Genomic DNA, 72089 nt, shown 5'->3' with positions numbered 1-72089 from the left:
GGTGCTATAGAATGCTTCGGCAGGGTCATACGTAGGATATGGTGGCTGCATCTCTATAGACCAAGGAGGGAAGATGGGTTTCGGTATAGGAATATAGTTTCTACCTATATGTTGGCAATGAGCTATGATTTGGTTCTGATGAACTTGCCAATCTTCAAATGCTCTCTGTCTAGCATTTTCGTATTCCTGAGAAGCTATAAACCTATGCATTTCTTGCATCTCATTCCCCCCTCCTACATTACCTTGCTGCTGGTTTCTCTCCACCTGTGGATGTCTACCATGGTATCGTACTGCGGCGTTATTTCGCCTCTTCAAAACTTTCGCACCATGGTATACATTTAAACCTATAGTATCGCGGGGTTCCGGCTCTTCTAGTAATAATCCTCCCCGACTTATATCCACACCGAGATATTCACCAATCAAAGTAATAAAAATACCACCTCCTATTATGCTATGCGGTCGCATCCCCCGAACCATAGCTGATAAATAATAACCCACACAATATGGTATACTTACAGCGCTTTGTGGGTCTCGAATACACATATGGTAAAACAAATCCTGTTCATTTACCTTTTCCTTGTTTTTACCCCTTTGTGTAATCGAATTAGCTAAAAACCTATGTATCACTCTTAATTCGGCTCTATCTATATCCAAATAAGAGTAATTTCCCCCTTTGAAACGGTGATGGCTTGTCATTTGACTCCACACACCGTGTGTATCAAAATTTTCATCTATCTTTCTACCGTTTAGTATCAATCCTCTACAATCGGCAGACGCTAACTCCTCAGGCGTATATATACGTAAAGCCTGAGCCATGTCCAGTAAAGACATGTGGCGCATCGAACCTCCTAACAAAAATCTAATAAAAGAACGATCGGTTAAACTAGCTACCCGATCATTCAACTCTATACTACATAACAATTCTTCACACCATACTTTATATACAGGTCTACGTATGGTGAATAAACATACCCAGTCATTAAAAGAAGAATTACCATACCTCTGTACAAGTAATTCCCTAATTGGCCCGGCCAATTCTACAGCTTCTAAGGGTCCCCATTCTATGACCCTTGGTACCTCAACAACCTTGGAATGAAGAGTATGCAAACCCCTTTGATATTTTGGATAATCTATCCAAAGTCTGTCAAATCTCAGGTTCGGGTGCAACTCTTCCAAGTGCATATCGGAAAAGGTCATGACTGGATGAGGTATATCCTGCTTGTAGTAGTTATCCACCTCCTGTTGTTCCAAATTCTCAGCAGGAGCATTGCGGGCTTGGGATGAAGATTCACCCCTTTCATTCTGCAAAACACATCAAACACAATTTTTGTGCATCCAAATATGCATTAGTGTCAGCAAAATCATCAATCAAAATAATTACAATGACATTATCAATTTATATCAAACTTAAGCTTATTTTCACATTTTTATCAAATATACACTTTTTCAAATAAGCATATACGAAAATGTTCGCCAAGTTCATAAACATTCAACTCAAATAACATGTCAAAATAATCATTACTAGCAATTAAACAAGTCTCAAATGGCATTATCTTTCAAAAATCAAGTTCATGAATTTTAGACTTGAAAAAGTCCACTTTAATTCTCAAAATCATGTTTAGGCTCAAAGTTTGGATCATTTAACTACCTAGACATGTTACACTACTCAATTTAGCAACAATTCATGACAAAAATCGGCCATAACCTGTTTATATCAAAAAGCCCCAAATTTGCTCAAGAACACAAACCCTAGATTATTCAAAATTTGAAATTTAAGGCTTCTAATCATGTTAAACAGCATCAATCTAGGTTATACAAGCATAATACATAAACAATTTAAGCCTAATTACACTAAAAAGCATCAAAATCAAATTGGGGAAAAAAATTGCTCAAGAACATCAAATTTCGAATTAAATGGTGTTTAGGTGTAGAAATTTACCGTTTTTCTTGAGTAATTCTTAGATAGCATCCTTCTCAACATGATTTTAGTAAAAAATTTGGTGATTAACGGTTAAAAATTGTGATTTTTGGGGTGTTTTTGGGTGGTTTTTCGGGGTTATGTTCGCAGTATTTTTGGGTGTGGAGTGTGAAACTGAGCTGTTGCAGCTCTTATTTTTTTTCTGTAATCCGGTCCTCCCGCGAGTCGCGGGGATTAACCCTCCAAACTCCGCGAGTCGCGGAGTTTGGTATTTTTTTATTTTATTTTTTTTATTTTTTATATAATCATTAACTTATTTAAAACAATTAAGTACTTAATTTTAAAATTTTGTTTCCCTTGTTATTTAGGACGAGGTCGTTTCGGATCGATGTCCTAGTCCGTCCCTCGACAAAATTTTTAAAATTTGTCTTTTTGTAGCGATTGTTTTAAAAGCTAAGATTTTTGGGTTTTCTCAATGTTTTTGGCATACTTTAATTCAATAAGATTAAAAATAATGATATTAAAAGTTCTCGTCCCTCCCTCGGGTAAAGCAATTTCGGTTCAAAGACCTAGTCTTCAACTTACGATGAATTTTAAAAATCATATTCTTAACTTAATGAGATAAAGTAAATTTTTGTTTTTAAATTCACACAACTTAAATATAAAATTCAAAATTATTATTAAAAATTCATACCAAACTTAAAATTTGAAATGCATAAAATTAAAAATTTATATTTTAAAAATTCACACCAAACTTAATTTAAAAATTCATAAATTCATATCAAACTTATATTAATTTTTCAAATATTTACAATTTTTAAATATATTGTTTTTACAAAATTTACAATATTAATTTAAGATTTAAATATTAATTTTAAAAACATGGTAAAAATAAATTTAAAAATCTTTTTGTCTTTTTATCCCACTTTAATCAATCAAATATTATCAAAAATATGCGCCCCTCTTTTCGGTAAAGTAATTTCGGTTCCAAGACCTAATTTAACTCATGACGAATTTTTGAAATATTTTGGGTTGATTGATTAAAGATATTTATACCTTAAGAATAAACGTTAAATTTCGCAGTGATGTAATAAATTTTTGAATGATATCAATAATTTCGGACGCCAAACCTAATTTTATTCAATACCAATTTAATACTTTTTAGCGAACAAATTAGCGTTTATTATCAAAAGGTTAAAAATAAAAATAAAAATAAAAACTGTACAGACATACCTGTGAAATAGATTTCTTAGTTATATGATCTATCCCATTCATAAGATAGTCGGTTTAATTGGTTTTCCATGGCTACATAGGCGTAACCTCGAGCATTCAGTATCTTTTCTTCTAAACATATGAACGGTCCGTCTCTGCATAAAGTAACAAATTCGGTATTTGAATAGGTTTGATTATTTGAACATTTACCTCCATGTGACCATTTTCCGCATTTGTGACATCGTTCTAGGTGTCGTGCTCTTCTTTTCGCTGCGGATTTTGATTTTCCTTTACCAAATTGTAACTTATTATCTTCGCATCTGGATTCTTTTCTAACTCCGTCCATTCTTTCTCTGATTACTGATACTATTTCACTCGGTAGTATGTCATTATTTCTTTTAGTGATCAAAGCGTGTAGCATTAGACCATGGTTTAGTTCACAGGCAGTCTTCATTTTGTAAAAACCTAAAAAAAATAAAAATTCAGAATGGGGGGAGAAGACTAGTTCTTTAGGGTCTGCTAGGGAAAGACCATTCGGGTTCCATTTTCGAGAACTACACGAAAATAGACAATCTAACTCTAACAGAAATACATATTATCCTTTAAAGACTTGATTCTCCCCACACTTAGTTAGCTGTGGTGTCGAAATTGTGATTAACTTCGTTGTCGACTTCCATCGGACCATGTATGTAATGTTTAACTCTGTGACCTTTAACTTTAAATTCAATCCCATTTGAATTTATCAATTCTATCGTTCCGTATGGGAAAACTCTTTTGACTATGAATGGTCCAGACCATCTTGATTTCAATTTTCCAGGAAATAGCTTGAATCGTGAATTGAAAAGAAGAACTCTGTCTCCTTCTTTAAATTCTTTTGAACTTCTGATTCTTTTATCATGCCATTTCTTCGTTCTTTCTTTATAGATTAACGAATTATCGTATGCTTCATGTCTTAATTCTTCTAATTCGTTTAGTTGACTTAATCGTAGACGTCCAGCTTCATGTAAATCAAGATTACATGTCTTCAAAGCCCAAAATGCTTTGTGTTCAATTTCTACTGGAAGATGACATGCTTTTCCATAAACAAGTCTAAAAGGTGTGGTTCCAATTGGAGTTTTGTAGGCTGTTCTAAAAGCCCAGAGTGCATCCTCCAATTTAATGGACCATTCCTTCGGATTTGATCCTACGGTTTTCTCTAGAATACGTTTTAAAGCTCGGTTGGTATTTTCAACTTGTCCACTTGTTTGTGGATGATATGCGGTGGAGATTTTATGAGTTACTCCATATCTTTTAAGAACTTTCTCAAGTTGATTATTACAGAAATGAGTACCCCGATCACTTATTAAAGCTTTCGGTGTTCCAAACCTTGCAAAAAGACGTTTTAAAAAGTTGACTACAACTCGTGCATCGTTAGTTGGGAGAGCTTGTGCTTCCGCCCATTTAGATACATAATCAATGGCTACGAGTATATATAGATTATTATTAGATTTTGGAAATGGACCCATAAAGTCAATACCCCAAATGTCAAATACTTCACATACTTGGATGATATTTTGTGGCATTTCATCACGTTGACTTATTTTTCCGGCCCTTTGACATGCATCACAGGATTTGCAAAGAAGGTGTGCGTCTTTGTAAATTGTAGGCCAATAGAATCCAGCTTCATAAACTTTTCTTGCTGTTAGTTGAGGCCCATAATGCCCTCCTGTTGGTCCTGTGTGACAATGGTTTAAAATTTTACTAGCTTCATCTCCAAATACACATCGGCGTATTATTCCATCGGGACAACTTTTAAACAGATGTGGATCTTCCCAGAAATAGTGTTTTATATCACTGAAGAATTTCTTTCGTCTTTGGTACGATAATCCTTTTTCAAGGAATCCACAAACTAAGTAGTTTGCATAGTCTGCAAACCATGGGATTTCTTTATAATCTATCTTCAATAGATATTCATCAGGAAAGTTGTCTTGTATGGCCGATTCATTCAGAACTTCTAATTCGGGATTTTCAAGACGAGAAAGATGATCAGCGGCGAGATTTTCTGCTCCTCTTTTATCTCGGATTTCAATATCAAACTCTTGTAAGAGTAAGATCCAACGGATTAATCTTGGTTTAGCATCTTGTTTTGAAAATAGGTATCTAAGAGCAGAATGGTCGATATAGACCACCGTTTTTGCTAGAACGAGATATGATCGAAATTTGTCAAAAGCAAAGACAATAGCAAGGAGTTCTTTTTCAGTAGTTGTATAGTTCGTTTGTGCTCCTTGTAACATCTTACTAGCATAATATATAGGTTGAAATCGTTTTTCAATCCTTTGTCCTAAAACGGCTCCCATTGCAAAATCACTTGCATCGCACATTAGTTCAAATGGTAGATTCCAATTTGGTATTATCATGATCGGCGCATTAGTGAGTTTCTCTTTAAGAATATTAAAAGATTTGATACACTCATCTGAAAAAGATGAATGGCGCATCCTTTTCTAGGAGTTTATTCATAGGAGTGGCAATTTTAGAAAAATCTTTTATGAAACGTCGGTAAAAACCGGCATGCCCTAGAAAACTCCTAACTCCTCTAACATTGGTGGGATGTGGAAGTTTAGCAATTACATCTACTTTAGCTCTATCCAATTCAATTCCTTCTTTTGAAATTTTATGTCCAAGAACGATGCCTTCTTTAACCATGAAATGGCATTTCTCCCAATTAAGTACTAGATTTGATTTTTTGCATCTAATTAGCATTCGTTCCAGATTAACTAGACATGATTTAAATGTATCACCGAAGACTGAAAAGTCATCCATGAATACTTCCATGCATTCTTCTATTATGTCGTGAAAAATCGCCATCATACACCTTTGAAAGGTTGCAGGGGCGTTACAAAGTCCAAATGGCATGCGTTTGTAAGCAAAAGTACCATAAGGGCACGTGAATGTGGTTTTCTCTTGATCCTCGGGTGCTATTGGAATTTGAAAATATCCGGAAAATCCATCTAGAAAACAATAGTAACTATTTCCGGCTAATCTTTCCAACATTTGATCTATGAAAGGTAAGGGAAAGTGATCTTTTCTGGTGGCGTCATTTAATTTTCTATAATCAATACATACACGCCATCCTGTTACAGTCCTAGTAGGAATAAGCTCATTTTTCTCATTTGTAATGACAGTCATGCCACCCTTCTTAGGTACGCATTGAACTGGGCTTACCCATGGACTATCAGAAATTGGATATATCAAACCTGCATCTAGCAGTTTAATAATCTCTTTTTTAACTACATCTTGCATATTAGGATTTAGTCTTCGTTGGCGTTGCACATATGTTTTATGACCTTCTTCCATAAGGATTTTATGTGTGCAATACGAAGGACTTATTCCTTTAATATCATGAATCTTCCATGCAATGGCTGGTTTATGAGCTTTCAACACAGAAATGAGTTATGATTTCTCATTTTCAGTAAGAGAAGACGATATTATTACAGGTAATTCAGATTCACCATGTAAATAAGCGTATTCCAAATGGTTTGGAAGTGGCTTTAACTCTAATTTCGAATTGGATAAATAAAATCTAGAATTTGATGTAGTATATAATCGTGATAAGATACCCTAGAAATGAGAGAGAAAATGGTGTCTCGAACAGGTTCGCCGGTAAGTGCTTCAGGTTCTTCGCCAAGAGGGCAATGTGGTGGATGGAAATGATCGCCTTCTTCTTGTTTCCAATGATTGAGGAGGCTACGAACCCATCCCCAATTCATCCAGAATAGGTGATGACTGATTGGTTGATCCATTCCGGTCACACTGCTTTCAAAGCTTGAGTGAGATTCCATTTCGAAATCCGAGTGACTTGAACTGATGACAAATTCCATTTCGTACGATTGGATAAAGGATTTTCGATATAAAAATGATTTTTCGGCTATCGGGTGGTATTCTATTTACATAGGATATCTATATATAGAGATCAAAAGATTTCATAGATTACGGAGGAATTTGCGGGGTATGTCAGGTAAAGTTTAAAGTAACAGATACGATAAGATATGATTTAGCAGATACGCTAAGATATGAAGTTTTTCTATACACTACTCATGAAATTAATGTAGCAAGACGTGTCTAGACTAATAATGATAAGCAGGTAATTTCCTATGGATGATAAGCAGATGATTTCCGACTAGAAATGATAAGCAAAACTTTTGACATGCAGACACGGTCGAAGTCCAGACTCACTAATGCATCCTAATGACTTATCAGTTAGACACACTAATGCAGACCTGTTCGCTAAGACCACCGCTCTGATACCAACTGAAAGGACCCGTTCATATACATTATAAACGATTCACAATAGTTGATTACATTGCGAGGTATTTGACCTATATATGATATATTTTACAAACATTGCATTCGTTTTTAAAAGACAATCTTTCTTTACATCAAAAATTGACAGGCATGCATACCATTTCATAATATCCACTATCCAACTATAAATTGATTTAATAATAATCTTTGATGAACTCAATGACTCCAATGCAACGTTCTTCGAAATATGCTATGAAAGACTCCAAGTAATATCTTTAAAATGAGCAAATGCACAGCGGAAGATTTCTTTAACACCTGAGAATAAACATGCTTTAAAGTGTCAACTAAAAGGTTGGTGAGTTCATTAGTTTATCATAATCATTTATTTCCATCATTTTAATAGACCACAAGAATTTCATTTCCAGTTCTCATAAATATACGTCCCATGCATAGAGACAAAAAATAATCATTCATATGGTGAACACCTGGTAACTGACATTAACTAGATACATATAAGAATATCCCCTATCATTCCGGGATCCTCCTTCGGACATGATATAATTTTGAAGTACTAAAGCATCCGGTACTTTGGATGGGGTTTGTTAGGCCCAATAGATCTATCTTTAGGATTCACGTCAATTAGGGTGTTGATAATGCTAAAAACGAACATATATTTCATAGCATTATTCCTCAAGAAAGACAAGCTTTTAGTTGCAATTGTTCTATTTACAAGAGATATTCGTTTAAATAATAAAAGGTGAAGACAAAAGACAGATTCGACGAATTGAAGACGCAAACGACCAAAAAGCTCAAAAGTACAAAAGACAATCAAAAAGGTTCCAATTATTGATAAGAAACGTCTCGAAATCACAAGAGTACAAGATTCAAAACGCAAAGTACAAGATATTAAATTGTACGCAAGGACGTTCGAAAATCCGGAACCGGGACTAGAGTCAACTCTTAACGCTCGACGCAACGGACTAAAAATTACAAGTTAACTATGTATATAAATATAATATAATATATAATTAATTATATTAATTATATATATATTATATATATATATTAAAAACTGTCGGCAGCCAGAAACTCCAAGGGTGTGAATTGAAAATACCTCTCCGCGACTCGCGGAGTTTGAAGGGCTTTTTGCCGCGAGTCGCGGAGCCCCAAATTTCACTTCTGGCTATAAAGCCAACCGAATTCTGATCGAATTTATCATCTTATTTTCTCAATCTCTCTCAATATATACGTAATATATTTATATTTATAATTTATATTTTAATTTTAATTATAATTCTAATAATAAGGGTATGTTAGCGAATGTTGTAAGGGTGTAAGTCGAAATTCTGTCCGTGTAACGCTACGCTATTTTTAATCATTGTAAGTTATGTTCAACCTTTTTATATTAATGTCTCGTAGCTAAGTTATTATTATGCTTGTTTAAAACGAAGTAATCATGATGTTGGGCTAATTACTAAAATTGGGTAATTGGGCTTTGTACCATAATTGGGGTTTGGATAAAAGAACGACACTTGTGGAAACTAGGCTAAGGGCTATTAATGGGCTTTATATTTGTTTAACTAAATGAAAGTTTGTTAATGTTAATATAAAGATTTACAATTGGGCGTCCCTATAAATTACCATATACACTCGATCGGACACGATGGGCGGGGTATTTATATGTACGAATAATCGTTCATTTAACCGGACACGGGAATGGATTAATAGCCACTAGAATAATTAAGACAGGGGTGAAATTACATTCAAGGGTAATTGGTGTAATTGTTAACAAAGTAGTAAAACCTTGGTTTACACGCAGTCGATAACCTGGTGTATTCATTAAACAAAGTATTAAAACCTTGTTACAATTCGAATCCCCAATTAGTTGGAATATTTATCTTCGGGTATAATAATAATTTGACAAGGACACTTGCAATTTATATTTATGACTGATGGACTGTTATGGACAAAAACCAGACGGACATATTGAATAATCCAGGACAAAGGACAATTAACCCATGGGCATAAAACTAAAATCAACACGTCAAACATCATGATTACGGAAGTTTAAATAAGCATAATTCTTTTATTTCACATTTAATTCCCTTTATTTTATATTTAATTGCACTTCTAATTATCGCACTTTTATTTATTGTTATTTAATCGCACTTTTATTTATCGTACTTTTTAATTATCGCAATTTAATTTTATCGCATTTTTATTATTCGCAATTTCATTATCGTTATTTACTTTACGCTTTAATTTAAGTCTTGTATTTATTTTATATTTTACATTAGGTTTTAACTGCGACTAAAGTTTTAAAATCGACAAACCGGTCATTAAACGGTAAAAACCCCCCTTTATAATAATAATATTACCTATATATATATTTGTATTTTTATAAAAGTAAACTAATATAGCGTTGAGCTTTGTTTAAAGATTTCCCTGTGGAACGAACCGGACTTACTAAAAACTACACTACTGTACGATTAGGTACACTGCCTATAAGTGTTGTAGCAAGGTTTAAGTATATCCATTCTATAAATAAATAAATATCTTGTGTAAAATTGTATCGTATTTAATAGTATTTCCTAGTAAAATAATAACTATTTTATATACTACCCCGCTGCACATCAAGTATTTTTGGCGCCGCTGCCGGGGAATTACTCTTAAAAGCCGGAAGCACAACGCTAATAAAAAAAAAAAGATTTTTATTTACTTTTATTAAAAGTCGTTTTTGTAAAAATTACGTTTTAAATATTCAAAAATATAAAAAGAAAAACAAAAATATTAGTATTTTTAGGATTTTGTTAAATATTTAAGTTTTATAAGTTTCTTTATTTTTATTTTAGTTTATAAAAATATAAGTTTTAATTTTAATATCTTTTATTTAATTAAAAAAAAAAAACAGAAAACAAAACATAAAATAAAAAAAAATAAATAAAGAAAACGCGTAAAAATCAGTACCTGTCAACTGAATTCTGGATCCCCGCGACTCGCGGGGTTTTATTCTTTATTTGCCGCGACTCGCGGAGGTCTTCTGACACACGGACAAAACCCTAAAGTTGCATTAATTACGGAGTTTTAATTTATTATTATTATTATTTAACTTAATTATTATTATTATTATTATTAATTTTAGTTTTATTTTTACTTTTTACTTTATATATGTATTTTGTTTAATTAGTTTTATTAAAATTGTAAAATTAGTAGTTTTATTAAAATAATATAAAAATAATATTTTTATAAAAATTGTACTTTTTACAACTTTTTGTATATTTTTATATTTTGTACCTTTTTAATCGTTGTAGCGTAATATTTATATTTTTAGCTCATAATTAATTTTAAACTTAGTTTTTGCTATAGTTATTTTTACTCCTATATTTTTAGGCTTTGCCGTAGAATTCCTTAAGTGCTTTTTCTTTAGACTAAGATTTAGGTGCTTTAGAATTTTGCGACGCCTTTTTAAGTTTTAGTTTCTTTTTAAGTTATTTCCATTTGGGATTTAGTTTTTCCTGTAAACTTTAATATTTTTAGACCTTTTACTATGTATCAATTATCATTCCAATTAGTAATTTCAATTTGCGATTATAATTTTAAGTTAGTTGTAGTAATAAGGTTAGGTTAGTTAAGTATTTTTAAGTTTTTTTTTAAGTTTCTTTTATTTTTCCGTCACCTTTTATTTTTCAACCATTTTTCCTTTTTCGACCTTTTTCGACGAACTCTTTGTCTTTCTTATTTCTCGCCATTCTAGTTTTTAGGACTTAGAATTTTTTCTACTTCTTATCTAAATTTCTTAAAATTACGAAAATTTATTTTAAGTGGTTAAATTAATAGACATCAAAATTTTCTGGTTCGTAGTAATAGTTGGATTTGTACGTGGACCGGGTTATTGGAGCCAAACAGTCCTCAATTATATTGAGACCAAACGAATCCTGCCCCTCTGCTGCATCTTTTGGCTATTCGAAACGTGGGCAAAATCAGAAAAGTCTATTGATTGGATAACTTATTATAATTTTTCTTTCCTTTTTAAAACTAATAGAATATTCAGTGAATGCACCGAGCAAGACGTTCACCACCGTTTGTACGTTCACCACCTGTAACTCGATCAAGACATCGTTTAACAAATATAACCGCCGTTGATTTTTCTTTAGAATCGTCATCCAGTCGACCAAGTACTTCAGTTCAAATTTCCGATAATCCATTTTTTGAACCCAACCTCACAATTGAGAATCCAGAAAATATTCAGGAACGGTTCGTAGATCCTGAACCATTAAACTTTCCTCCGGAACCACCAATCATTCAAACAGAGATTGTTGAGGAACGAACTATTAAATCAGAATCATCTAGTGATACCGATTCAACAAATTCAATTATGGAGAATCTGGAACCTTTAAGTATGGAAGACCGAATGAGAGCTAAACGCACTGGCCAAGGTCACGCAATTACTCATCCAGACATTAATGCACCAGATTATGAAATCAAAGGACAAATTCTACACATGGTGACTAATCAATGCCAATTTAGTGGTGCGCCGAAGGAAGATCCAAATGAACATCTACGTACCTTTAATAGGATCTGCACACTATTTAAAATCCGAGAAGTGGAGGATGAACAAATATATCTCATGTTATTTCCCTGGACTTTAAAGGGAGAAGCCAAAGATTGGTTGGAATCGTTACCAGAAGGGGCGATCGATACATGGGACGTTTTAATTGATAAATTTCTTAAACAATTCTTTCCTGCATCTAAAGCAGTAAGACTTCAAGCAGAAATTGTTACGTTCACACAAAAGCCAAATGAAACTCTATATGAGGCGTGGACAAGATATGGAAAGTTATTACGAGGATGTCCGCAACATGGTTTAGACACCTGTCAAATAGTACAAATATTCTACCAAGGATGCGACATCACTACAAGAAAAGACATAGATATAGCAGCTGGTGGTTCTATTATGAAGAAAACCGAAACTGATGCTTACAAAATTATTGATAATACTGCTTCCCACTCACATGAGTGGCACCAAGAAAAAGACATCATTAGATCATCTAAAGCAGCTAGAGCCGATTCTAGCCATGACTTAGATTCCATTTCCGCAAAGATAGATGCTTTCGAGAGACGAATGGAAAAGATGACTAAGGATATTCATGCTATACGAATTAGTTGTGAGCAGTGTGGAGGACCACATTTGACAAAAGATTGTCTCAGTATTGAATTAACAATGGAACAAAGAGAGAATATTTCATACATAAACCAAAGGCCTGGAAATAATTATCAGAATAATTATCAACCGCCAAGACCGATTTACAACCAAAATCAGAACTATAACCGAAATATTCCATACAACAACCAACAAGGTCCTAGCAATCAACAAGTATCCAACAATACTTATAATCAGCAAAGACCGAATTTTCAAAACAAACCACCACAACAAACCGATGATAAAAAGCCGAATTTAGAAGATATGATGACGAAGCTAGTTGAAACTCAAACGCAGTTTTTCACATCTCAAAAACAAACCAATGAACAAAATGCTCAAGCATTTAGAAATCAACAAGCTTCTATTCAAAATCTGGAACAAGAAGTAAGTAACCTAGCAAGGTTAATAGGTGAAAGAAAACCGGGAAGTTTACCAAGCGATACAAATGCTAACCCCCGGAATGAAACAGCTAAAGCTATTACCACAAGAAGTGGTACAACACTTAAACCACCTGAAATACCTGTAACTTCTGATGAAACTATTCCTACTACACAAGAACCACAACCTGATCAAGATAAGGAAAAAGAACCGGTAGTTGAGAAGGTTAATGAAGATAACACAGCTAAGGATAAACCTTATGTTAAACCATATCAACCACCACTTCCTTATCCGAGTAAAATGAAGAAAGAGAAACTTGAAGCCGAGCAATCCAAATTCTTGGATATGTTTAAACAGATAAATGTAAATCTTCCTTTCATTGATGTGATTTCAGGAATGCCTAGATATGCTAAATTCTTGAAAGATCTGATCACGAATAGAAAGAAAATGGAAGAACTCTCGGCTGTTACTATGAATGCTAATTGTTCAGCAGTGCTGTTGAATAAGATACCAGAAAAACTATCTGATCCAGGAAGTTTCACAATTCCATGTTTTCTGGGTAGTCTTAGTTCAATAGAAGCATTAGCAGATTTAGGTGCTAGTATAAATCTAATGCCGTATTCACTTTACGCTAAACTAGACCTTGGAGAATTGAAACCAACCAGAATAAGCATACAACTAGCCGATAGATCAATAAAATATCCTAGAGGGATAATGGAGAACATGCTAGTTAAAGTTGGTACTTTAGTATTTCCAGTAGATTTTGTTGTTTTAGACATGGAAGAAGATTCTCAAGTTCCTCTCATATTAGGAAGACCATTCTTAAACACGGCTAAAGCAATGATAGACGTATTCGGTAAGAAACTGACCCTAAGTATAGAGGATGAGAGTGTTACCTTTTCAGTTGATAGAGCAATGCAACAACCACAATCTGCAGATGATACATGTTATTATATTCAAACTATAGATGCACATGCAGAATTATTAGAAGAATTTCCAGAATTACAAGGAACAGGAGAATGTTCTTTAGGAGAAGGTAATGAACCAATTGATGAAGCTGAAATGTTAGCTACACTTATAGCTAATGGATATGAACCAACAACAGAAGAAATTCAAATGCTAAAAGAAGAAGACAGATATCGATATAAATCATCGATAGAAGAACCTCCGAAATTAGAGTTAAAGCCACTTCCAAACCATTTGGAATACGCTTATTTACATGGTGAATCTGAATTACCTGTAATAATATCGTCTTCTCTTACTGAAAATGAGAAATCACAACTCATTTCTGTGTTGAAAGCTCATAAACCAGCCATTGCATGGAAGATTCATGATATTAAAGGAATAAGTCCTTCGTATTGCACACATAAAATCCTTATGGAAGAAGGTCATAAAACGTATGTGCAACGCCAACGAAGACTAAATCCTAATATGCAAGATGTAGTTAAGAAAGAGATTATTAAACTGCTAGATGCAGGTTTGATATATCCAATTTCTGATAGTCCATGGGTAAGCCCAGTTCAATGCGTACCTAAGAAGGGTGGTATGACTGTCATTACAAATGAGAAAAATGAGCTTATTCCTACTAGGACTGTAACAGGATGGCGTGTATGTATTGATTATAGAAAATTAAATGACGCCACCAGAAAAGATCACTTTCCCTTACCTTTCATAGATCAAATGTTGGAAAGATTAGCCGGAAATAGTTACTATTGTTTTCTAGATGGATTTTCCGGATATTTTCAAATTCCAATAGCACCCGAAGATCAAGAGAAAACCACATTTACGTGCCCTTATGGTACTTTTGCTTACAAACGCATGCCATTTGGACTTTGTAACGCCCCTGCAACCTTTCAAAGGTGTATGATGGCGATTTTTCACGACATGATAGAAGAATGCATGGAAGTATTCATGGATGACTTTTCAGTCTTCGGTGATACATTTAAATCATGTCTAGTTAATCTGGAACGAATGCTAATTAGATGCGAAAAATCAAATCTAGTACTTAATTGGGAGAAATGCCATTTCATGGTTAAAGAAGGCATCGTTCTTGGACATAAAATTTCAAAAGAAGGAATTGAAGTGGATAGAGCTAAAGTAGATGTAATTGCTAAACTTCCACATCCCACCAATGTTAGAGGAGTTAGGAGTTTTCTAGGGCATGCCGGTTTTTACCGACGTTTCATAAAAGATTTTTCTAAAATTGCCACTCCTATGAATAAACTCCTAGAAAAGGATGCGCCATTCATCTTTTCAGATGAATGTATCAAATCTTTTAATATTCTTAAAGAAAAACTCACTAATGCACCGATCATGATAACACCAAATTGGAATCTACCATTTGAACTAATGTGCGATGCAAGTGATTTTGCAATGGGAGCCGTTTTAGGACAAAGGATTGAAAAACGATTTCAACCTATATATTATGCTAGTAAGACGTTACAAGGAGCACAAACGAACTATACAACTACTGAAAAAGAACTCCTTGCTATTGTCTTTGCTTTTGACAAATTTCGATCATATCTCGTTCTAGCAAAAACGGTGGTCTATACCGACCATTCTGCTCTTAGATACCTATTTTCAAAACAAGATGCTAAACCAAGATTAATCCGTTGGATCTTACTCTTACAAGAGTTTGATATTGAAATCCGAGATAAAAAAGGAGCAGAAAATCTCGCCGCTGATCATCTTTCTCGTCTTGAAAATCCCGAATTAGAAGTTCTGAATGAATCGGCCATACAAGACAACTTTCCTGATGAATATCTATTGAAGATAGATTATAAAGAAATTCCATGGTTTGCAGACTATGCAAACTACTTAGTTTGTGGATTCCTTGAAAAAGGATTATCGTACCAAAGACGAAAGAAATTCTTCAGTGATATAAAACACTATTTCTGGGAAGATCCACATCTGTTTAAAAGTTGTCCCGATGGAATAATACGCCGATGTGTATTTGGAGATGAAGCTAGTAAAATTTTAAACCATTGTCACACAGGACCAACAGGAGGGCATTATGGGCCTCAACTAACAGCAAGAAAAGTTTATGAAGCTGGATTCTATTGGCCTACAATTTACAAAGACTCACACCTTCTTTGCAAATCCTGTGATGCATGTCAAAGGGCCGGAAAAATAAGTCAACGTGATGAAATGCCACAAAATGTCATCCAAGTATGTGAAGTATTTGACATTTGGGGTATTGACTTTATGGGTCCATTTCCAAAATCTCATAATAATCTATATATACTCGTAGCCATTGATTATGTATCTAAATGGGCGAAAGCACAAGCTCTCCCAACTAACGATGCACGAGTTGTAGTCAACTTTTTGAAACGTCTTTTTGCAAGGTTTGGAACACCGAAAGCTTTAATAAGTGATCGGGGTACTCATTTCTGTAATAATCAACTTGAGAAAGTTCTTAAAAGATATGGAGTAACTCATAAAATCTCCACCGCATATCATCCACAAACAAGTGGACAAGTTGAAAATACAAACCGAGCTTTAAAACGTATTCTAGAGAAAACCGTAGGATCAAATCCGAAGGAATGGTCCATTAAATTGGAGGATGCACTCTGGGCTTTTAGAACAGCCTACAAAACTCCAATTGGAACCACACCTTTTAGACTTGTTTATGGAAAAGCATGTCATCTTCCAGTAGAAATTGAACACAAAGCATTTTGGGCTTTAAAGACATGTAATCTTGATTTACAAGAAGCCGGACGTCTACGATTAAGTCAACTAAACGAATTAGAAGAATTAAGACATGAAGCATACGAAAATTCGTTAATATATAAAGAAAGAACGAAGAAATGGCATGATAAAAGAATCAGAAGTTCAAAAGAATTTAAAGAAGGAGACAGAGTTCTTCTTTTCAATTCACGATTCAAGCTATTTCCTGGAAAATTGAAATCAAGATGGTCTGGACCATTCATAGTCAAAAGAGTTTTCCCATACGGAACGATAGAATTGATAAATTCAAATGGGATTGAATTTAAAGTTAATGGTCACAGAGTTAAACATTACATACATGGTCCGATGGAAGTCGACAACGAAGTTAATCACAATTTCAACACCACAGCTAACTAAGTGTGGGGAGAATCAAGTCTTTAAAGGATAAATATGTATTTCTGTTAGAGTTAGATTGTCTGTTTTCATGTAGTTTTCGAAAATGGAACACGTATGGTCTTTCCCTAGCAGACCCTAAAGAACTAGTCTTCTCCCCCCATTCTGAATTTTTATTTTTTTAGGTTTTTACAAAATGAAGACTGCCTGTGAACTAAACCATGGTCTAATGCTACACGCTTTGATCACTAAAAGAAATAATGACATACTACCGAGTGAAATAGTATCAGTAATCAGAGAAAGAATGGACGGAGTTAGAAAAGGATCCAGATGCGAAGATAATAAGTTACAATTTGGTAAAGGAAAATCAAAATCCGCAGCGAAAAGAAGAGCACGACACCTAGAAAAATGTCACAAATGCGGAAAATGGTCACATGGAGGTAAATGTTCAAATAATCAAACCTATTCAAATACCGAATTTGTTACTTTATGCAGAGACGGACCGTTCATATGTTTAGAAGAAAAGACAATGAATGCTCGAGGTTACGCCTATGCAGCCATGGAAGACCAATTAAACCGACTATCTTATGAATATAATAGATCATATAACTAAGAAATCTATTTCACAGGTATGTCTGTACAGTTTTTATTTTTATTTTTATTTTTAACCTTTTGATAATAAACGCTAATTTGTTCGCTAAAAAGTATTAAATTGGTATTAAATAAAATTAGGTTTGGCGACCGAAATTATTGATATCCTTCAAAAATTTATTACATCACTGCAAAATTTAACGTTTATTCTTAAGGTATAAATATCTTTAATCAATCAACCCAAAATATTTCAAAAATTCGTCATGAGTTAAATTAGGTCTTGGAACCGAAATTACTTTACCGAAAAGAGGGGCGCATATTTTTGATAATATTTGATTGATTAAAGTGGGATAAAAAGACAAAAAGATTTTTAAATTTATTTTTTACCATGTTTTTAAAATTAATATTTAAATCTTAAATTAATATTGTAAACTTTGTAAAAACAATATATTTAAAATTGTAAATATTTGAAAAATTAATATAAGTGTGGTATGAATTTATGAATTTTTAAATTAAGTTTGGTGTGAATTTTTAATTTTTAAAATATTAATTTTTAATTTTATGCATTTCAAATTTTAAGTTTGGTGTGAATTTTGAATTTTTAATTTTTAATTTTGAATTTTATATTTAAGTTGTGTGAATTTAAAAACAAAAATTTACTTTATCTCATTAAGTTAAAAATATGATTTTTAAAATTCGTCGTAAGTTGAAGACTAGGTCTTTGAACCGAAATTGCTTTACCCGAGGGAGGGACGAGAACTTTTATTATCATTATTTTTAATCTTATTGATTTAAAGTATGCCAAAAACATTAAAAAACCCAAAAAAAATCTTAGCTTTTAAAACAATCGCTACAAAAAGACAAATTTTAAAATTTTGTCGAAGGACGGACTAGGACATCAATCCGAAACGACCTCGTCCTAAATAATAAGGGAAACAAAATTTTAAAATTAATTTCTTAATTGTTTATAAGTTAAAGATTATATAAAAAAAAAAAAAAAAAAAAAAAAAAAAAAAATGGGTAAACTCCGCGACTCGCGGAGTTTTCAGTGCAAACCTCCGCGACTCGCGGAGAGACAAAATTACAGAAAAAAAATATAACCAGCTGAACGATCTGTACACACAAAACACAAAAACACTGCGAATTCTGCTGCGAAAAAACCCGAGAAAACCCACGAAAATCATCCCAAAAACTCGATTTTTCACCGTTAATCTTCAAATTTTTCACTACAATCATGTTGAGAAGGATGATATCTAAGAATTACTCAAGAAAACAGAATGAAAGGGGTGAATCTTCATCCCAAGCCCGTCATGCTCCTGCTGAGAACTTGGAACAACAGGAGGTAGATAACTACTACAAGCAGGATGTACCTCATCCAGTCATGACCTTTTCAGATATGCACTTGGAACAGTTGCACCCGAACCTGAGATTTGACAGACTTTGGATAGATTATCCAAAATATCAACGGGGTTTGCATACTCTTCATTCCAAGGTTGTTGAGGTACCGAGGGTCATAGAATGGGGACCCTTGGAAGCTGTAGAATTGGCCGGGCCAATTAGGGAATTACTGGTACAGAGGTATGGTAATTCTTCTTTTAATGACTGGATATGTTTATTCACCATACGAAGACCTGTATATAAAGTATGGTGTGAAGAGTTGTTATGTAGTATAGAGTTGAATGATCGGGTAGCTAGTTTAACCGATCGTTCTTTTATTAGATTTTTGTTAGGCGGTTCGATGCGCCACATGTCTTTACTGGACATGGCTCAGGATTTACGTATATATACGCCTGAGGAGTTAGCGTCTGCCGATTGTAGAGGATTGATACTAAACGGTAGGAAAATAGATGAAAATTTTGATACACACGGTGTGTGGAGTCAAATGACAAGCCATCACCGTTTCAAAGGGGGAAACTATTCTTATTTGGATATAGATAGAGCCGAATTAAGAGTAATACATAGGTTTTTAGCTAACTCGATTACACAAAGGGGTAAAAACAAAGAAAAGGTAAATGAACAAGATTTGTTTTACCATATGTGTATTCGAGACCCACACAGCGCTGTAAGTATACCATATTGTGTGGGTTATTATTTATCAGCTATGGTTCGAGGGATGCGTCCACATAGCATAATAGGAGGTGGTATTTTTATTACTTTGATTGGTGAATATCTCGGTGTGGATATAAGTCGGGGGGGATTATTAGTAGAAGAGCCAGAACCCCGCGACACTATAGGTTTAAATGTATACCATGGTGCGAAAGTGTTGAAGCGGCGAAATAACGCCGCAGTACGATACAATGGTAGACATCCACAGGTAGAGAGAAACCAGGAACAAGGTAATGTAGGAGGGGGGCAAGAAATACATAGGTTTATAGCTTCTCAGGAATACGAAAATGCTAGACAGAGAGCATTTGAAGATTGGCAAGTTCATCAGAACCAGATCATAGCACATTGCCAACATATAGGTAGAAACTATATTCCTACACCGAAACCCGTCTTCCCTCCTTGGTCGATAGAGATGCAGCCACCATATCCTACGTATGACCCTGCCGAAGCATTCTATAGCACTTATGGTTATGCGTGGAACCCCTATTGGTACCAATATCATCCTTAGTTTACTTATTTTTTTTTTATTATTATGTAATTTGTAATTATTGATGTATTTAATATTTTTGTTAATATTGTAATCATTTTTATAATTATCTAACTTTTATTCTTAGATTTTAATAATTTTTGAATGTGGGGTAATAAACCAAACTTCAAAAATATGTATATATGTTTGCAGTTTATCTTATGTAAACAACAGGGTAAAACAACGCATTTTCAAAGACTGGCATTAAGTTCAGCAAAAGCAAGTAATTTTGACGACAATGATGCAAAATATATGTGAAATAACAACAAGACGGAATGAACAAATGACGTGCACCATTTATCATTCAGCAAACAAACGCCAATATATTTGGAAACTTTGGTAAAAATTTAATCATTTTCACACAAATCACCCTCAATAATTTAAATTGTTACTGATTTCTTGCAAATGAGGGCATTGCAAGATCTTAAGTGTGGGAAGGGATTAAATTCTTTCGGATTTTAAAATTTTTATATTAAACACTTGGTTACCATTAAAAATACTAGTAAAGCAGTAGTTGTATTAGAATCTAGTGCTCTCTGATAAAAAAGAACAGCCCTAGTCTTATATACTGACTACCCAATTCTAGTAAAATTTTTCAAAATTTTCAATTAAATGAATTAAAATCATGTTTATACACATTTATGAACGATAAAACTAGATTTTAACACCGAAATTATTGTTACCTCGGAAAGGACATAAATTGAGAAACAAACTAAAATGTTAAAATTCATTTAAAATGGAATAGAGGACGATAAAAAGAAAAATAAAAAGCCAAGTGTGGGAAAATTTACCAAATTATTTTAAACATATGTCACATATATCTGTAACAAATAACTGAAAATACTTTTGCTTTGGACTAAACTAAACTGTTTTACCCGATGAAAGAAAAGAAGAAATGGATCTACACGATGAATCAATTCCATCACTAAAAGGAAGTAAAGTCTTCCGAAAAAGACACGCGCTTCTTGATTTAGGTCATGAAGTTGTCGTCCAGACCAGCTGTAGGTTGACGAAAAATCTAGAAAAATCATCACTAAAATCAGCAGGAAATCCACGGACCTCAGCATTAAACAGGGTCGTCAAGTGGTCAGATTTATCCTAACCATGAGAAGGATTTATCTCGTACAATGGGGAGGCACCGTGCAAATTAGCTGGATAAGACTAATGAATCAGATCCCCAGAAAGGATAATCTCCTTAAAGATTAAAAATCAGCTTTTAAGACTGATATTACTCAATCCTAGAGATTGACCTTAAAGATTGAGAATTCAAACTCATGGAATTCAATGATATCTAAACTCGAGCTTAAACGAAAAAATATTTTGATCAAAATTATAAACCGATTTGTTTTCTGAAAACCCTATTTTCAATGCGTTCATTACCATTGAACGTAAAATCCTAGGAATTCACCTGGAATTCATTAGGTCACCTGAACTAAATCGGGTGTCAACCGTAAGAACGGTGGTTGCATAGCATGGTCAAAGACAGGACCTTGTGCCAGACCGACAAATTATAAGGGTGAGCTTTACTATTGCTCCTACCAAGGATAGTAATTGCGTCCGACACGTTATAGACCATAATCAAAAGCATGTCACGGGACATTGCCTTAAACAGTTGCTTGTTCAACGCTTTCCTTTACAACCGGACGGTAGTTTGCCGAAAGGTAATATACGGAACAAGTAAACTGGACGTGTTGCTTTCCAAATACAAGGTTAGCAAGTGGGTGACACAAAACCGCAAGTTTTGAGCTAAAATTTTCAAATCTGAAACCCACCAAACCCACAAAAATATTTTGCAAACACCGGTAAAGGGTTATTCCGGAAAACTTATCTAGGGTAAAAACTAGATTTAATTTTCAAAAGATCAAATGTTTTCATAAAGATCCAATTTCCTTAATGGATCTAAATTTTTATAGTCATGTGGGACTGTAAACCATATCGTTACTACCATTGTTTATACCGCCGTATAGAAATCACTGATGTACAAAGTGTGAAGAATAAAGAAGTGATTCTAGTATTTCAAGACAATATTGCTTGAGGACAAGCAACGCTCAAGTGTGGGAATATTTGATAATGCTAAAAACGAACATATATTTCATAGCATTATTCCTCAAGAAAGACAAGCTTTTAGTTGCAATTGTTCTATTTACAAGAGATATTCGTTTAAATAATAAAAGGTGAAGACAAAAGACAGATTCGACGAATTGAAGACGCAAACGACCAAAAAGCTCAAAAGTACAAAAGACAATCAAAAAGGTTCCAATTATTGATAAGAAACGTCTCGAAATCACAAGAGTACAAGATTCAAAACGCAAAGTACAAGATATTAAATTGTACGCAAGGACGTTCGAAAATCCGGAACCGGGACTAGAGTCAACTCTTAACGCTCGACGCAACGGACTAAAAATTACAAGTTAACTATGTATATAAATATAATATAATATATAATTAATTATATTAATTATATATATATTATATATATATATTAAAAACTGTCGGCAGCCAGAAACTCCAAGGGTGTGAATTGAAAATACCTCTCCGCGACTCGCGGAGTTTGAAGGGCTTTTTGCCGCGAGTCGCGGAGCCCCAAATTTCACTTCTGGCTATAAAGCCAACCGAATTCTGATCGAATTTATCATCTTATTTTCTCAATCTCTCTCAATATATACGTAATATATTTATATTTATAATTTATATTTTAATTTTAATTATAATTCTAATAATAAGGGTATGTTAGCGAATGTTGTAAGGGTGTAAGTCGAAATTCTGTCCGTGTAACGCTACGCTATTTTTAATCATTGTAAGTTATGTTCAACCTTTTTATATTAATGTCTCGTAGCTAAGTTATTATTATGCTTGTTTAAAACGAAGTAATCATGATGTTGGGCTAATTACTAAAATTGGGTAATTGGGCTTTGTACCATAATTGGGGTTTGGATAAAAGAACGACACTTGTGGAAACTAGGCTAAGGGCTATTAATGGGCTTTATATTTGTTTAACTAAATGAAAGTTTGTTAATGTTAATATAAAGATTTACAATTGGGCGTCCCTATAAATTACCATATACACTCGATCGGACACGATGGGCGGGGTATTTATATGTACGAATAATCGTTCATTTAACCGGACACGGGAATGGATTAATAGCCACTAGAATAATTAAGACAGGGGTGAAATTACATTCAAGGGTAATTGGTGTAATTGTTAACAAAGTAGTAAAACCTTGGTTTACACGCAGTCGATAACCTGGTGTATTCATTAAACAAAGTATTAAAACCTTGTTACAATTCGAATCCCCAATTAGTTGGAATATTTATCTTCGGGTATAATAATAATTTGACAAGGACACTTGCAATTTATATTTATGACTGATGGACTGTTATGGACAAAAACCAGACGGACATATTGAATAATCCAGGACAAAGGACAATTAACCCATGGGCATAAAACTAAAATCAACACGTCAAACATCATGATTACGGAAGTTTAAATAAGCATAATTCTTTTATTTCACATTTAATTCCCTTTATTTTATATTTAATTGCACTTCTAATTATCGCACTTTTATTTATTGTTATTTAATCGCACTTTTATTTATCGTACTTTTTAATTATCGCAATTTAATTTTATCGCATTTTTATTATTCGCAATTTCATTATCGTTATTTACTTTACGCTTTAATTTAAGTCTTGTATTTATTTTATATTTTACATTAGGTTTTAACTGCGACTAAAGTTTTAAAATCGACAAACCGGTCATTAAACGGTAAAAACCCCCCTTTATAATAATAATATTACCTATATATATATTTGTATTTTTATAAAAGTAAACTAATATAGCGTTGAGCTTTGTTTAAAGATTTCCCTGTGGAACGAACCGGACTTACTAAAAACTACACTACTGTACGATTAGGTACACTGCCTATAAGTGTTGTAGCAAGGTTTAAGTATATCCATTCTATAAATAAATAAATATCTTGTGTAAAATTGTATCGTATTTAATAGTATTTCCTAGTAAAATAATAACTATTTTATATACTACCCCGCTGCACATCAGGTGTCTGTTCCCTAATTCTTAGATTACCAGACTTAATAAAAAGGGGCATATTCGATTTCGATAATTCAACCATATAATGTAGTTTCGATTACTTGTGTCTATTTCGAAAAACATTTATAAAAATTGCGCATGTATTCTCAGCCCAAAAATATAAAGCGTAAAAAGGCAAATGAAACTCACCATACTGTATTTCGTAGTAAAAATACATATAACGTCATTGAACAAGTGCAAGGTTGGCCTCGGATTCACGAACCTAAATTAATTATATATATTTATGTGTTGGTCAATATTTGTCTAACCAATTAGGTCAAGTCATAGCGTACCACAATCCTAATGCTCGAGACTAATATGCAAAAGTCAACAAAAGTAAATTTGACTCAAAATAATTTCCAAAAATTTATACATGATTAATATATAGTTTAAATATCGTCGTTTTATATTTTTAAATATTTTTAAAAGATTTATTAGAGTAAATAATATAATTTATTTATTAATAAATAAAATTTTATATTATATTTATATAATAAAATATACTTTTATATATATTAAGTAATAAAATTTATAGGGTTCATTTAATATTATAAAGATAATATGATACGTATTATTAAAGTAAGTTATTACACGTAGTAAAATATGTTTGTATCAAATATTTATTTGATAAAATAATATCTATAATGATAGTAAGTAAAAGTTGTATTATTTTGTAATAATAATTATTATTATAAAAATATCAATATTTATAATTACTAAGATGACATTATGATAAAACGATAATTCTAATTATGATAACTTTAATATTTACGATAATTTTTAATATTATCTTTAAAATAATAATTCTATTTAAAATAATAATAATAATAATAATGATATTTTATAGTAACAATGACATTTCTATTAAAATGATAATTTTTTTTAAAATGATAGTTTTAATACTAACGATAATTTTAATAATAATAGTAATGATAAAAATAATAAGAACGATAATTTTATCTAAATCAATATCTTATAATATTTTAATTTCATCATGATACTCTTACCCATTATTTCCTAATCGTTTCGTTTAATAGCTTTTAATCGTCTTTTATATCGTGTTCGTAATAATGATAATAATAGTAATCAAAATAATTAGGTGTTACAAATATTTGTTTTAATTACACTAATATTAATAATGATAGTTACTATAACATTATTAACGATAATACTAATAATTATCTTAATGATAATATAGTAATAATAATAATAACAATAACAATAACCATTTTTAAATAATGATATATATATATTAATAATGATAATAATAATAATAATACCAATAATAATAATAATAATAATAATAATAATAATAATAATAATAATAATAATAATAATAATAATAATTGGATAATAATACTAATTATAACTTTAACGATAATAACGATAGTAATAATAAAAAAAATAACAATTTTTAATGATAAATCCTTTTATTAATAAAGATAATAATAATAATAATAATAATAAGAAAAAACTAGAACGACGATAATAACGACGATAATAATAATCATTTTTAATAATAATACAAAAATTCGATGGACTATAACTTCAAATCCATTCATCAAAATTATTCGATATCTAAATGAAAAGTTCTTAATTTTTCGCTAGCTTTCCAACGACATGCATATCTTATACCTTATCTCAGTCGCATATATAACTAATTCAGGATTCAACATAACCTAACTAAAGGCAATATCAAAAGTACAAACATGCATAATCCTATATACTCGAGCACTAGTCAGGGATACACTTTAGTATGTAAAAGTTAAATTATGAGTACTCACGTATCAATATTGAGATTCAATATTGCAGGAAAGGTACGTAGACGCAACGGAGATGATAAACACTATATTGACCTCACGAGCATACCCATGAACCATACCAATCACCTCCATAGCTATAACCCATAATTTCCTTAATCCAATCCCACTCAAAAAACAATTTCGAAATCACTCGGACAGCACTCTGACGTAATATTTTATGTATACTAATAATATCTTGAAATAATACGGAGTAAATATATATATGTAAATCGATTGAGTGAGTTTAGAGAAAAATATTTTCAAGTTTCTATGAAATAATGAAACCTATTGAATTCTATTTATAATAGATTTTTGAATTATTAAAGTGAATTATTAAAGTATGAATTATTAAAGTGAATTATTAAAGTATGAATTATTAAAGTGAATTATTAAAGTATGAATTATTAAAGTAAATTATTAAAGTATGAATTATTAAAGTGAATTATTAAAGTATGAATTATTAAAGTGAATTATTAAAGTTAAAGTAAAGTAAAAATAAAGTAAAGGTAAAGTTTAAGTATAGTAAAAGTATAAAACTATGTACGTATAATACGCGTATAAATATATATAATATTAATTTAAATCGTTATATATATTTAATAAAATAAAATATAAATATCGTTATCTTTATCATACTAGTTAAGTAATGAGTTGTCAAAAGTGGTTCTAGATATTTATAAAAGTTATATACGTTTTAATAATAAAGTTCTTTTTAAACTGAAAACGTTTTTGTACGTTTGAAACTAAATCAAATAAATATAATAATTTTGTTTTCCAAAACCAAATATATTTTTAAGAATCATTTTGTTTAAAGGTTAAAATAATGGAAATCGTTATATCATAAAATGTTTTAAAAAAGTAGAATCATATATATTCATAATAGGTTTCAAGTTTTTAAATTACAGTTTGTTGGTGAAGCATGGGATAAAGTTCAAAAGTTAAATAAACGTATGAAATCATCTTAATGAAAAATGTCGAGTTACTTAACTTGTCGATATCCAACATCTAAGTTATTTACACTTCACGTTCTTACTTATAAATCACTTTACCATTTTCCGAATGTTGTCAAAAAGAATAGATTTCTTAAATCACAGTGGACCTCATAACATAGACCCGTAATCATATCATAATGTATCTGATAAATCAACAATTTGATATTAACTTCTAATTCCATCGATAAACATATTGAAACAAATACGATCATGTAAAGTATTATACGTTTAATACTTTATTAATATTCTCAAGTTATAATATATATATATATATATATATATATATATATATACATATATATACATATTTATTTATATATAACGGTTCGTGAATCGTCTGAATTTGGTCGAGGTTATAATGAATGTATGAACACAATTTAAAATTCTTGAGATTTAACTTAACAAACTTTGCTTATCGTGTCGAAATAATATAAAGATAAAGTTTAAATTTGATTGGAAATTTCCGGGTTGTCACATTGCAGTCATTGAAACCACCCATAACAGCCGTAAATCACCACACCTCTCTTCTTTTTCTGTTTAGAAACCGAAAGAAAAACAGCCATCGCCTGTTACCAAAAGGTATTGAAACCCATCAATATAATCACTTGATGCCTATATACTTAATTTCTACTAATAGTCAATACCATGAACAGTAAAATTAATAATAACAATCAAAAGTAATTTTGTTATCACAATTCTTAAGCAATTAAAATTTTATGTGCATAACAATCCCTAAATCAGTAAAGACTGTCAAAAAAAATTAATTAATAATAATAACATCATAATAATTTGATTATAGGGTATCTTTGTGATGCCCCGTACAAAACCATCGTGTACGAATCATCAACAACAGGATCATTACAAGGTCAAACACTATATGTTATTTCAAAATACGTTTGCATTCATGATAAAAGGTGATGTCTTAACCAACATCAAATTTTAACAACCAAAAGTATGCTTCAACGAATAGAAGCAAGGATAATAGTATGTGACCCATAGGTCGTTACAAATCATAGTTTCAAAAGTAATAATGTTTATGAATGCAAGATAAACGTTCATGTGGTGACATCTCTAAAGCAGCGGGTGTCTACAGCAAGACTAGTACAACAGCGGAAGCGGCTAACCTTAAGCACCTGAGAAAAACATGCTTAAAAACGTCAACACAAAGGTTGGTGAGCTATAGTTTTAGTATAACAGTATGTAAGGTAGGCCACGAGATTTCAGTGCTTCAATAAGCGTTTCAAAATAGTATGTAAAGTATATGTTTAACCGTGGGCACTTGGTAACTAACTTAACGTTTATAACCCCCTGAAAGTACACTTGGTGAGTGCGTATGTTTACGAAGTATTAAACACTCGTTAAATGCTAGCGCGACTAGCCCGAGTGGGGATGTCAAACCATATGGATCCAAATCTAAGATTCGCGTTCACCGGTTCAAAAACCAATGACTAAATGTTACCGAACTAAAGGGAATGTTTATGCCGTTGTATAACCCACACATATATAAAGTTTAAGTACTCGTGCTTAGTATGTAAAACGTAAAATGCGCATGTATTCTCATTTCCCAAAATAGTTAAAGTAAAAAGGGATGCTATAACTCACAATGGTAAAGTAGTGGTAAAGTCGAGTCGGGAAGTAAGCAAGTACGTAGGTCCGAAAAGTCCTCAACCTAAGTCAAATATTACTAAGTCAGTAAATCGTCTCAATAGGTTTAAATGTATGTAAATTAGGTCTTAAGGGTCATCATCATTCATCACCAAACAAAAGGGTGTAAAGTAAGTTTCATTCATGAAAAGAGTTTAAAACAAAGGCTGACTTCAGTCAGTCACCACGGCCTCTATACCTACTGAAATAAGGTGAGACTAGTGGTCATGGCTCCGTATATGAGTCCTCTAATTGTGGTAAACATTCCATAAGCAAACTCGTCTTCGTTTTACCGTAGCGACGGTCTAAGTGCGAGTAGGTCAGAATTTTCAGCACAACGTTAAAAGGACATAGTGACGATCGGAGGGCCATAAATCCTAAACCGTAACTCGGATTAAGACGAGTCTTAAATGAAAAGTTATCTACACGACCTGATAAAACTGAAAATCATCTTTACAGCAGCCCAGGTGGTCTGACCAGTTCCAGAAAACAGTAAACAGTAGGTTCCGGTGGTTTCTTGGTGCTTGATGTTCATCACGGTTCTCATCCTTGATGCATATAGCTTCAAGTGTACAACTCATTGATGTGTTTGCATCATCTTAACCAAGGTTTGACCATCATAACACTTGTGTAAGTCTAAGACATGTAGCACAACTCATTTAAGTGTTGCAAGTAGCTTGATGAACTAAAGTTACATCAAAATCTTAGATCCGACACATACATGAACTATAAAAGTAATATTGAACTACAAACTTGAAAGTAAACTAACTAATCAAGATCTTAAGTTGTAGAACATAGTTCTTAGTTAGATCTTGAAGATCCAAGACCCAAAGGTCTAGATCTAAAGTTATTAAGTTAAATCCTAAGTAATAACACTTGAATCTTTACTTTAATGAAACCATAAGCTATAAAACTTAGATTTTCATCTTGTAAAGTATATGTAAGCTTTCAAGCTTTTGATTATGACAAAATAAGTAGACCATAAGCTATAGAACTTAGATCCATCACAAGTATATGAAGTTACAACTAAAAAGTTATACTTCCATGTTCTTGAACTTTTAAAGTTAACTTTAGTTCAAGAAAAATGAGATCAAAGTTAACTAGTAACACTTGACCAACAACAACATGAATCATGAATTTAAAAAGTGCAAGAATGAAGTAATAAACTAAATAAACAAGTTACAAGTTCATGGTTGTTCGTACTTTTAAAGATTCAAGCCAAAGTCTTGATCTTTAAGGAAGTAAACTTTAAGTTTACAACATGAACTTCAAGTAATGATTTACAACACATGAACTTACAATCTTTTAAAAATATTAAGTGTAGAACATAAACTAGAAAGTTTATGTTCTTGTATGTTCTTGAATAAACAAGATAATATGAAGAACAAACTAAAGAGTTTGATTCTTAACAACATGTAAGTAACAACAACAACAACAACAACAACTACAAGTAATCAAACAATAACAAGAAACAAGTAAAAGAAACAAGCAAATGATGATGATATGTATGTATCTAGGCCACAGTTTTTAAGCAAAGAAAGAAGAGAAGTATTTGTTCAAGTTACTTACAAGATGAGAGAAAAAAAGAGAGAAAAGTTTGAGAGAAATGGAAGTATTTTGTGTGTGTGAGGAAGTGAAGTAAGTATGAGTGACTATGTAATCAAAATTTGAAAACAAAAACACACTCCAAAGGCCTATAGGCCGACGGTCATCAAAGGGGGAGGGGGAAAGGAAATGTTCACTAGTTACTTCATGTAATTTGACTAAAAGATGGTTATAAGATGGCCTTGCATGGGAACTAGGTGTAAAGAGCTTGTAACTTGATTACATATGCCTAATCAATTTAGTTAAGTTTGAAAGTAATACTTGCATAGTAAAATGGGCTAACTAGTCTACTAAAGAAGTATGGTGGGCTCTTAAGTCCATTAACACTAATAAAAGCCCAAGTTCTAGTAGTTAACAATTAAATCCAATAAAGCCCAAGTAATTAACTAGAAACCTTAGTTAATTAAAAATGATTAATAAAACTTAATCATGAATGTAAATAATATCCGAAATATTATTCGTGAAAAGTTCGCGTGTCACAAAGACGTGTCGGGCAATTAAAAGTCAATCATGGTAACAAGTAAATGTATAAAAATACATTCATTTAATCACAAGTATTAATAATAATTATTAATAAATAAACGTTGGAAAATCCGGGGTCGTTACAATCTTACTTGATCGTCCACAAGAATCATCTCGAATGATGAGACCTGAGATTGGGTTTATGTAGGTTTGTTTCCATAGCAGAAACACTTGCACAGAATTCTCTAGGGTTCTAGAAATCGAATTTTTAAAACGAACTGAAACCAATTTAGGGTTCGAATTGGAACATATCGTGAATAGAATACATAGGAAATTGTAAGCTGTTAGGATTCGATTTAGGGTTATCAGATTAAGTATTTGAGCAGTTCATAAATTTTAGCGTGATCAGAGTTGAAAGGAAAGGGATTGTAAGGAGATGAGGAATTGATAGGGTTTGAGAAATAGAAGAAAAGATGAATCGTGCTTGATCCATCCGATTATCTATCTGATTAAATATATATATATATATATATATATATATATATATATATATATATATATATATATATATATATATATATATATATATATAAAATTAAATAACCAAGTTTTAAATAAAATAAATATCATTAAGTGGAATTCTATAAACTTGGGCTTAGGAGACTGCTGTTGGGCCGAGATCAGATTATATATTGGGCCGAGACTCATTTTATTTTGGTGGACTGGACTTTCAAATGATCATTACTTAATGAAGATGAAAACAGATATACGGTTTAATAAATTTAAGATACGAATTAATTTGGAAAATAGTAAATGGAGCAGATGGTTAAGGGTGTGGGTTGTTAAGCGGGAGGTCAGGTTCGAGCCAGGGCTATAGTAATATTTATTTTGGGAAAAGATTATAAACTCTTTTAAGGGTATTATTATTATTATTATTATTATTATTATTATTGTTATTATTATTATTATTATTATTATTATTATTATTATAAAAATAATACATTTTATTATTATTATCATTAATATTATTATTACTATCATTTTTATAATTATTATTATTATCATTATTATTATCTTTACTATTATTAACATTAATATAATTATTAACAAGTATTTTTATTTAGCATTAAGAAATTTTATCAAAATTGTATCTTTATTGTAAAAACAATAATTTTTTTACTTTATTATTATCATTATTAAAAATTTTATATAGTTTATTATTATTATCATCTTTATTATTATTATTATTATTATTATTATTATTATTATTATTATTATTATTATTATTATTATTATTATTATTATTATTATTATTATTATTATTATTATTATAAGTATCATTATTATTAATATTATTAATATTACTCCTATTATTAACATTATAACAATTAAATATTAATTATATCAAAATATATTTAATACGTATAACATAACTCTATTAGTACTTTTATAATAAATAATAATTATCTATCTAAAGTAAATAAAGCAAATATATCTACCTAAATTATTAAGGAAACCTATAAATTATTAAATATAATAATTATATCACTAAGAATAATACATAAATTTGTTCGATTACAATTATGTGTGTTAATATATATATATAAATGATATAGGTTCGTGAATCCGAGGCCAACCCTTCATTGATCAATGTCGTCATATGTATTTTTACTACAAAATACATTATGTGAGCTCATTTGCTCCCTCTTACTCTTTACATTTTTTGGGACTGAGAATACATGCGCTGTTTTTACAACTGCTTTATTAAATGCTTTTGAAATATATTTTGAACTGCGAATACATGAAATGCTTTTTATAAATGTTTGACGAGATAGACACAACCAAAACATTCCTCGAATGAATTATGTGGACGTGATAATTGCCACCATTGAATTATGTGGACGTGATAATTGCCACAATTGATATGAATATTTTCCCCCTGATTATTATTGCTTGGTAACATAAGAATTAGGGAACATCACTAATTTTGAGAATTAGTGCACGCCTAATTGACGCGAATCCTAAAGGTAGCTACCGGGTTTAACACCCCCACCCAGAATGTTCACTAGACGGAAGGGCTAGTGGGCGTGGTGTTTAGTACTTCGAAGTTTATATGATTATTATACAGACGAGATGTTCTGTTTTGGGGATATTATTATGCGCATTATATGTTAAGGTCGGTTACCAAACCAATCAATGAATGAAAAATGATTGTTATGTATCGAGAGAATGATTTTATACACAGGTTATGTGTATGTTATTTTTGTGCACAAGATATGTGTACGGTTACTAAGATTTATGAATGATGATTTCGTACACGAGAAAGGTGTACTGTATTTAAAAGATATCGCATGTACATTACAGGTGGGTATAGGATTCGTGCCCATTTGTACAATGCAGCATTTAAATCTTGTGGTCTATCAAAATGATGAATTTTATTGTTTTATGATAAACCTATGAACTTACCAACCTTTTGGTTGACACTTGAAAGCATGTTTATTCTCAGGTATGAAAGAAATCTCCCGCTGTGCATTTGCTCATTTTAGAGATATTACTTGGAGTCATTCATGACATATTTCAAAAGACGTTGCATTCGAGTCGTTGAGTTCATCAAGAATATTATTAAGTCAATTATAGTTGAATATATTATGAAATGGTATGCATGCCAGTCAACTGTCGATGTAATGAAAGTTTGTCTTTTAAAAAACGAATGCAATGTTTGTAAAATGTATCATATAGAGGTCAAGTACCTCGCGATGTAACCAAATGTAATGTATTCGTCCAGATAGATTAGGACGGGTCATGAAAGTCAACTCGTCCCTCTTCGCGCCTTTTTGTTGTCACGTAACCATTCCCAAATTTAGGAGATCCGTGTATACCCTTTCTTTATTTTCTTTTGACTACACCTGGCAATCGGGTCGGGTTGGGTGGGTTTGGGTCGGGTCAAAACGGGTTTGGGTTTGAACGAGTCCGGGTCTAAACGGGTTAGAAATTTTGGGAACGAGTCCGTTTTCATTTTCAGACTCGCGTTCCCAAATGAAGTTTTCGGATTCGCAATGCGAAAAAAAAAGTTTCGAAAAAATAATTTAAAAAAAAATTAAAAATCGAAAAAAAAATTTGAATTTTTTTTTTATGTTTCCGATTTCCGTTTTCATTTTCAGACTCGCGTTCCCAATTGAAGTTTTCGGATTCGCAATGCGAAAAAAAAATTTTAAAAAAAGTTTCGAAAAAAAAATTTTGAAATTTTTTTCGGAAAAAAAATTCTGAAATTTTTTGTTTTTCAATCACATGTGATTTTCACGCCACATGTCGCGCTCTCATTGATTCCTTGGATCTCAACTTAATTTATGAATTCAAATGAATATTTTTTTAGAAAACGCGCGTTGAAAACATTCGACGAAAACGCGCTGCGAAAAACTCGCGCCGAAAACGCTTGCGAAAATGCGCTGCGAAAACGGGCGTTGAAAACGCCCTGCAAAAACCGCGCCGAAAATGCGCTGAAAACCGCCTTCGAAAAACGCGCTACGAAAAACTAGCGCCAAAAACGCGTGCCGAAAACGGGCAATGAAAACGCGCGCTGAAATCTTGTGGTGAAAACGGGCATAAAAAACGTAGGACCCATTAGACCCGAACATAGGACCCGTTGGACCCGTCACTTTTTCCTTGTGATATAAGTAGTTCAATTTTAGACCCACAAGATATCTTATCCTTTATAAATTGAGACCCTATTGGACCCTAATATTAAGACCCAATGAACCCATTTTTTAGACTATGGGTTTGATTTGCCAGACATGCTTTTGACCTACTTGATTTACAAGGCCGTCACATTCGTATAATGATATTTGTACTTTCCCGCCAAATTTTCAGTAATAAGTACCTACACAAAACTCCTCGTCTCATATCTATTGTATATTATTCATTTTTGAGATGTTCTAAATTAATTGTCCACATCTATAAATGAAAAAGAATAATGTGATAAAGTTCTTTTATACTGAGAGAACAACTATAAAGTTAAGATAAAGTTCTTTTATACTCATATTTTATATGTAAGAATTAAGATAAAAAAAAATAAGTAAAAATTATTGATAACTGCCAACGAAGCATTGCTTCAACGGCATTCCTTTCACCTTGTGTGTTGGAGCAGGGGTTAGGTCATGAGTTCGAGCCTCACTCTACCCATCTATTAATTAATCTGCCTGAAATATAGATATTCAGATTGACACTCGAGTGTTTTCTTCCGGATCCATTCAGGATGGTTAAAGAATCAGGTTCCTGTAATGTGATTCATTTTTTCTCCCAAACGCGTGTGTGTGCAAATGATGAATGTCGTTGAAATAAATGATTGTGATGCAAAACTTGCAGTTAAAAAAAATATTGATAACTAATGAGATAACAACAAAATACACGTGACAACTACTTTTTGTTAAACTGTAATTTAGGGTTGGTCAGCCTCAGCCATCGTGCAATTTAGGGTTTAAAATTTTCCCCACGTTTTCTTGGTCAAAGTCAATGCCAGATCCATGTAGGATTGATTCGATGTGTTACGCCAAGAAACGAAAACACAGATTAAAACGTCGATTCAAGTCTAATTTTATTATTGTCTATGTGTCCTTCAATTAACTCCATTCGACAACCCGGAACATCGCCGGGAATATCGGACTCACGCATTTTTGGCGCCTTATTCTTTTCCCAAATCACCTGGTGCGTGCCTCTATTATTTAATTTATTTTATACTAGTATTTTTTAAGCAAATAATATATCATATTTGGATATTTGGTTTAGATAATCGCATTTGTATGGTAGCTGATACGACACTACGTTTAGGTTTTGTTAATCATATACATTTGATTTTTATTCATTTTGTTCATGTACCCTAAACCCTAACTTCACTACTAAGATGAAGAAATTATCTTTAAGAGACAATAAGTTCAGCAGATATTACACTTGTGTTGCAGGTCACAGGAGTTCGACTCCGTGGGGTGCAACCCTTGACATCCACGCATACGGTGCCTTCTGCACATCGCGTTGTGGGGGCAGTGGGGAGGGGGTTTTACCGCTCATACCCTTGGATTGGGCCGGGTTTCCTCCTGAGCAGTAGTTGGGGGCGGGTTATGCAACTACGGGAGATGAATGCGTGAGTCGTTTAGTCCCCTTGGGTGATCTCGAACTGCTGTTTAGAAAAAAAAAGTTCAGCAGATATTAAGATGCTTAGTTGATACTAGTTTCTAAGGATTGTATTTTAATAATTGCATCTTGAATGAAATATTGGATTGGGAATTGTTTTGTTAGACTTTAATTTATAAGAATGCAATCTATAGGTTAGTGAATTTTGAGAATGTATCGTCACACGATTAACATAAACTTCAATTAGACTAGTTTTAGTAAGTCTAAATGTATTGATTAATATCATGTGAATGTTGAATGAGGTTCGAAGGTCTAAACCATGGTTCCAATTTAACAGAGGAAGAATTAGGGATATGGTCTTATTGCCTTTCATTCTTATACTACAATAATTATGAATTACGTCTTCGTGTATATTCTGAAAATGCTTAACAAAGTAAGATCTTGGGTGCTATTTCTTTGATTTGGTTTATTGCTTAGGTATAAGATTTTTGGCTTATAGTCTAAACTAGTTGTTGAACCCTCGCTTCGCGCCGCGGGTTTGGTTTTCGATGTATTTTATTGCGTTTAGTTAGTAAAATTATTTCGTGGCTAACGAATGATGTCGTTGAAGCGCAACTCGAGTCGAACTAAAAGGTATAACCCGTGAAAGATTTAAATGTTATTTTAAATTAACAATATATGTCCATCTCCGCGTTTAGCTATGTAATTATCGAATTTTAAAAATTTAACGCAAAATCAACGTGTATGAAAAGTACCCCAAATATTTAGCGTTTTTTAAAAAGCGTCCGTTTTGCGTATAGTTAGTGACATTGTGTTCCTAAAATTATTTCGAGTTTAACGATGGTGTCAGAAAAATTTAACTCGTTGCGAGCGAGAAGATATGACCCGTTGAATATTTGGGTGGAGTTTATCTAAGATTTTTTATGAAAATGATTATTTAACACTTTACCCACTGTTTGGGGGGTCGATTTGAATAGTTGAAAAAGTGTGGGGGTCTTTGTTGGTGAAGTGAAATATAACTAGAATTTAAAATAAAAAAAAGTGAAAGGACGAAAATGCCCCTAGTGACTATTTACCATTTTTGTCTATTAGTTGAATAGTTGAAAAAGTGTGGGGGTCTTTGTTGGTGAAGTGAAATATGACTAGAATTTAAAATAAAAAAAAGTGAAAGGACGAAAATGCCCCTAGTGACTATTTACCATTTTTGTCTATTAGATAATATAGTAATATGGGTGAGTGGGTGAATAGCTCCACTAATGAGATTGAATCTAGGATTAACTCATACTGATTAACTATTTTTCTATGGCCTAATCATGCATATTGATCGTCATATATATCACATCTAGAAAGAGATCTCCTGTATAGTGTGAATCTGAGAGATCTTATTAAGATAAAAATACTAAATTGAGTTCTATGAGTATGTTTGGCAAAACAGCTACCACCTCCAACTAACAGCTACAAGCTACCAGCTAGTTTTGCGAAACATACTCATAGTGTGGTTGCAGCCTGACACATCATGTGTGCACTTATTGTAAATGCTGTTATTTTCAAGTTGCAAGTAACTGATACTTACTATCAATTTGATTGTTTCACACTTATTTATCCAGGAAAACAAAATTACTATTTAAAAATTCTTAGTTTGTTATGGTCTAATTTTATAATTTCACACGGTATGAGAAGTCTTCTGAATGTCCTGTTTTGGCTTGCATCATGTAGGACCCATTGGGATTTGGGTATCTACATACAGGTTTGCATCATTATGCATTATGTTCGATTCCTTAAGTACTTCATTATTTTTATTAGATACAAGTTATTTACCTAAAAGAGGATGTATATTCTATATTCTATCCTTTATATATTAGACACGAGGTTTTATGTGAAATGAGAAGAATTTTTTTAGTTTTTTTTTTGTTGCTAAAATAACGATAACGATAACTATTAAAATAAAGGAATATTCATCAAATAGATGAAATGCCCCCAAACCATTACACGCAAACAACGGAGGGGCTTGAAAAAACGTTCATCTCAAGCCGGTTAAATCTTTCCTTATGTGGATGTTATTGTTGCATTTTGTTTCTTGTGATTTAGCTAGGTAATTTAGCTTTGATCTTGTTGTAGTAGTTTGGATCATTTTATGTTTCGTTCTCGATAACGTCGGGCTCGGTTCGAGTTAGCTAGTATTTAGGTATCGAATATGAGTTGTTGTTATAGCTTATAAGAGTTTAACTATTGACACATACATAAGATAAAGTTTTAATAACATTTGCAGGTAGATATTATATATATCCTTGTCAATGATTGCCTCTTCAATAATCATGATTATTGTTTCTAATCTGATTCAAAACTCCTGAAAGGTTAGATATAGCTAGCTGTATTAACCCCTGACAGGCTTTTATTAGTTGTTAAAACAATATCGCGAATCTCATATTTAATTTACTCGTGTTTTAATTTAATACAACTTAACTAATAAAACTATACTACTACACCTATAAATAGGTCTTTTCATACATGTTTTATCTTAACTTCATCAAAAAATAGTACCTTCTATACCTAAAGTTTTCACTCTAATTAAGAAACATGGAATCCGTGGCTACAATCGTAGGCGAATGGAACACATTTAGCGAAGTAAACGTCTCCGACGAAGCCTTTTTTATGGCACAATTGCTCGAAAATTTTCCTGCTACAACAAATTCACCTAATTTTTCTGCCTTTGAAGTACCATCTACATTCTGGCCACAAGATGAACTAAACATGAGCCCTGATGAGGTCGATGTAAACGAAATATTTGTGGCGCAACCTGCATTGTCTGCAAGTTCTATTAAACGTTCTTGTAGCATGATAGATGTAAGTTAAACATGTTGCTAATATATGTTTATGTTACTAGTCATTCTTTGATGTAATCACTATGCTAAACTGTAAAATATGTAATTTTTGTATGTAGGTCCATGAGAACAGGGAAAATATAAAGCGTAGGAAATGTAAAAATTTTGTTTATAAAACCAACAAAGTTGACGATGACCATGAAGCAGTTAACGGCCAAATTACGAAAATTTATGGATCTGATGATGAATCTAACTGGTCCCAGGAGTCAAGTATTAGCCCAAAACCGACATTTTCAAAGTCAAGTGGCAAGACAAAAGCAAATAGGGGGTCGGCAACTGATTCACAAAGTGTATATGCACGGGTAAATATTCATCATGAAACTGCAATATATTGTATTCTTAAAAAATTAATTTTTCGTTTTCAGTGAACTTAGAACTGTTTATTTTCTTTTTACAGAAGAGAAGAGAACGAATAAACGAGCGTTTAAGAGTATTGCAGAAGCTTGTTCCTAATGGTACAAAGGTGAGTATTTATATATAGATATTATATATACTTGTGTTTGTTAATTGTGTAGTATCTAAAAGTATCCCTGATAACTAACTTATAATGTTTTTTTAATATAAATAAAGGTTGATATAAGCACAATGCTTGAAGACGCTGTTCAGTATGTGAAATTTTTGCAGCTCCAAATCAAGGTGAGCAAACTAAAAGCTTTTTTATACTAAAGCAAAAGGGAACACTCTTTTGTGTTCTGAGGATCAATACGGTAACTTCGATTTAGTAAGAAATTCAAATTATTGATGTGTGAATCGTACTAGTATGATAATTGCAGTTATTGAGCTCTGATGAATTGTGGATGTATGCTCCAATTGCCTACAAAGGAATGGACATCGGGCTTGACTTATTGACTCCATCACCAAGATGATGACTTTTGAATATCCGAGTTGCCACATTTTTCTGAATAAAGGATTGTTTATAATTTATTTTTTTTAGTCCAGAAAAATATAGAATAAATTCAACAAAAGATGTTGTATGTTTGTAACTCAGCATACTCAGAGAGAATGTTTCTTATTTTAACAAACGGAAGGATACATTCATGTAAATATTCCATGAGACCTTGTATTATTATTACCTGCAAATTGTTAATGAAATGACCCATTTAATTAAACAACCATGTCCAGTTTTGATCCAGAAAAACCCATTTACAACTTGTTTGATCCCAACTGTGAGTTCTAGGTTATGTATGTTTGTATCATAATTAGCATGTAGGTTTGAAAAGTTCGTCTTTTCAACCAGATTTTTAGCTACTCACTGAGTTTTTAAGTTAGTTTTGTTAGCCATGAATAAAAGAAATGAATGGGTCGTTAAACATTGTGAAGATGAAATGTGATAAAAAAAAATTTGCAAGCAGTAAATTGATGACTTCAGTTTGTATGTCTATCAATGATCAATGATATTTCATTAATACTCGTACCATTCTACACGCAACTGCGCAAGTTAATATTATTACTCACCCCGTCCCATAATAAGAGTCCACGCTACTATTTATATATGTCTCGAATTGAAAGAGTCATTGAAACTTCAATTTTACCTTTTTTATATATGGAATTTAGCAAAACATTTATTTATAATTTATTATTTAGGTAAATGGTTTTCATGCGGTGAATATATTAATGAAACAAGGATGGAATAATGAGAGTTCAAACTACTATAGGAGAAATCCCTATAGCCTCACAAACGGCCAGCAAACAAGCAACTCGTGCAACACGCACATTAACAAAGAACAAAAATATATCAAATTAAGGAATCTTCCAATCTTCCTTCATCTGAAGCGCAGACAGTTTGTTCTTCCATTTAAATGACACCATCTTGAAGACTTGATCTATCGTTCTCGATCTCTTGCCAAGCAAATGGTTATTCCTTTCTTGCCAAATAACATACACAGAACCACATTCCATTCTTGCAACTTAACAACAACGATACGAACCACATTCCGTTCGGCAAAAGGAGATAAAATCGCAAACCGTCACAAATAAACAGAAAATCCATGTGATTTTTAACCAACGGCCACACTTTGTTAGAAAATGAGCATGAGAAAAAAAAATGATCATGAGAATCTGACACTTGTTTCACAACGAACTGACCATTAAGAAACCATCCCGCACTTCCATTGTCGTAGTTTATCTTGAGTCTTTAGTCTTTCACCCATGAGTAACCACAAAAGAAACGAAGGTTTAGGGATACATTGTGAAAACTAATTAAACAACTGCAATCATGGTACAACATTCGACCTTGTCCTAATCGACTCACAAACAGCTCGAACTGAAAAATCACATAGCTCATCACGATGATCCTTCCAGCAAACAATGTCATCAGAAACAGGCCTTATAATTTTTTCTTTCACTTACTTTGTTAAGGAAGATAATGAATTCAAATAGTAGTAGCATATTAAACTAAGGACAAAATAGACATTTTAACCAACATATCTTAATTTGATGACACTCTTTGTGAGACGGATGAAGTATTATATTTTTGGTTTACAATGATCACTACTAAAGTGTCATTAGTCAGACGATATCGAAGTGATTCTTTTAACCATAAGGTTGGGTTTCTTTCCCCCAGCATAACACTTTGCTTGAAGTTATTAGAAAAATCAAGTGACTTCTCCTTTCTTCATTTAGGATGTCACGAGACACAAATCTCAATTATCAAGTTCATTGATTAAATTAACATTACCATGATTAGTTTCAATACATTGATAACTAATCCGTCATTATTATTTATCAATCTAAATTATTCTAAAAGTCAAAATATATCATAATTTAGTTTCATCACAGCCCATAGGACTACATTTCGTATTAGGATAAGGATATAAGCTCATTATTTAAAATATGAAATGTCAAAAACCATTGGCCACCTTTGACCTTTCTAGTTCCTAAACCTTGAGTCCATTAGCCACCTTTTTATTTTATTTAAAAAAAAAAAAAAAAAAAAAAAGAAGTTTCAATTGTAGTGTAAACCATTGGTCACCTGAGGGGGTGCTTGCCCCGATCCGGCTTTAAAAAAATTACACTAAAACATTTTTTATTAAAAAATAAAGTTTTTTCAGTATTTACTCTCTATCACTACTTTTACCCTCTCTGTAGTTGGGTTCAAGTTCCATCACTAGCTTGGACTATTATTTCTCAAATATGAAATGACTTTGTTCTAAGAAACTAAATGTGCACGGTTGAATTTCACAAACAAAAATAAAAAGATCTTAATCGTTGTAATCAATCAATTAAATGATTACTGAATACATGATTTCGTTGTTATATAAATATTCACTGTAACAATAATTTCGTTTTAAAATGGTCAAAAAGTTGTAAATATGTCAAGTTGTTTGTTGCTCAACATGTTCATTATCCCAACTGGATTAAATTTGTTGCTCAACGCGTCAAGAATATATAGGACTACCCCATATATGTACTACGATTCACATACAAACATGTCCAAGTACATCCGTATGTTGGGCCAACTTCTCCCCGTAGACATTGTAAAGACATTCAACATATCTTGTATAATTTTTAATAATGTTAGTGGCAAAGCCCATATTTGACTTTAAAAAACTACTCTATAATGTGATTGTAGCTATGGGAGTGTCAGGACTTGAACCCAATCTTCTGTTTTTTTGTTGACAGGATGGTCCTCACCCATTATTAGTTGAGCGACTTGTCATGACGATTTATTAATAGCATTAGATAATTAATAATCTATGAACATTTAAAAGTTTATATCAATAAAACTGAACATAAAGTCAAACATTCAAAATTACTTTTCAGGTATGAATACAATTGTTTACATCTTACTCTTATTTCAAGTTCGTCAGAACTCAGAACTGGCCTTGAGTGTTGTTTTAATGTCAAAAAACATTGAAGCGTGTTAGACTATTTTTATGGTGATGGTGTGATAGGGGGTTTTGCTCGGTATAGTGCTGATGTGACAATTGTAATGGTGTGATGGCCTAATGGAGTTTGTAATGGTGATGGGTAATGAAATATGATAGATAGTAGGTCCCACCAGTTTTTTTTCTTTTTATCTTTTTATATTATTTAGTTTTCATTATTAGTAATTAATTTAAACATATTATTTTGAAAAATTAGTAATAAGTTACTATAGTTTAGGGTTCAAATTGTATGTTTTATTAAACATCCATAAAAGCTAGTGATTTGAAGTGTAAATTTCTTTATTTCCTTTCTTTATCGTTGTACCTGAAGCAGATCTGAACAATCAAAAATCACAATACACACACTATTCAAAAATCAAGATCAAAATAGAAATTGCAAATAGATCTTGACACATGACACTCCCTAATTCGTTCCCACCGTCCACCACACTCAAGTTTCGTGTGATGCTTTCATCGCGCCTGCAACTTTTTCATTCCATCACGCCATGTTGTGGTGTTATGGTGGTGTGATGGTGGCAAATTTGGTCGATCATGCTACCGTTACAAATGGTCTTAATTGATAGTGTTTGATTTATTATGATTATATACAATCAAATCATACTACTAGGGTCGAGACAATTTTGGGTCAAATTTCGACGAAGACTATTATGTAGTACTTTTATTTTCAAAAACCGAAATGTATATAAAAACACGGTAACATTCGTCAAAAATGAAAGAAACCAACATAACGATACAAGGATACAACACGCGACCAAATTACAACTACCAACTAAAACGAAGGCCTAAACAAACTTAACAAAAAGAACCGAAGACAAACAAAAGAACCAAAAACCACGAAAATACAAAACAAAAGAGAACACAAAAGCCCAAAAGTTAAGCCGACTACAAGACTGCATTTCTAAGAACCCGATAAACCGCTACCACCAAATATTTTGTCCATACATCTGTTGAATGACTTCGCCCCAGCTTCAAATCCTTTGAAACCGTCTATTATGTAAGTTTTAACATAATTTCACTTCAAAATTTAATTGGTGACAGGAAGTCATTTTTTTTTTTTTTTTTTTTTTTTTTTTTTTTTTTTTTTTTTTTTTTTTTTTTTTTTTTTTTTTTTTTTTTGGGTAAAGGGTAATCACCCGGCAAAATTCATTCAACAAAAAAATGATACAATACAGATCACAAGTCTACAAGAGTGCCCTGTAGTCCAAGAACAAACCAAAAGCACCAAACCTAGCAAAAACTAGACATAACCAACTCGCAAAAATAGACGAGCTAGACGCAACAAAAAAACATACAAAAACCCCCAATTTTATGTGATCTTCCATAACATCTTCAATTGACGAACTTGCACCGAATCCTTAAACCTCAAGGACAAAAGCTTGTAACGAACCGTAGAAAAAATGTTTTGAAACAGTAGGTCACTTGTTCTCGATTTGTTACTAAACAACCGAGCATTCCGTTCTTGCCAAATAAAATAAATAGAAGCTGCAAACAGAAGCTTGGCAACAACCACCCGAGACACTCTCCGATGCGTGATCGGAGCCAACAACTGCACGAAAACTTGCCAACAGTTACCACTAATAGGAATTTGAATCAATTGCTTAACTTGATCCCAAACTCTACTTGCATACATACATTCAAAGAACAAATGGGTGTTAGAGTCAGGTTGTAGTTGACAAAGAGTACACACAGCAACACCTCCATTCCCATTCAAATTCATGTCCCATGGTTTGAGCATATCTTGAGTTTTCAGCTTTTGCTTCATAAGTAGCCAAGCAATAAACGCGTGCCGAGGAATATTTTGCGCAAACCAAATCACAGAATACCACAGGACTTTAGGCTGACGATACCGAATGGTATCCCAGACCTTCGATACCGAGAAACAGTGTAGAACCCCATCCACATCCCTCCAGCGAACAACATCATCTTTTCCAATATCAGGAGGATCAGTAGATAACAAAAGAGGATATTTTGTAGACAATACATCTGGCCACGACCATCCCGAGTCATTAACAAACTGAGAAACATTTGAATCAATAGAGATTGCAGCCCTATGTGTTTCTCTATTTGTTAGAATCTCCACCAAAGGACCATAATCACACCAAATGTCATATAAAACTGACGTGTTTCTGCCATCACCGACTTGGTGGATAATATGTGGACGAATAGTGTTACGAATACTAAGAATCTTTCGCCATCCCCAACTTGAATCAGCAGCAGGTTTCACAAGCCAGAAATTGTTTCTTCGTAGACGATACGAGTGAATCCACTTAACCCACAGGAAGTCATTTACTAATATTTAATATCTAGTTCAATTAATTATTAATTATTCACACAAACCAGCAGCACAAAAGTGGAGTGATTGATACCGTTTGATTGACACATACATTAAAAAGTTATTATCTTCGATATTAATATTTTAATTTATTGACTCGCATGATAAATAAAATATTTATTTATTCTCAATTATTTGGATATGTAATATTTATATGTATATGTATATGTATATGTATGTATTGGGTAGTACTAACATATACTACGTAGGTGTCATTTGATTTGGATACATACAGAGAGCCGCAGCCGGTACTCTCTAACACTACTTGCACACAAAATGTCAAAATGCACGAGTTTCATGTTATCCAATTTTGGTCAATAACAACTCCTATCAACAAAAGTCAGCATAGTACAAAGTCAAACTTCATTTTAAGACTATTCTTTGTCCAAAAAGCCAAATCTATGTGCCATCCTCCCTATATATAACACCGTATGTATCCTATAAGCATTCATCAAACTAGCATTGAAAAAACATTATACCAGCAACATAACATAACAAAAAATGGAAGGATTAATACCATTTGTAATGCATGCCATCAAAAGACACAAGCTTCACAACAGCTACCGATCGATCTCCGCCAGATACAATCTCCTGGACGGCTCTGTAACGTCAGAGGGTTCATCACATCACAGGACCAGGTTGGAGTTTCAACCTCCCATGGCCGAAAACTTGCAGCATAGAACGGCTTTTGGTTATGTCTCCGAATTAAAGGGCTTAAAAAATGATTACACCTCAACTTCAGACACATTTCATGCAGAAAAGCTCAAGAGTAACTGATGCAAATGAATGCCAAGAGTTCTTTGATTGTTTTGTAATTGTATTATATGGTTCTTTAATTGTGCTGTTATGTTGAAAAGACAAGTTATAAATAAACTTCAATCACAAATCACTTGATATTGTTATTGTTAACACCTATTTTCTTATGAGGTAAGGCTTAGTATGTCAACAAGAGACTAGAAGTGATCTAGCTTTTAGGAGGGCGGAGTGTTGCCGATTGATTTTTACCCTCGGGAAATAATCCCTGCAGACCCGGTTCACAAGTGTAGAAACTTGTGGGGTGGCTTAATCAATCTGTCGTCCGTAGAGCGTAAGAGTGCTAGCCGGATGACTTCTAGTGAGAGAAGGTAGAGAGAGAAAGAGAAGTGAAGTCTCAGCTCTCAAAGTTGTCAGAATATCTGAACTTGTGTAAAATGACGACCCAAGGGGTCTATTTATAGTGTCAGATCTACCAGATTTGTTTGGGGACACGTGTCGAATGATGATACGTTCTGTTACATGTGCTCCGAAATTTATGCTAAATGCGGCTCTCTCCGGCCAGGGCTTATGCGCTAGGCGGCCTTCAGGGCTTACGCATGACGGAGCAGCCTGTACAGCGGAGAACGCTAGACGGACAATCTCCACAAAACTGTTGTTTCCAGCCTTCCTGATGCTATTTTTATGCAACTATTATGCCTTTTATGTGTGTATACGATAGGATACACCATTAAGTCCCCCCAGTTTAAGGACTTAAGCATTTGAAAAATGATTAAGTTGTTAAACTTTTGATAACGCATGCCAAACCAGCCTGTTCATTGCCCACTTGCATCGGGGAAAACATTTTAGGCATTAAATGCAGACGAATTTTACTGACACTGTTATGATTGTCTTCTTACGGCTGAGATCATCCACGCGCCTCCATTTGTAAAAAGTATTATCTTGCACCCTTCGTTTAAACTCACCCATACACGTGTCTCAATCATGATCATAAAAATTGCACCGATGAACCCTTATAAAAACCGTCATAACCCTGTTACCATCACTTTTTTACCTTTGCCAAGATCCAAAAAGCATATTTCTCCCAAATCTTCATCGCCTTCTTCAATCTTCAACTTTTTAAGGTTCACCGTCTTCCAAGGTCAGTACACTTCATCTTACTGCTATTTTCTTGTTGTTGATATATGTTACTGTATTATCATGGCTTCTTCACGGAGTACTGGCCAAGAACACGCCAAGCCTTCTTCATCAAATACTGCTAACATTCCAGAAGTTAGCACGATGGCTTCATCATTGACTAGTGAATACTTAGATGGATTAAAGATTGCCTTTCGCCATCTCAATCAATACAACCCTGTTCTTCCCACTATCGGACAAACTGCTGACAATCCTCCTGAGGGAAAAATTACTTTATACGCTTTACAAATTACCCACGGCAACCTCCGTGTTCCCCTTACTAACTTTCTTCTTCGCCTTCTTAGATATTACGGGGCCTGTCTTAGTCAGATACATCCCCATGGTCTTCAAAAATCATCCTTTTTGAAATGTACTGCAATGCTATTAATATAAAGCCTCGCATTAATGTTTTTATCTCTTTGTTTAGAATCCGCACAATTAGCGATTGCTGGCTTACTATTGATAGTAAGAAAAATAATCATTTTGTTGGTCTAAATAGAGTTTCAAACTTGAAGGACTGGAAAAGGCCATTTTTCTTTGTTGATGAAACTGTTATTCCGGAAGAATACTCCGTTGTCCGGGAGTGGGGTGCTATTGATGCTGGCATAGGAAAGGGTGTTAAAATTTCTCCCGCAGAACAGCGGATAGTAAATAGCTTGAAAGGACTCCGTATTCCACCCAGATCATACGAAAGGTATGAGGGAATCCTTGTGCTGTGCAAAGTGAGCCAAGAATGGCCAAGCAATTCTGTGCCAGTACTTCGTGAGAAAAAACAGGGTAGGATGTGATATGATCATCCTATTATATATATAGATTTTTGTTCACTGTTTGTCATGTGTACTTATATTGCTATTAATGTGTAATCTTTGCAGGCAACTCCATGATGCAGGTCCGCTCTGCTCTTTTATCCCCTGATCTTGATGATGATGTGGAGGTCACTGCTCGTGACAAAACTGTTGAAGAGCTTGAGGCGGAGAGAGTTGCAGCTGAAGCTAAAGCTGCTGCTGATGCTGAAAAGGGGAAAGAAATTGCAGTGAGCAGCTCAGACAGCGAATCCGGGTCTGATCATACAGACACTGAGCGAACAACGGATGACACCACCACCGCTGATCAGCAAACATCGGCATCAATTGACATCACGGGTGAAACCAACCCTACTCCTCCTCCAACCCAAAAGACAAGAAAGAAGAGCATAGGCTCTAAAAGGGTTAAGAGTACTGAGGAGGGCAAAAAGCAAAAACGCAGGAGAAGTATGTCCATTCTGCTCTCTTTTGAAAATGCACATGTTTTTGCTTATAACTGTTATATTTGTTCATAATACTAATTTGTTTTTGTTAGTAATTTTAGCAGAGTCGGATGATAGCCAAGGGAAGGCTACGGAGGGCGGTGACCGGAGACCGGAGAGGAATCTTGAAAGTGAAGGAGAGAAGGGCCTGAAAATGCCTGACCCAGACTTTGCTCCCTTCGATGAATCTGAATTTCATGAAGATAGGCCGGAAGGCAACTCTGCTTATGATTCTCCTCTTCCTAATATCACTAACCCTGCTGTCACCTCTTCCAATGTTCAAGAGCAAACTCTTCCTGCTCATGTGAGGGCTTTGCAGGCCATCATTGCAAACCCTGCCACTAAGGATAAAGAATTTGTAACTCTTCTTCAGGTATGAATGATAAGACCATCTACATGTATATGCTTGTAATTTATTGATGTGAGCTGTTTGAAATAACTCATAAAATTTTATTGATGTACAGGGTTGTGTTATCCCCGAGCTGAAACCCCAATTCTCTGCTCTCCGTTCTCATCAACTCAGGGAATCAACTATGGCAGCTCATGTACTGCTAACCAACCACCTGGACTCTGTGCTGCAACTGCAGGAACATCAAGAGTCTATTCTTGCCTTTGCTCGTAAAGACATAGCTGAAAGTGCAAATGCTCGTAAAAGAGCTGCTGATGCTGAGCGTGCCTTAAATGATGCGCAGAAAATAATAAAGGCTAAAGAAGTTGAGTTAAAAAGTGCTCAAGATGTTGCTGCTGTTCTGCAAGGGGAAAAGGATGATGAGCAGGTGAAAGTGGGTGAGCTGGAGAAACAGCTGAGTGAAGAGAGAGAAAAGTCTGCTGAGCTACTCCGGAGGGCGGAGAAAGGTGAGGGCAATTTTGCTGAGCTTAAGAAAGGTGTGCCAGGTCTGATAGCTAAGGTGCTTGGATCCAGTCTTGTAGGGAATCCCTACAATGATTATGTTGATGCTTCTTGCGCTCATGCTATTGCTGATGTGACCGGCAAGCTGTTCAAACGCCTTGCTCCCAACCAAACGCCTTCTGCTGCCATTGCCAAACTTATGCCTCCTGGTACTCAAGAAAAAGTTGATGAGGCCAAGAACAAATTGATAAATCTGAAGATAGATTTTTATGATGAAGTATGCAGCAAAGAAGACTCTTCTGCTCAAGATGTACTTGGCGTGCAGTTTAATTGATCTTTGTAAAAATTTCAAACAATATTTTGTAATAAACTTCTTACTGACTTTAACATTATATATATATACTGACTTTATTGTGATGACTATGTGTGGTTATATGCTTGTTGCAAATATTTTTATGCTTAACGCTTTAAAACCAATCAATTATGCACCCGAGCATAAAATTTCTATACACAATTGTACAGTGTATAATTTGAGCAAATCATTTTGAAAAGTGCATAAGGTAACTCATATGTAAATGCCTTGCAGTATCAAGAATATGATGTCTGATTACGCCTTCCATCATAAAATTAATGAGGAAGAATTATGAAGTGTTTTAGAAGAATGACTATAAATCAATAAACTCTCCGTCTTACGCCTTCCGTCATAAAGTATATGAGGAAGAATTGCTAATTATTTTGCCTTCATACATAAAATATATAACTTCGTTCTGTGAAGTAATTTTTTATAATGTTTGTCATGACAAGTATCTGAGTTTTGTATCATGCCTCGGTGCGTTCTAGTAAAACTTAAACGTTTTCTAGCCGATCCCTTGTGCCTTTACTGGCCGGCACAAAAGCTTCCGCCGTCGGAGGTATTTAAAAATACGATCCTTCTGTGGGCAGGTTATAAATGTAATGTTTTACATTTATCACGGGCAGCACTTTGTTTAAGAAAAATATAAAATTATTGCTCAGTACTGTGCAGTACATAAACAATTGATGACGACTTTTAGGTGGATCAAGCCTAATTAGTACGTCATGAATGTTTAATGTATGCAATTGCTAATGTATGCACTGCAAAATAACCACAATGGTTCACAGTAAGTTTAAAAAACGCTGCTTCATCTTATAATTCGAAATGTGTTCTTCAAATGCCAAACAGGCATGAGTACAACGATTGTAAAAGACTGCTTTTATTAAAATGCTAAATGAAACTGCTCTTTATTGAAAAGATAAACACTGTTCTTGATAACTTATTGACAAATTTCTTCTTCATATGCCGAGCGCCCAGCGCTGTCCGGCCTTCACACTTGCTTACGGAATGAAAAACTCCTGAACTTCTTCCTCGCTGAATAACCTATCACACCTTCTCTGATTCATTCTGCCTTCTGGCCCATTTGCAAACGTTGATCTTTCCCTTGTTGGTTGCACATACTGTGAATGTATGGCTGCGACTCCATTTGGAGTGGGGAATCTGACCTCTGCATGGACCGTCGATGTTATTGCCCCAAACTTAGCCAAAGCTGTTCTTCCAAAAAGGACATTAAAACGAGAATTGCCATCTATGATTGTGAAATCAATTGTTTCCGTTCTCAACAATGGGAATGTGCCCATAACAACTTCCAAACGAATCTGCCCCATGGCATTTATCGGTGTTCCTGTTAGTCCAGAAACTTTCATCCTCGTTTGCCTAGCTCTGCTCTGCACATGCCTTGCAAAAGTTCTCAAACAATGCCAGTAGATGATGTCAGCTTCACTTCCTGTATCTGTGTAGATACAATTGACAAAATTATTTGCTATCTCTGCTGAAATGATCACTGGTTGGACGGATAACGCCCAATTCTGAATTGGCTGAAAGATAATTGGGGCATATCTCCAGCTGTCCAAATTGCTGTTTGATGATTCACCTTCTTCATAATGACCATCGTTAATCCAAACCATCCTGATTACAACTTCTGGAGTTGTCTCACGCTCTGTGATCCGTTCTCCGTACTGCGGTTGGCTCCGATTATCTCTTCCGCCCTGCTGCTCTCTTCTGTTCTCTCCATGGCGTCCTCTGCTACCATCATTCCTTTGCCACGCAAATTTCCTGCGAGGATCATTCCTCCTGTACTGTTTGCCAGGCAACAAATGATTCAATTCTCCTGCCTTGATTTTCGCTATAATTTCTCTCATCAAAGATTTGCAATTGTACGTATCATGGCCCCAAGCCTCATGGAAATCGCACCACAACTCACTCTTTGGGCCCTCCCTTTCTTCCATAGGTGCTGGAGCATTGAAAGTGGTCCGAATTGGCTCAGTGAAGAGGATCTCTTTCGGAGTTTTGGTAAGCGCCATAATCAACGGGTGCCTTTCTATTGGCTTTCTGTTGTGGTGAAAATCATTAGGGTGATTGTTTCCTCTCCATCCTCCATTTGAATTGTCATTCCTTCTCTGATTTCTGTCAAAATACCGTCCTCCGTTGTGAGACTTGCTACTACTGCCAGTATCAAACTTGTTCAACCCACGCTCACCAGCTCGAACATGCCTCTGTGCAACCTCCAAAGCTTGATGCAATGTTTTTGGCAAGTCATACCGTAATGCATGAACAAGTGCACTAAACCGTCGCTGGTCCAAACAGAAAATGAAACCAGATACAAGCTGTGATTCTGGACAATCAGGAATCTTCTGTGCTTCAAGTGTATAACGCTTCATAAAATTGCTCAAAGATTCGTTATGATGCATTGTGATCTCATGTGCATCAAGATGTGTCAGAGTACAGCTCCGTAGATTTTGGTATTGCATCACAAATTTTGCTCTCAAATCAAGAAAACTGGTAATACTCCTTGGCGGCAAACTAGCAAACCATTCGCGTGCCATTTTCTGCAATACCATAGGAAACATATGACACGCAGTTTCATCCTCCCAATGCTGCAACCTCATAACACCTTCAAACATAGTCAGAAAATCTTCCGGATCCGTTGTGCCATCATAAACTCCAATTGCTGGTATAGCAAGATTTCTGGACAATGGATAATTAGCAATTCGATCAATGAAACACTGCGTTGATTCTGCCATCGCTGGTGGCTTGGTGGCTTGTTCTCCAGTAATGAGGGCAAAAAAGTTGTCCACAGCTACAGCACGGACGGCGGGCTGCGCTAAGCGTTGCTTGTATTTTGCTGGAGCTGTCTGCTTAAGAATGTCATTGAAAAGCAACACTGCCTGCTTTTCTGACATGAACTCATCTTTGTCAATTTCATCATCAGAGTCATTATTATCACAACTCAGGTCATTATCATCCCCAGAATCATCAATAAGACTGCCCAGCTTGTCAAGTAGCCTGGATAACTTGTATTTTGATATAGATTGCCTTTTCATTATCTGCTTGTCTTTGCCATCCGCCATCCGCCGAAAAGGTATAAATGACGGACATCGCCGTGGTTGCATCAATGGTCATCACTCTGGATTAGTAACAAAATTTGGAAGTCTTTCTGCACTTTTAGCTGTCACTTCTTCGATTACTGGCCTTTTCTTCGAATTAGTTGCCAAATGTGTAAGCCTCTCTGTAGTTTCAGCAACTGTTTCTTCAATCGTACCATCTAGTGGTGAAATAGGTACATCTTCAACAGTGACCATGTCGTCGGTTGATGGATGATTGACTGCTTCAAGTACAAATGGAGCTTCAGCTGCTTTCGTTCCTTTTCCGTTTCGTGTGTTCTTTGCATTAGTGGATGGCGCCATTGTTAACACCTATTTCCTTATGAGGTAAGGCTTAGTATGTCAACAAGAGACTAGAAGTGATCTAGCTTTTAGGTGGGCGGAGTGTTGCCGATTGATTTTTACCCTCGGGAAATAATCCCTGCAGACCCGGTTCACAAGTGTAGAAACTTGTGGGGTGGCTTAATCAATCTGTCGTCCGTAGAGCGTAAGAGTGCTAGCCGGATGACTTCTAGTGAGAGAAGGTAGAGAGAGAAAGAGAAGTGAAGTCTCAGCTCTCAAAGTTGTCAGAATATCTGAACTTGTGTAAAATGACGACTCAAGGGGTCTATTTATAGTGTCAGATCTACCAGATTTGTTTGGGGACACGTGTCGAATGATGATACGTTCTGTTACATGTGCTCCGAAATTTATGCTAAATGTGGCGCTCTCCGGCCAGGGCTTATGCGCTAGGCGGCCTTCAGGGCTTACGCATGACGGAGCAGCCTGTACAGCGGAGAACGCTAGACGGACAATCTCCACAAAACTGTTGTTTCCAGCCTTCCTGATGCTATTTTTATGCAACTATTATGCCTTTTATGTGTGTATACGATAGGATACACCATTAGTTATTTAGTTAATTACTCCATGCTTAGTTAAATGACAAAAAACAAAAATAAAATGACACACAAGGGATCATTGGTTCACTATAACGTCTTAGTTGATAGTGCTTGATGTATTATGATTATATACAATCAAATCATATGACTAGGGTCGAGACAATATTGGGTCAAATTTTTACCAAGGTTATTATGTAGTAGTACTTTATTTTCGGAAAATCGAAAGATATATAACAAACATCGGTAACTTTCGTCAAAAATGAAAGAAACCAACATAACAATATAAGGATACAACCACACGACCAAATTACAACTACCAACTAAAACGAAGGCTGAAGCAAACTTAACAAAAAGAACAGAAGCCAAACAAAAGAACTAAGAATCACAAAAATACAAAATAAAAGATAACACGAAAGTATAAAAGTTTACAAGACAGCAATTTTAAGAGCCCGATGAACCGTTACCACCAAATATTTTGTCCATACATCTGCTGAATTACTTCGCCTCAGCTTCAAATCCTTTGAAACCGGCTATTATGTGAGTATTAACATAATTTCACTTCAAAAGTTAATTGGTGACAGCAGTGGCGGATACAAGGTGACTAAGGGGTGTTGAGCCTCCTTCAAGGTCTAATTATGACCCAAGTTTCAATTGTATTATTATGTTCAAATAGTTGTAAGCCACCCTCAAAGCCAAATCTCAATTATAATATTATGCCCAAATAACAAAAACTTTTGTTGTTGTCATGAAGAGTAGAAGCGTCCAACTTTTACCACATTATAATACAATTTCTTAAGATCCTCGATATTTACCCTATATGATTTATTACTACTTTAAATTTGGTATTGGCGGTTTCTGAGGAGTGTAGATGTGGGGTTGAATACGGGGTCGGGTTTATGTATTTGTTTTAGGATTAGGTTCGGTGGTTGTTTGTTTGTTTGGTTGGCATTTCAATTGTTATTCCTTTAGTGGTCGCTCTGTATTCAATGTAGTCGTTCATATTGTTTAGAATGAACAGAGTGTGTTTCAAGGAGTTTTGATTGCCTGTGACCAAGTACTCATACTACATATCGTTTTGGTCTGCTTAATGTTGCTCCACTGGAACATCGGTTCTATTATATTTATACATATTAATATTTTTGCTAAAAAAAAAAGTAGTTAACCACTATGACGGGTTACTTTATGAAAATGGTTCGGCGACTATAATTTTAACTATTTTTTTTACAATCTTATGTATCGATTTAATCGCATTTTTGTTGTATATAAATATGATTATGGTTGTTAACTTTTTCTCAAATTAATATTTTGTTCTGATTTGTTAATATAGCTTTTGTTTTGTAATTATCTGGTTATCGAGTGAGCCACTCTCATCTTTAAATCTTGACTTAACACGGGTGACAAAAAGTCATTTAATATTTAATATGTAGTTCATTTAAGTATTAATTATTCACATAAACCAGCAGCACAAAAATGGAGTGATCGATACCGTTTGATACTTTGATTTACACATACATTAAAAAGTTATCTTCGATATTAAATTTAACTTTGTTGACTCGCATGTCAAATGAAATATTTATTTATTCTCAATGATTTGGATATGTAATATTTATTTAAATTAAGTAGTAACATATAGGTGTCAACTAATTTGGATATATACAGAGCGCCGTACCCGGTAGATACTCTTTAACACTATTTACACACAACATGCACGAGTTTCATATCATCAAATTTTGGTCAAAATAACAACTCTTATCACCAAAAGTCAGCATAATACAAAGTCAAACTTCATTTCCAAGACTATTCTTTGCCCAAAAAGCCAAATCTATGTGCCATCCTCCCTATATATAACACCATATGTATCCTTCTATAAACATTCATTAATTAAACTAACTAACATCTAAAAACTTTATACCTGCAAACAGGGCCGGTCAGAATTTGATCAAAGTTTTTGCATGCCCCAGGCGAAATAATTATAAAATGCCCTCAACAGTTACGCAAACATATATCTTTATGAGGTTTAAACTATGGGTATTAATAAATTTTTTCAAAATGATGCCCCTAACCGCGTGATGCCCCGGGCTGTCGCCCGCTTCGCCCGTAGCCTTAGCCAGCCCTGCTGCAACATAACATAAAATGGAAGGGTTAATACCATTTGTAATGCATGCCATCAAAAGACACAAGCTTCACAATAGCTACCGCTCGATCTCCGCCAGATACAATCTCTTGGACGGCTCTGTAACGTCAGAGGGTTCATCACATCACAGGACCAGGTTAGAGTTTCAACCGCCCATGGCCGAAAACTTGCAGCAGAGGTCAGCTTTCGGTTATGTCTCCGAATCAAAGGGCTTTAAAAAGGAATATACCTCTTCAACTCCAAACACATTTCATGCTTCAAAGCTCAAGAGTAACTGATGCAAACGAATGCCAAGAGTTCTTTGATTGTTTTGTAATTGTATTATATGGTTGTTTAATTGTACTGTTATGTAGAACCGACAAGTTATAAATAAACTTCAATCACAAATCACTTGATATTGTTCATTAGTTGATTAATCCATGCTTAGTTAAATGACCAAAAAAGAAAAATAATAACAATGACGCACAGACACAGACGTCACGTGAAATGCAGTTGAACGGAAACAAAAGATGTGAACATGAACAAAAACAATAAAGATGGTTAAGAAGCGAGTAGGGCTTCAACCTTTGCAATCTGATCTTCTTCGTTCTTTGAGGTCGGGCTCTTATTTGCTTCGTCATAAAGATCATGTTTCCACTTATCAGCTCGCCCACCACTATGCCCTTGTCGTTCATTATCCCGTCCCCTAAACGAGCCTCCAAAATTACCACCACCGTACCTTTCTCTTGACTCAAATTTCTTGCTATGCATTTCATTCCTCTGTGGGTCCCTTTCCCCTGATATTCGCCTGTTGGGTCGGTCCATCGGTGGCTTCTCTATCGGCTTTCCTCTTTCCTCTTTCCTCTCATTTCCTTCAGGTATTTTTGAAACTTGTGTTGCTGATTTATCACCAGTGCTAACATCAACCGGTATTTTTGTCTCACGAAATGAGCGTCTTCTATTTGAAGTTTGCTTCAAATCAAGTTCGGTGCCATCAAATCTGGTTTTGTCATCTCTCAGCTTTGCGTCGATAGTTGAACTTCTGTTTGTAGCCCTTCCACTCTGTTGATCCCTTGAATCTTTCCGTCCCTCGCGCTCTAAAAAATAATAAAAATGAGAGAAACTAGACTTAAAAAGTGATATTTTGTATGCCCCTATAAATACAGAGAGAAATGAAAGAAAATATAAAATCCTAACAACCGATATAAATAAAAAAATTAAAAATCTTTAATTACCTGCAGATGGGCTCTAGTTATTGAGTCAGCAACAAGCGTCGATTTATTGGCGACTTGACTGACTCTTAGAGCCTAAATTAAATTTCAGGCAGGATTTAGAACCCATGGAAATTTGATTTTACCATTTTCATGGCGTCTCAATTTTATTTTTTATTTTATTTTATTTTTTAAAAAACTTTTTCCTACTTATTGGTCGGAGGTCCACTCGGAAGCAATCTCTCTATCCGTCGAATAGAGAGGGATGATTTTCTCTACTTTTGAGAGTGTTTTCACTCTAGGTGGAGAAATGACTTGACTTTATTCTCGGATAGGGGAAGGATTGTCTACATCTCACCTCCCCCATACACCACTTATGTGGTATTGGGTTTTGTTGTTGTTGTTGTTGTTGTTGTTGTTAATTACCTGCAGTTTCCCTGTGTCTGAAGCTACGACCTTGCCCAGCACGCTCATCATGCTGCTATAAGACAAGCACAGGCAAGCCCAACAAGTTATATAAACAGGACTACAGGAGCAACTGAAGGCAACAAAAGGAACAAATACTTCAGATCAGCCCAAGTAAATTGGTTGCAATGATTATATAAGCACTCATACACCAAACTGTATACTACTAGATTATAAATTTTCCAAAATGATAATCATCACTGAAATACACACGCACAACAGGAAAAAACCTTGCACAGTTGCAATCATACAGCAAGAACACTTTTTTAAATCTGTGAAACATCATGCTTTGATTATAAAATCAGGTGAAAACTTACTCTTATATACAGGGGGGGGTGGAAAAGCTAATTATAAAGGATTAGTGAATAGAAACCTATTTTCAGATTTGCAGCTAGTGATTGTAAAAGAGAACCTGAATCAACTCACTATTTATGAGCATAAAAAATAAAATAAAATATATGCAACAAGATTATAATAACTCCAACAAATTTATTTTCAGATAAACCTGAAACCGAGATCGGGACCGATGGGCTTCAATGTTCGCAGAAGAGTTCTTTGTTCCGTCACGATATACATTTGTTTTCTTGGCAGGTTCTTTGCTCAAGGCTGCCGTTTCTATCTTTGAACCAGGTACAACATAGGTATCCGCAGCAAAAGAATCTTTCAACTTGCGATGGTGTTTTTGATCTCGGTCATTATGGTCATTAAGCTTGCTGGCCGTTCGCTCTGTTGCTGTTTTTGCATCCCTTCTAACTCGCTTGGGGCTGACATAAAATAGCAGCAAACAAAAATGTGCATTTGGTTAGCACAAATAAATTTAAACCAACATTCTAACTGCGCAAATTGTTATTTTCATCACAACTAGTGCGAACCATCACGAACTTGATTAAAGACCTCTACCAATATCAATGCACAAAGATGTGCCAAAATAATCATCATTCACAGAAATTAAGCTAAACTTATCAGCTTACAATTTATAATTTCATTTTCATATATTCGCTAACAATATGTTTACTCTTTAAACCTCTGAAACTGACTTAATCAAGGCTTTAGCTGAAAATTAGTAAACTACTGATTACATTATAAAAAATTTATTTATATACCAGCTGATCCAAAACATACATTTATTGTTTCTACCGAACTTAAACCCTAGATGATCACCACAATTACAAAAATACGATTCATAATCAAAATTAGAACATCAATTAAGTAAGGCATCAGTTGTTGTACATGATAATTTAATGATCGAGTCGATAATATAACAGTAGATATAGAGGAATATGTACCTAGGTTCTCGATCGAAGCGAGAGCGATGGTGTCTAGAATCGGAATCACGACGAGACATTATTATTATTATTATTGTTGGTTAGCTTGCAACGGCTGATTGATTGTATAAGGATTTGGGTTAAAGTGATCCGATCCACACTAGGGTTCCGCGGTATGTCATCCGCTATTTACCACTGCCATATCCTCCATTAAAGCAGTCAAAACTTCAAAGGTAAAAAAATAGACTTCATGAGTAAATAGACTTCATGAGTAAATTATACCATTAGTCCCTATAGTTTACAAAAATTATATAGGTAATCCTTATTTTTTTAAAATTATATTGTTTGATCAATGCACGGTGTTGGTCATGTACCTAACGCCGATTTAATTTTTCCGTTAAATAAGTACATGTGCTAAGTACATGATCAACAATACCGTAATTTTACCCAGAAAAAACTATAATTTTAACTCTAAATCATATGCGATATGTATTTGCGGTTCCATTCTCTTTAAAAAATTTCTTCTCATCTACCTTTAATTTTTTTTCACAATGTATGTATATTGATTATGATACCGTAATCATTATCTACTACTCCTTAATAATCAAAACTATAGATGATTATCACAAATATTCAATATTAACGAAATGATTGAATAAAACGAATACAATCTAAAACTCACTTATAAACACTCGATCAAACAGACTATGAATGATGTTCAATAGGATGATGAGATTGTTACAAAACAAATTGGCAATCGAACATCATCCATTGTGTTATAGACATTCAGATTTTGACAATCGATAGTGGAACATCGCAATTAGATTCTTCAAATCTATTTACAAAAACCTAAACATTATAAGACAAGAAGTTGCAACTTATCACCTAGTTGTCTCATATTAAATGACACATACTCCCACAACCGTCGACGTCTACATTAATCAGAAACGACCAGATCTCAGTAAAAAAATCATATATAAAATTATTGTATTGCCCATCATGTGTGTAGCACATGTACTTAATGAAGCAATTAAATGGGCGTTAAGTATGGGATCAACGTTGTGCACTTCACAAACCATAAGGACTATCGGTATAATTTTAAAAAAGAAAGTGACTACTGGTATAATTTTTGATGAACCACGGGGACCAACGGTATAATTTACTCTACAAAATGATATAGAAAAGAGTTAACAATGTCATTGGTCCCCGTGATTTACTCGTAATTTAATCGGTAGTCCTTTTCTTTTAAAATCATCCCAGCAGTCCCTGTGTTTTTTATATTGCACATCAGTGGTCCTAAACCTAACTGTAACGACCCGGATTTTTTCGCTAATATATAGAAGATTAATATTTACATAATTAAGGTTTCCAACATGTTAGGCAATCAAATTTATTAAGACTTGTCTATTTGAAATGAATTTCATACAAACGTTTGGCCACCCAGGTTGTCTGACGATTTATGAACGTCATAACGTGTAATAATTATTTAATGGAATATATATATGGATATATATATATATATATATATATTTATGAATTGTTAAAATGATATTTAAGTATCTCATTAAGTATATTAAGAATTGGTTATATATATAAAATGAGACTACTAACTTAAAGACTTCGAAACACTATACATATATGTAATGTTTTTCGAAGTCTTAAACCCTAATTTAAACTAAATGTATATGTATTGTATTAAGATGTATTAATACACTTTTGAAAGACTTAAATACATATATCAATATGCTTATACTCAACAAAGATAGCTATACTCATAATCTCATTCAATTCTATCAAGAATTCTACTCGTATTCATTCGGTATTTATACCCGTATCATACCCATCTTTTAAACGTATTTACTATTGGTATATACATACCAAATCATTGATCTTAGCCACCCTCAATCAGTTAGGAGACATATGGAACCAACTCATTTAACTTCTTGTATGACTAAAATGCAAGAAACAAAAACTAATCCATCATATATCTATATCTATATCTAAATGTATCTATCTATATATCTATATACATTTCATCTCATTTTAATCACCTACTTCATTACTCCTAAACACATACTACTCAAGAACATTTCTAATTCAATAACCTTTCATTATATATCTCCTAAACCACTTCAAGAACAAGCTTAAAACATCATAACAAGAATCATTCAAGAACATATCAAGATAACCTTCCAACTTGAAGAAGTTTACTTCCAATCTTTCAAGCCAACTCAACAACTCTTTAGGATCACTAATTATACTTTCTTTCCAATAGCTTTTCATCTTATAATCAAGGTAAGAATCATATATAACCTTTAGTTCAATTCATATACTTATAACTATCTTATTTCAAGATAGAAATTCTTATTCGAACTTTTGTTCATTTCATGATTTTACTTCAAGAATTCCAAGACATCAAGGATATCTTTGAACTCAAGATATTCTCCTTATTTCTCCAGCAACTTTATTCATTTGAATTGAGGTAGTAACCTTATTCATACTCTTATTCGATTCATATTCATATAGCTACCTTATTTTGAGTTATAACTAATAACAACAAGAACATAGTTTAGATTATTTCTAAACTTATTTGCAAATAAACTTAATCCTTATAACTTGACTTTTAAAATACTTCAACACATGTATTATGACAGTATGTTAAGCTAACATAAGGATATAAAACTTGTAAACACGAAGAACACCTTAAAATCGAATATACGCCGTCTTAGTCGAACGGGGGCTGTTTTGGGTTTAATTTTAAAAACATATCTTAAACTTTGAATTAAAAGATTTCCTTTGGTGAAAAATCTTATTTTATATGGATATGAAATATATCCAAAATCCATGATTAAACTCTAAGTGAAATTATGTTTTTCAAAAGGGTCATCAAGATGTCGTTCTTACGACGGATATGACTATCTTCTCTTATTTGACACCTAAGCTGTATTTTCGACTATAAACCTATACTTTTTCTGTTAAGATTAATAATGTTGAGTTCGATACGAAACCATGGCAACTCAAATCACTCAAAACGGATTTGTAACGAAGAAATTATGGGTAAAACAAAATTGGATATTTTTCTTAATTTTTAGCTACGGACATGATTTATAAAAATGGATGCTAACCTTATCCTAGCTAACTTACCTTGTATCCTACATGTATTTATACATGTCTTGTTCCCAAACTTATGGAAATACAATTTATAATAGTCGTGATCAAGTTCTACGACAATATATTATAGTCTTAATAAAGATCGTAAGGCACCATATATATATATATATATATATATATATATATATATATATATATATATATATATATATATATATATATATATATATATATATATATATATATATATATATATTTATATATATATATGACTTGATCACCGTGGATTCGTATACAAAGTTTTGAAATATCATTTTGACTTCTTCTATATATATTATTGGAACGAAATATTAGACACCATTGGCAGTAATCTCGAGTTAGCTGTGGGTCGAAGTGGATTCCAAAATATTATATACTTTGAGTTGTGATCAAGCCTGAGACATGTATACAATGGGTCGTGGATTGCTTCAGACAATATACATATTATGTGTCTTATTATATTAAGACAATATATTATAGTGTTAGTGAATTCTAACACAATATACGCATTTATATTTATATATATATTTATACTGTTGGACTATTGGACTATTGGACTACGAACGTTGGACTACTAACAATGGACAATTAAAATTATCATAAGTATCATAAGTATGGAATATTAATTATATATATATATATATATATATATATATATATATATATATATATATATATATATATATATATTGACACAAGAATATTATTATTAGGTTCGTGAATTTGTCAAAAGGCCAAGTCTTATCACCATCTATTCGGAAATCATCACAAGTGAGTTATGGTCCCATTTTTACTATCTAAATTATTTTGGGATGAGAATACATGCAAAATTTATAAATGTTTTATAAAATAAGCACAAGTTCATGGAACTACATTCTACGATTGTTTTGTTATACTGGATATCTGTACTTATTATTATTATGCTTGGTAACCTAAGAATTAGTGAAAAACACTAATTGACGCGAATCCTAAAGGTAGATCTACGGGCACCAACCACCCCCATTTTCGAATAGTGGAAATGCTTTAGTACTTCGAAGGGTTCTTGTCATACATTTGAATAGTGGAATGTATGATGCCAGATATCTTAAGCGCTCTATGTTAAGGTCAGTTACCAGACGACTCATCGTATGAATGATTTTTGCAGTTGTAATGATCATGCGCATTTAATCAAATGAAATCTTGTGACTTATTAAATATTATGATTATTATATAGAAATTAAACCTATGACTCACCAACATTTTTGTTGACGTTTTAAGCATGTTTATTCTCAGGTGAATATTAAAAACGCTTCCGTTGTAGTATGCCAACCCAAGGTCAAGATTTGGAGTCGGCATAATTGTTTATATTGTTTAAACTTGCATTCGGAGTATTTGTTGTAATATATTTGATCATATTGTAATGGGTTGTGTAAAAACTTATTTATTTGAGGAGATTGTCTTTGATAGACAATCTAAATTATGTCATTAAGACCTTTATTCAATAATAAAGGTTATGGTTGTTTTTTTTTTTTAAAACGAATGCAAGATTTGAAAAACGTCTCATATAGAGGTCAAAACCTCACAAAAAAACCAATTAATATGAAACGTTTATAATTAATATGAACGGGGCATTTCAGTTGGTATCCGAGCGTTGGTCTTAGAGAATCAGAAATTTTTTTTCATTAGTGTGTCTAACTAATTTTTGATGCATTAGTGAGTCTAGACTTCGACCGTAATTATTTTTAAAACGATTGCTTAATATAATTGTTGGAAACATAAGATTATTAACATATAAATATTATAAGATATATCATTCTCTTAACGTGCCTGCTATTATGTGATAGATGACTTCATCCGATCATATAAGCATCTCTAGTGATTCAGATTTCATTTACTTATCAAGTGATTCAGAGGCTGAGTCAAAGCATACGACTTATGAACTAACGGAAAAGTTAACTTTTGGTGCTACCATTAAAGTGGAAAATTGTTGGGAAAATTGGGAAGATTCACAATTGCCAGTAGAGGTTCCAGAAGAGGATCCAGAAGAAGATCCCGAAGAGGAACCCGAAGAAGAGGATCCTGAAGAAGTTGTGGAAATTACCGAACCACAACGTGATTTGGGAAAATCTTTGGCTGTTATACCTGATCCCAAACCCGATGAACCTATTATGACCCAAAATGTTTGTGATCATCCACCTGAACCACCTAAGAGACCAGTTTATAAAATGACCGCTCATATAATGACTATTGGTTTTGCTCCCAAACAATTAGCCGAAAGAACCAATTGGGAGGAATTGGAAAAATAACTATCCAAACGAAAATCCAAACGTTTGGCCGAGAAAGAAACAACGTCAACATCTAAGAAATCTCGCCTTTCTTGAACCATCGGCAGCTATCCTGTATTACATGCATTGTATAATATGTATTATATTGTGTGTTTAAGTTTGTAAGAAAATCCGCAATGTAATTTTCCTTATGATTGTATAATAATAAGAATAAGCATGGAAGGTTTATTATTATTATTACAACTTGTTATTACGTAGTAACGTAATAACTTACCATAGTTTTTCATATTAGAATTTTAGTAGTTAATTTGTGTGTTAGCTGCTAAGTATGAACATTATTATAGTTATAAAACGCTAATATGAAGAAAAGGCTTTTATAATAATAAGTTCATATTAAGCTACAAAATACTTTTTGGCTACTTCTGAAATTCTATATGATTAACTCAGTCGGCTATTTTTGAAGGAAATGGCTCCTCCAGCTACTAGACAACAACAATTGAACACATAAGAACTTCAAGCTTTCGCTGCAAATATGGCTGCAGTGGTGAATGCAATGAACAACAATAACCAATCGGGTTCCAGCAGTAGAGAAAACAATGGCAACCGGGTAGGATGTTCCTACAAAGCTTTTATGGCCTGCAAACCTAATGAGTTTGAAGGAACTGAAGGACCCGTTGGACTAAAGCAGTGGACAGAGAAGGTTGAAGCCGTGTTCGCAATCAGCAACGGCGCAGACGAGGATAAAGTTAAGTATGCCACACATACTTTCAGGGGTACTGCTTTGACATGGTGGAATACCTACATGGATTACGTAGGACAGAATATCGCCTACGCACTTCCATGGTCCGCTTTCAAGCATATGATGATGGAAGAGTACCGTCCCAAAACTGAAATCAACAAGCTCAAGGTAGAGCTTAAAGCACTGACAACCCAAGGGTTAGATGTCACTACCTACGAGCGACGTTTCAATGAACTGGCTTTAATGTGTCCTAGAGCATTTGAGGACGAAGAAGCAAAAATTGAAGCATTCATAAAAGGGTTGCCGGAATGAATCCAAGAGCATGTAGGTGCTAACGACCCTGCAACAATGCAGAAAGCGAGCCGTATAGCCCACAAATTGATAGGCCAAATTACAGGAAGGATAAAGAAAGAAGCGGCCGAGGAGGCCATAATGAAACAGGGAAAAAAAAAGTGGGAGGAAAGCAGTGATCAGGGTCACTAGTACAACAACAACAATCAAAACAACAACTACAACAACAATCGCAACCACCCCAACAACAACAATAATCGCAACAACAACCGCAACAATAACCGCAACAACCATCCCAATAATAATAACAACAACAACAATCCCAATCACAACAATAACAACAACAAACGACTCAACAACAATAACCCTAACAACAACAACAACAACAACAACGACAACAAAAGGCAAAGAACTATATGCCCCAGGTGTGATACGTTTCATCCGGAATGGTTTTGTAGAGAATTATGTACCAAGTGTAATAGGAATGGCCATATTGCGGCAAAATGTGTAGTCTACGGACCAAATAGAAACAAAGGAGTAAATAATGCCGGAACAAATAATAACGATGTTATTTCCTATGGATGTGGAAAACCGGGCCATACCATAAACCAATGCAGGAATGGAAATAGGCAAGGCCGTGGGAGAGCCTTCAACATTAATGGGGAGAAAGCACAGGAAGACCCGGAGCTTGTTACAGGTATGTTTCTTATCAACAATACACCTGCTTATGTTTTATTTGATTTGGGTGCCGATAGAAGTTATATGAGTAGAGAATTTTGTGCCAAATTAAATTGCCCGTTAACGCCTTTGGATAAAAAGTGTATAGTTGAAGTAGCAAACGGTAAACTAATTAAGGTTGAAAAAATTTGCCGAAATCGAAAAATTAGTTTAGTTAGAGAAACGTTTGCAATTGATTTAATACCGGTGGAATTGGGAAGCTTCGACGTAATTATTGGAATGGACTGGATGTCCAAGGTAAAAGCCGAAGTTGTTTGTCATGAGAAGGCGATTCGCATTCCGAGAGAAGACGGATTACCCTTAATGGTGTACGGAGAAAGGGGTAATGCCAAATTAAATCTTATTAGTAGTTTGAAGGCGCGCAAACTAATAAGAAAAAGTTGCTATGCCGTACTAGCACACGTCGAGAAGGTTGAACAAGAAGAGAAGAAAATCGATGACGTTCCCGTTGTAAGAGAATTTCCTGAGGTGTTTCCGGACGAATTACCGGGACTACCTCCACACCGATCCGTTGAATTCCAAATAGATCTTGTACCAGGTGTAGTGACCCGAACTTTTCCATGTTTATATATATTAATTGAGATTGATGTTTACATGATTAAATGTTTCCAACATGTTAAGCAATCAAACTTGTTAAGACTTGATTAATTGAAATAGGTTTCATATAGACAATTGACCACCCAAGTTGACCGGTGATTCACGAACGTTAAAACTTGTAAAAAAATTATATGATGACATATATATGGTTATATATATAGTTAACATGATATTATGATAAGTAAACATATCATTAATTATATTAACAATGAACTACATATGTAAAAACAAGACTACTAACTTAATGATTTTGAAACGAGACATATATGTAACGTTTATCGTTGTAACGACATTTAATGTATATATATCATATTAAGAGATATTCGTACATCATAATATCATGATAATATAATAATTTAAAATCTCTTTTGATATTATAAACATTGGGTTAACAACATTTAACAAGATCGTTAACCTAAAGGTTTCAAAACAACACTTACATGTAACGACTAACGATGACTTAACGACTCAGTTAAAATGTATATACATGTAGTGTTTTAATATGTATTTATACACTTTTGAAAGACTTCAATACACTTATCAAAATACTTCTACTTAACAAAAATGCTTACAATTACATTCTCGTTCAGTTTCATCAACAATTCTACTCGTATGCACCCGTATTCGTACTCGTACAATACACAGCTTTTAGATGTATGTACTATTGGTATATACACTCCAATGATCAGCTCTTAGCAGCCCATGTGAGTCACCTAACACATGTGGGAACCATCATTTGGCAACTAGCATGAAATATCTCATAAGATTACAAAAATATGAGTAATCATTCATGACTTATTTACATGAAAACAAAATTACATATCCTTTATATCTAATCCATACACCAACGACCAAAAACACCTACAAACACTTTCATTCTTCAATTTTCTTCATCTAATTGAACTCTCTCAAGTTCTATCTTCAAGTTCTAAGTGTTCTTCATAAATTCCAAAAGTTCTAGTTTCATAAAATCAAGAATACTTTCAAGTTTGCTAGCTCACTTCCAATCTTGTAAGGTGATCATCCAACCTCAAGAAATATTTGTTTCTTACAGTAGGTTATCATTCTAATACAAGGTAATAATCATTTTCAAACTTTGGTTCAATTTCTATAACTATAACAATCTTATTTCAAGTGATGATCTTACTTGAACTTGTTTTCGTGTCATGATTTTGCTTCAAGAACTTTGAGCCATCCAAGGATCCATTGAAGCTAGATCCATTTTTCTCTTTTCCAGTAGGTTCATCCAAGGAACTTAAGGTAGTAATGATGTTCATAACATCATTCGATTCATACATATAAAGCTATCTTATTCAAAGGTTTAAACTTGTAATCACTAGAACATAGTTTAGTTAATTCTAAACTTGTTCGCAAACAAAAGTTAATCCTTCTAACTTGACTTTTAAAATCAACTAAAAATATGTTCTATATCTATATGATATGCTAACTTAATGATTTAAAACCTGGAAACACGAAAAACACCGTAAAACCGGATTTACGCCGTCGTAGTAACACCGCGGGCTGTTTTGGGTTAGTTAAATAAAAACTATGATAAACTTTGATTTAAAAGTTGTTATTCTGAGAAAATAATTTTTATTATGAACATGAAACTATATCCAAAAATTATGGTTAAACTCAAAGTGGAAGTATGTTTTCTAAAATGGTCATCTAGACGTCGTTCTTTCGACTGAAATGACTACCTTTACAAAAACGACTTGTAACTTATTTTTCCGACTAGAAACCTATACTTTTTTTGTTTAGATTCATAAAATAGAGTTCAATATGAAACCATAGCAATTTGATTCACTCAAAACGGATTTAAAATGAAGAAGTTATGGGTAAAACAAGATTGGATAATTTTTCTCATTTTAGCTACGTGAAAATTGGTAACAAATCTATTCCAACCATAACTTAATCAACTTGAATTATATATTATGTAATCTTGAGATACCATAGACACGTATACAATGTTTCGACCTATCATGTCGACACATCTATATATATTTCGGAACAACCATAGACACTCTATATGTGAATGTTGGAGTTAGCTATACAGGGTTGAGGTTGATTCCAAAATATATATAGTTTGAGTTGTGATCAATACTGAGATACGTATACACTGGGTCGTGGATTGATTCAAGATAATATTTATCGATTTATTTCTGTACATCTAACTGTGGACAACTAGTTGTAGGTTACTAACGAGGACAGCTGACTTAATAAACTTAAAACATCAAAATATATTAAAAGTGTTGTAAATATATTTTGAACATACTTTGATATATATGTATATATTGTTATAGGTTCGTGAATCAACCAGTGGCCAAGTCTTACTTCCCGACGAAGTAAAAATCTGTGAAAGTGAGTTATAGTCCCACTTTTAAAATCTAATATTTTTGGGATGAGAATACATGCAGGTTTTATAAATGATTTACAAAATAGACACAAGTACGTGAAACTACATTCTATGGTTGAATTATCGAAATTGAATATGCCCCTTTTTATTAAGTCTGGTAATCTAAGAATTAGGGAACAGACACCCTAATTGACGCGAATCCTAAAGATAGATCTATTGGGCCTAACAAACCCCATCCAAAGTACCGGATGCTTTAGTACTTCGAAATTTATATCATATCCGAAGGGTGTCCCGGAATGATGGGGATATTCTTATATATGCATCTTGTTATTGTCGGTTACCAGGTGTTCACCATATGAATGATTTTTATCTCTATGTATGGGATGTGTATTGAAATATGAAATCTTGTGGTCTATTGTTACGATTTGATATATATAGGTTAAACCTATAACTCACCAACATTTTTGTTGACGTTTTAAGCATGTTTATTCTCAGGTGATTATTAAGAGCTTCCGCTGTCGCATACTTAAATAAGGACAAGATTTGGAGTCCATGCTTGTATGATATTGTGTAAAAACTGCATTCAAGAAACTTATTTTGTTGTAACATATTTGTATTGTAAACCATTATGTAATGGTCGTGTGTAAACAGGATATTTTAGATTATCATTATTTGATAATCTACGTAAAGCTTTTTAAACCTTTATTGATGAAATAAAGGTTATGGTTTGTTTAAAAATGAATGCAGTCTTTGAAAAACGTCTCATATAGAGGTCAAAACCTCGCAACGAAATCAATTAATATGGAACGTTTTTAATCAATAAGAACGGGACATTTCAGTTGGTATCCGAGCGTTGGTCTTAGAGAACCAGAAAATTTGCATTAGTGTGTCTTATCGAGTTTGTTAGGATGCATTAGTGAGTCTGGACTTCGACCGTGTTTTCTTTAAAAATGATTGCTTAACATTTTTGTTGGAAACTATATATTTTTAACATATGAATATTATGTGATATATTAATCTCTTAACGTGTTTGATATTATGTGATAGATGTCTACCTCTAGAACAAGTCCCATTGACTCACCTAATAATAATGAAGAGTCAAATGTAAATTGGAATGATTTGTGGACTGATTCACAAGTTCCCGAAGAGGAACCGGAAGAAGAGTCGGAACCGGAAGAAGAATCGGAACCGGAAGAAGAATCGGAACCGGATGAAGAAATAGAACCGGTGGGGGAAATAATAAAACGGTTAAGTAAAAGAAAATCCTCAACCAACCGACCAAAGTTAATTATGGTCAATGGTGTTTCCGCCAAGGAAGCAAAATATTGGGAGGATTACCAATTCTCCGATGAATCGGATTTCGACGAGAATTCCGATGATGTTATAGAAATTACCCCAACTGAATTTAAAAAGGCAAAAGAAAATAATAAGGGAAAGGGCATAAAAATAGAGAAATCTAATTCCAACCCCGATGAACTTTATATGTATCGTCAACCCCCGAAGTCCTTAAGTTGTAACAATGACCCGGGAACCTCTAAACCACCAGGTTTTTCTAAACCAATGTGGACAACGACGGCTCGTATTAGGGGAACATCATATATCCCTAGAAACTTGGCAAAACGAACCAAAACCGAAGAAGAAGAAACGAGCGAGTCGGAATAAGATAGTTGTATTCGTGTGGTGTAATATATGGAATATAGTGTTCTTATGCTTTATGATATATGTAAAAATTGCTTGTATTAATAAGTATTTTTTTATGAATCTAACTCTTATCTATTTTACAGTTTAAAAACACAAAATGGATAGACAACCCAATATTTTAAGAGACCTACCCGGAGACATGATTGATGAAATCTTGTCCAGAGTCGGCCAGAATTCTTCGGCACAACTATTTAAGGCGAGATCAGTTTGTAAGACATTCGAAGAACGTTCCAAGAATGTCTTGGTTTATAAGAGACTTTCGTTTGAAAGATGGGGGATATCACATTGGGAAACCCATAAGTTACGATGTGTTTACTTTGACGCATATATTGCGGGGAACCCAAATGCTATTTTACGCAACGGGTTAAGAAATTATTTTGACTCAATATATCCGAATATTGGACTTCGTGATTTAGAAAAAGCGGCTAACATGCAACATAAAGAAGCATGTTATGCTTACGGATTAGTAATGTTCGCTTCTCACCAAAGTGAGAACAAGAACATCGGGCTACAACTATTAAACAAAACGTTTCCACAAGTGACGGAGTCGGTAATTGGGGTAAGAAATGAGGTTTTTAGATTATTACGGGACTGTTGGACATTACGTAACCCTCGTCCCTTTGATGACGTTACAACACGCTGTCTTATCAACGGCCATAACGGTTATGTTGCACAAGACCAAGGATGGGAAGTAGTCCTAGTAAAACCAGAATGCATGACTTGTTTCTGGACGTATGAATTACGTGTCTTTATTGCCTTTGCCGAACGACTTGTGTACTAGCTAGAATTGTCTTCACAACTATCTTGTATCAAAGTTATTGTGTGCTATATTTCATGCTTTATGTAAAATAAGCGGTATTGTAAGTTTGTAAAATATTGTATAAAAGTTTGAACGCGAAATATTATTACAATCAGTTTTTCATATAGAATTGTAGTAGTTGAATTGTATATTAGCTACTAAGTATGAACTTAACGGGTAGGTACTACCCAAATTTAAACTTATAAAACGCTAATATGAAGAAAAAGCTTTTATAAATGAGTTCATATTATGCTACGAAATACTATTAACTACTCTTAATATTCTGTATGATTAACTTGTTCCATTTAACTATTTTGAAGGAAATGGCACCGACTACTCGACACACCGTGAATATGAATGAAGAGGAATTCCGTACTTTTCTAGCTTCAAACATAGCCGCAGTACAGGCTGCGCTACATACCAACAATAACCTTGGATCTAGCAGTACAGGAAATCGTGTAGGATGCACCTACAAAGAATTCACTGCCTGCAAACCTTTGGAATTTGATGGAACCGAAGGACCGATCGGATTGAAACGGTGGACCGAGAAGGTTGAATCGGTGTTTGCCATAAGTAAGTGTACTGAAGAGGACAAAGTGAAGTACGCTACGCATACCTTCACAGGTTCTGCGTTAACATGGTGGAATACTTATCTAGAGCAAGTGGGACAAGATGATGCGTACGCACTACCGTGGTCAGCATTCAAGCACTTGATGAACGAGAAGTACCGTCCCAGAACCGAGGTCAATAAGCTCAAGACAGAACTTAGAGGGTTACGAACCCAAGGATTTGATATTACCACGTACGAAAGACGATTCACAGAATTGTGCCTATTGTGTCCGGGAGCATTCGAAGATGAGGAAGAGAAGATCGACGCGTTTGTGAAAGGATTACCGGAAAGAATCCAAGAAGATATA

At 33.7% G+C, this 72089-nt stretch overlaps 3 protein-coding genes across 4 annotated transcripts; 1 reads left to right on the top strand and 2 right to left on the bottom strand.

Moving 5' to 3' along the window:
• Positions 1-38790: 38790 nt before the first annotated feature.
• LOC139873631 (transcription factor bHLH84-like) lies at positions 38791-39732 on the top strand. The gene is made up of 5 exons (XM_071861569.1): positions 38791-38828; positions 38926-39168; positions 39264-39329; positions 39437-39502; positions 39640-39732. The coding sequence occupies exons 1-5, from the start codon at positions 38820-38822 to the stop codon at positions 39730-39732; spliced, it is 477 nt and encodes a 158-aa protein (XP_071717670.1). The 5' UTR covers positions 38791-38819.
• Positions 39733-44059: 4327 nt separating this feature from the next.
• Positions 44060-45384, bottom strand: LOC139871150 (uncharacterized). The gene is made up of 2 exons (XM_071858887.1): positions 45319-45384; positions 44060-45019 (listed from the first exon to the last, which is right to left on the bottom strand). Exons 1-2 carry the CDS (start codon positions 45382-45384, stop codon positions 44060-44062), a joined length of 1026 nt encoding a protein of 341 aa, XP_071714988.1.
• A 10594-nt stretch (positions 45385-55978) lies between these two features.
• On the bottom strand, positions 55979-58747 carry LOC139872561 (uncharacterized). 2 transcript variants are annotated; one of them, XM_071860460.1, is made up of 4 exons: positions 58559-58747; positions 57778-58036; positions 57234-57288; positions 55979-56693 (listed from the first exon to the last, which is right to left on the bottom strand). In XM_071860460.1, exons 1-4 carry the CDS (start codon positions 58615-58617, stop codon positions 56158-56160), a joined length of 909 nt encoding a protein of 302 aa, XP_071716561.1. In that variant the 5' UTR covers positions 58618-58747; the 3' UTR covers positions 55979-56157. The 2 variants fall into 2 exon arrangements, with proteins under 2 accessions (XP_071716561.1, XP_071716562.1); XM_071860461.1 differs by having other exon boundaries at positions 57234-57285.
• Positions 58748-72089: the final 13342 nt, after the last annotated feature.

This window comes from Rutidosis leptorrhynchoides, chromosome 10 (assembly GCF_046630445.1).
Source record: "Rutidosis leptorrhynchoides isolate AG116_Rl617_1_P2 chromosome 10, CSIRO_AGI_Rlap_v1, whole genome shotgun sequence".
In the NCBI taxonomy this organism is placed as follows: domain Eukaryota; kingdom Viridiplantae; phylum Streptophyta; class Magnoliopsida; order Asterales; family Asteraceae; genus Rutidosis; species Rutidosis leptorrhynchoides.
Note: the sequence above shows the minus strand (reverse complement) of the source record. Positions and strands in the feature narration are given on the sequence as shown.

What these genes read in the sequence shown, in the direction of transcription:
- LOC139873631 (XM_071861569.1), top strand. An exon ending in CACAAAGTGTATATGCACGG is followed by an intron (nt 39,169 to 39,263) that starts GTAAATATTCAT and finishes TTCTTTTTACAG; the next exon opens with AAGAGAAGAGAACGAATAAA. An exon ending in TTTTGCAGCTCCAAATCAAG is followed by an intron (nt 39,503 to 39,639) that starts GTGAGCAAACTA and finishes TGATAATTGCAG; the next exon opens with TTATTGAGCTCTGATGAATT.
- LOC139871150 (XM_071858887.1), bottom strand. Translation starts at nt 45,384, where the DNA reads ATGAAACTCGTGCATTTTGACATTTTGTGTGCAAGTAGTGTTAGAGAG. An exon ending in AGTACCGGCTGCGGCTCTCT is followed by an intron (nt 45,020 to 45,318) that starts GTATGTATCCAA and finishes CTGTGGGTTAAG; the next exon opens with TGGATTCACTCGTATCGTCT.
- LOC139872561 (XM_071860460.1), bottom strand. Translation starts at nt 58,617, where the DNA reads ATGTCTCGTCGTGATTCCGATTCTAGACACCATCGCTCTCGCTTCGAT. An exon ending in CGCTTCGATCGAGAACCTAG is followed by an intron (nt 58,037 to 58,558) that starts GTACATATTCCT and finishes ATTTTATGTCAG; the next exon opens with CCCCAAGCGAGTTAGAAGGG. An exon ending in CAGACACAGGGAAACTGCAG is followed by an intron (nt 56,694 to 57,233) that starts GTAATTAACAAC and finishes ATTATTTTTTAG; the next exon opens with AGCGCGAGGGACGGAAAGAT.